This window comes from Cottoperca gobio, chromosome 15 (genome assembly GCF_900634415.1).
Source record: "Cottoperca gobio chromosome 15, fCotGob3.1, whole genome shotgun sequence".
Classification (NCBI taxonomy): Eukaryota; Metazoa; Chordata; class Actinopteri; order Perciformes; family Bovichtidae; genus Cottoperca; species Cottoperca gobio.
The window spans coordinates 24839529-24911617 of NC_041369.1; the positions used below are offsets into that span (position 1 = coordinate 24839529).

Here is a 72089-nt window from a genome sequence, read left to right on the forward strand (position 1 = left end):
GGAAACCTCAGCGAGGGGGACTGATGTCTGACGTCTACTATAATGTGAAAATAAAGTTTACAGCTTCCTATATGGTCACTGTTTTATTTTACCAGCCGTTCATATTAACTCTGATTCTGTTTGAAAAACATTTTCCAAACTTTCAAGACTAACCCTAACCAATATATATACTGGTGTGAATAAAACAAATCATGGTAAAGCAGGTGAGACGGTGTAATCCCGGTGGGGAGGAGACAGCTCTGTTAGTGGCGAGCTGACTGGGGGGGTCAAGAAATAATCTGCAATTATCTACAAATGACAACAAACTAATGTGTGTTGGGAATAACCCGAACCATATAACTGTATATAACTGTATATAACTGTATAATAATAAATAACTGTATATAACTGTATAACAATAAATAACTGTATAACAATATATAACTGTATAATAATAGATAACTGTATAATAATAGATAACTGTATAACAATATATAACTGTATAACAATATATAACTGTATAACAATAGATAACTGTATAATAATATATAACTGTATAACAATAGATAACTGTATAATAATATATAACTGTATAACAATAAATAACTGTATAACAATAGATAACTGTATAACAATAAATAACTGTATAACAATAAATAACTGTATATAACCATATAACTGTATATAACTGTATATAACTGTATAATAATATATAACTGTATAATAATAAATAACTGTATATAACTGTATAAACAATATATAACTGTATAATAATAGATAACTGTATAACAATAAATAACTGTATAACAATAAATAACTGTATATAACCATATAACTGTATATAACTGTATATAACTGTATAATAATATATAACTGTATAATAATATATAACTGTATAATAATAGATAACTGTATAATAATATATAACTGTATAATAATAGATAACTGTATAATAATAAATAACTGTATAACAATAAATAACTGTATAATAATATATAACTGTATAATAATAAATAACTGTATAATAATAGATAACTGTATAATAATATATAACTGTATAACAATATATAACTGTATAACAATATATAACTGTATAATAATAGATAACTGTATAATAATATATAACTGTATAATAATAGATAACTGTATAACAATAAATAACTGTATATAACCATATAACTGTATATAACTGTATAATAATAAATAACTGTATAACAATAAATAACTGTATAACAATATATAACTGTATATAACTGTATAACAATATATAACTGTATAACAATATATAACTGTATAACAATAAATAACTGTATATAACTGTATATAACTGTATAATAATATATAACTGTATAACAATATATAACTGTATAACAATATATAACTGTATAACAATAAATAACTGTATAATAATATATAACTGTATAACAATATATAACTGTATAACAATATATAACTGTATAACAATAAATAACTGTATATAACTGTATAACAATATATAACTGTATAACAATAAATAACTGTATATAACTGTATAATAATTTATAACTGTATAACAATAAATAACTGTATAATAATATATAACTGTATATAACTGTATAATAATATATAACTGTATAATAATAGATAACTGTATAATAATAGATAACTGTATAACAATAGATAACTGTATAATAATATATAACTGTATATAACTGTATAATAATATATAACTGTATAATAATATATAACTGTATAATAATATATAACTGTATATAACTGTATAATAATATATAACTGTATAATAATATATAACTGTATAACAATAAATAACTGTATATAACTGTATAATAATATATAACTGTATAACAATAAATAACTGTATAATAATATATAACTGTATAATAATATATAACTGTATAATAATAGATAACTGTATAACAATAAATAACTGTATAACAATAAATAACTGTATATAACTGTATAATAATATATAACTGTATAACAATAAATAACTGTATAATAATATATAATTGTATAATATATAACTGTATATAACTGTATAATAATATATAACTGTATAATAATAGATAACTGTATAATAATATATAACTGTATATAACTGTATAATAATATATAACTGTATATAACTGTATAATAATAGATAACTGTATAATAATATATAACTGTATAATAATATATAACTGTATAATAATATATAACTGTATATAACTGTATAATAATATATAACTGTATAATAATATATAACTGTATATAACTGTATAATAATATATAACTGTATAATAATATATAACTGTATAATATATAACTGTATATAACTGTATAATAATATATAACTGTATAACAATAGATAACTGTATAATAATATATAACTGTATAATAATAGATAACTGTATAATAATATATAACTGTATATAACTGTATAATAATATATAACTGTATATATAACTGTATAATAATATATAACTGTATAATAATATATAACTGTATATAACTGTATAATAATATATAACTGTATAATAATATATAACTGTATAATAATATATAACTGTATATAACTGTATAATAATATATAACTGTATAATAGTAACTGTATAATAATATATAACTGTATATAACTGTATAATAATATATAACTGTATAATAATATATAACTGTATAATAATATATAACTGTATAATATATAACTGTATATAACTGTATAATAATATATAACTGTATAATAATAGATAACTGTATAATAATATATAACTGTATAATAATATATAACTGTATATAACTGTATAATAATAGATAACTGTATAATAATATATAACTGTATATAACTGTATAATAATATATAACTGTATAATAATAGATAACTGTATAATAATAGATAACTGTATAATAATATATAACTATAATAATATATAACTGTATAATAATATATAACTGTATAATAATAGATAACTGTATAATAATAGATAACTGTATATAACTGTATAATAATAAATAACTATAATATATAACTGTATAATAATATATAACTGTATAATAATATATAACTGTATAACAATATATAACTGTATAATAATAAATAACTATAATATATAACTGTATAATAATATATAACTGTATAATAATATATAACTGTATATAACTGTATAATAATATATAACTGTATAATAATAGATAACTGTATAATAATAGATAACTGTATAATAATATATAACTATAATAATATATAACTGTATAATAATATATAACTGTATAATAATAGATAACTGTATAATAATAGATAACTGTATATAACTGTATAATAATAAATAACTATAATATATAACTGTATAATAATATATAACTGTATAATAATATATAACTGTATAATAATATATAACTGTATAATAATATATAACTGTATAACAATAAATAACTGTATAACAATAAATAACTGTATAATAACTGTATAATAATATATAACTGTATAATAATATATAACTGTATAATAATATATAACTGTATATAACTGTATAACAATATATAACTGTATAATAATATATAACTGTATAACTGTATAACAATATATAACTGTATAATAATAGATAACTGTATAATAATATATAACTGTATAATAATAGATAACTGTATAATAATAGATAACTGTATAATAATATATAACTGTATAATAATAGATAACTGTATAATAATATATAACTGTATAACAATAAATAACTGTATATAACTGTATAATAATATATAACTGTATAATAATAGATAACTGTATAATAATAGATAACTGTATAACAATAAATAACTGTATATAACTGTATAATAATATATAACTGTATAATAATATATAACTGTATAATAATAGATAACTGTATAATAATAGATAACTGTATAACAATAAATAACTGTATATAACTGTATAATAATATATAACTGTATAATAATATATAACTGTATATAACTGTATAATAATAAATAACTGTATATAACTGTATAATAATATATAACTGTATAATAATAAATAACTGTATAATAATATATAACTGTATATAACTGTATAATAATAAATAACTGTATAATAATATATAACTGTATAATAATAAATAACTGTATAATAATATATAACTGTATATAACTGTATAATAATAAATAACTGTATAATAATATATAACTGTATAATAATATATAACTGTATAATAATAAATAACTGTATAATAATATATAACTGTATATAACTGTATAACAATAAATAACTGTATAATAACTGTATAATAATAAATAACTGTATAATAATATATAACTGTATAATAATATATAACTGTATAATAATATATAACTGTATAATAATAAATAACTGTATAACAATAAATAACTGTATATAACTGTATAATAATATATAACTGTATAATAATATATAACTGTATAATAATATATAACTGTATAATAATAGATAACTGTATAACATTAAATAACTGTATAACATTAAATAACTGTATATAACAATAAATAACTGTATATAACTGTATAATAATATATAACTGTATAACAATAAATAACTGTATATAACTGTATAATAATATATAACTGTATATAACTGTATAATAATATATAACTGTATAATAATATATAACTGTATATAACTAATAATATATAACTGTATAATAATATATAACTGTATAATAATAGATAACTGTATAATAATAGATAACTGTATAACAATAATAACTGTATATAACTGTATAATAATATATAACTGTATAATAATATATAACTGTATAATAATAGATAACTGTATAACAATAAATAACTGTATAACAATAAATAACTGTATATAACTGTATAATAATATATAACTGTATAATAATATATAACTGTATAATAATATATAACAATAAATAACTGTATAACAATAAATAACTGTATATAACTGTATAATAATATATAACTGTATAATATATAACTGTATAATAATATATAACTGTATAATAATAGATAACTGTATAATAATATATAACTGTATAATAGATAACTGTATAATAATATATAACTGTATAATATATAACTGTATAATAATATATAACTGTATAATAATAGATAACTGTATAACAATAAATAACTGTATATAACTGTATAATATATAACTGTATAATAATATATAACTGTATAATAATATATAACTGTATAACAATAAATAACTGTATAACAATAAATAACTGTATATAACTGTATAATAATATATAACTGTATAATATATAACTGTATAATAATATATAACTGTATAATAATAGATAACTGTATAATAATAGATAACTGTATAACAATAGATAACTGTATAATAATAGATAACTGTATAATAATAGATAACTGTATAATAATAGATAACTGTATAATAATAGATAACTGTATTGTTCAGATCAGGTTTCTTTTTAAATATTTAAATCTACAAAATGATGTAAAAGTAGACTGTGGACATGACAACACAGCTGACTCTAGAAACACTATAAAGCTTTTGTCATGTTTTGAAGGGAAGGAGCGACTTCATTCCTGTGGTTTGGTGAACCTTTCACATCTTTAACTGCCGTCACATGACCACACAAAAGCGCACACGGCCACAAATAATCACATTTTCACAGCCGGAGCCAAGACGGCCGGCCCCGACGTCCTCCGGCAGAGTGAGGGGAACATTTCCTCCGAGCTGGGTCTGAATGAGTCACTGGGATGGGCTGGGTGTATTTAAAGCAGAGATCAATACCACTAAGGATGGCGGGAGGCTGCGACCTTCAGCTGCAGCCCGAGAAGGAAGCACCGGCGTTTGTTTGGCTGCAAAGGACAAAAATGTCCACGTCAAAAAACTGCTGTAGAATTATACGTATATAATAATTTCCATTCTCACCGAGTTCAATCATTTAACCATCAGCCCGGATCAGAACCGTGAAATATTCATTTTTTTACGCTTTAAGTGCCAGTTTGTTTTGGCGCATTTCTGTCTTCTGCGATGTGAAAATAATAATAAGAAATCCCACAGAAATGTGATTCTCTTCTGCATAATGAGTGACAACCTCCTACAACAAAGGACAAAAATGCCAAACAAAGGGCGAAAATAGGAGAAAATGTTTCAAGTGGAAATAAAAGTGTAATTTAGCAGCGAGAGCTCCAGAAGTGAAGCTGATAGAACGTAAAGCAGGGTTTTATGCTGTCATTTACGTGGAATCTTTGGCAAGATGCGTAGCTATAAAAATGTACGACACACATTTACACAACCGAGAGGCTCGGGAAGTAACATAACAAAAATGTCCGTCGTGCTGCATAAGGGTTTTTAATTTAGTTTATTAAGTAAAACTATAGAATCACATTCAGCTGAGGGAGAGAGCTGAAATACTCAGTGGTGCGAAGAGCAGCGACGATTACTTTACTACAAAATAATCGATTAAGTAATTTGTCGTGCAAAGATGTCAGAAAACGCTGTTTTCAGCTTCTCAATTATGGAGATTTGCTGCTTGTCTCCGTTTTCTATCATATTAAACATTAAACACAGATTGCTGCTGCTAAAGACACTTGTGTCTTCTGCTGCCCTGAAGCAGCTTCACCTTTGCCACACATCCAGGAGAATGAAAACACACGGTGCAGATATAAAATATCTCTGCAGGGATGTGGGGGGGGGGTGAAGGAGGTGAAGAATCGTCCCTCTGTGTGCTCAGCTCACCATTTACTGCCTTTATTTATCTGCTGTGCTGCAGCAAAGAGGCTGGACGCATGAAGGAGGAGGAGGAGGGTGGATTGCATGTTTTCCTCCCCGGCTCAGCCACTCTGTCTCCAGGCCGCCGGGGGGGAGGAGAAGGAGGAGGAGGAGGGAGGCGAGGCAGACAGAGGAGTGCGCTGGAGATGTGAAACCTGATCTCCTTCCCTACCTCCTCCCTCCCTCCTCTACTGCCACCTCGCCAGAGAGCCTCCGAGACTCCCTGAGTAATCTGATCCTCAGCCTGCGAGACTGGAAACACACTCCGGGAGAGGGAGAGGTGGAGGAGGGAAGAAGAAAATGGGGGGGGATAGAAATAGAGCAAAAGGAAAGAGAGAGATCCCCGAGCTCAGAAACATTCCCAGGAGCCGGGAAGAAACAGATGGAGAAAGAGGAGAAATAAGAGATGTTGTAGGTCAAGACTGCAGACGAGAAACTCCCAGAAAACAAAGAAAGATCTGCGTTTGTGAACTGCATTGATTCAAACTGACATTTTCTAAAGAGTTTAAGCGTGCAAAGCGTGAGCAGGTTACATCTAGCACTGCTTTGAATAAAGTAAAAACAGATGTTAAAAGTGAAGAAGAAAGAAAACTTTATGTTAATATCTTTCAGTGTTTGATTTATTCTGCACAACTTCTTTCACCGTCAAGTTTTACATTTCGCTTTTAGCAGCAGTTTAAAATGAGCGGTGAAGACAAAAGACTGCTGCACTGAACGAGAAATTAAATCAAGCTACCTGGTACAAGCTACACACTACCTGGTACACGCTACACACTACCTGGTACACGCTACACACTACCTGGTACAAGCTACACACTACCTGGTACACGCTACACACTACCTGGTACAAGCTACACACTACCTGGTACACGCTACACACTACCTGGTACACGCTACACACTACCTGGTACAAGCTACACACTAACCTGGTACAAGCTACACACTACCTGGTACAAGCTACACACTACCTGGTACACGCTACACACTACCTGCTACAAGCTACACACTACCTGGTACACGCTACACACTACCTGGTACAAGCTACACCACTACCTGGTACACGCTACACACTACCTGGTACACGCTACACACTACCTGGTACAAGCTACACACTACCTGGTACACGCTACACACTACCTGGTACACGCTACACACTACCTGGTACACGCTACACACTACCTGGTACACGCTACACACTACCTGGTACACGCTACACCTCCTGGTACAAGCTACACACTACCTGGTACAAGCTACACACTACCTGGTACAAGCTACACACTACCTGGTACAAGCTACACACTACCTGGTACAAGCTACACACTACCTGGTACAAGCTACACACTACCTGGTACAAGCTACACACTACCTGGTACAAGCTACACACTACCTGGTACAAGCTACACACTACCTGGTACAAGCTACACACTACCTGGTACAAGCTACACACTACCTGGTACAAGCTACACACTACCTGGTACAAGCTACACACTACCTGGTACACGCTAACATACCTGGTACAAGCTACACTACCTGGTACAAGCTACACACTACCTGGTACAAGCTACACACTACCTGGTACACGCTACACACTACCTGGTACCACGCTACACACTACCTGGTACACGCTACACACTACCTGGTACAAGCTACACACTACCTGGTTACAAGCTACACACTACCTGGTACACGCTACACACTACCTGGTACACGCTACACACTACCTGGCTACAAGCTACACACTACCTGGTACAACGCTACACACTACCTGGCTACAAGCTACACACTACCTGGTACACACGCTACACACTACCTGGTACACGCTACACACTACCTGGTACAACGCTACACACTACCTGCTTACAAGCTACACACTACCTGGTACACGCTACACACTACCTGGTACACGCTACACACTACCTGGTACACGCTACACACTACCTGGTACAAGCTACACACTACCTGGTACACGCTACACACTACCTGGTACACGCTACACACTACCTGGTACACGTACACACTACCTGGTACACGCTACACACTACCTGGTACAAGCTACACACTACCTGGTACACGCTACACACTACCTGGTACACGCTACACACTACCTGGTACAAGCTACACACTACCTGGTACACGCTACACACTACCTGGTACACGCTACACACTACCTGGTACACGCTACACACTACCTGGTACACGCTACACACTACCTGGTACACGCTACACACTACCTGGTACAAGCTACACACTACCTGGTACAAGCTACACACTACCTGGTACACGCTACACACTACCTGGTACAAGCTACACACTACCTGGTACAAGCTACACAACTACACACTACCTGCCCTACACGCTACACACTACCTGCTACAAGCTACACACTACCTGGTACACGCTACACACTACCTGGTACACGCTACACACTACCTGGTACACGCTACACACTACCTGCTACAGCTACACACTACCTGCTACAAGCTACACACTACCTGGCTACACGCTACACACTACCCTGCTACAAGCTACCACACACCTGGTACACGCTACACACTACCTGGTACACGCTACACACTACCTGGTACCGATACACCTACCTGGTACACGCTACACACTACCTGGTACACGCTACACACTACCTGGTACACGCTACACACTACCTGGTACACGCTACACACTACCTGCTACAAGCTACACACTACCTGGTACAAGCTACACACTACAGAGTCAGGCGGTCTGGTCCCAGTACAGAGGGGGGGGGATATATCTGCAGCTACACACAGTACAGACTGAGTGACACACTAATCACTGCATGATACACAATCAGCGGCAGATAACATGGCGTCAGTGAGAGTGATGGAGGACAGACAGAAACAGTCTTTTAACCTTTGACTGCAGACAAGGAATCTGTGACAAGTTTATCATTTGACTTTGTCAGGATGAAAACACTTGTTGTGGCTTCTTTGTGCAGATCTCTACAGCCAGGTCTAACAGAGTTAAATACTGCAACGTACAAATAAAGAACTTTATCAAAGTGTAAACATTAATTACAGCTGTGTTCGCTTTGACTCACAGCAGTAGAAATGAAATGTGCACGTTTCTTCAGCCAAAACATAAAGTAAATGGATTTAATACAGAAAATGTATTAACATTGAATGTATTTGTTTATGCATTGTTTTTGTTTTTTTGTGCAAACCTTTGATTAATCATTCAAGTCACATTTCCTGGTTCCAGTTACTCAAGACTTTCTGCTTTTCTTTGTCTTATGTGACAATAAACTGAATATCTTTAGGTTTGTTGGACAAAACAAAGCATCTTTAATATTTTAAGCACTCACCGCCTAATTTCTAATTTAAAAATGCAACTTTCAACTGAACAACCACAGAAGAGACACGAAGGAGAATAAAAGTGACGGAAACGAATCTGCCCCGAGCTGCAGGAGAGCGTCCTGCAACACGTCGCGCTCTCTCTCACATCAGTAAGTCCCTCCGTTATTTCGGTCGCAGAGATCCTGGGCTTGGCTGAGGAATGTACAGCTGTCTGGCATATGGATAATGCTAGATTCTCATTTCTAACAACGCTCCCCCCCCCCAGAAACAGGGGGTGATTGTAATAATGGAGCTGAAGGTTCAGTGCTTTTTAACTTTATCATTAATATTCAAAGCAGGACATCCTTAAAGAATTTCCCTTGACGGGCGGCAACTAGCAATTGGTCGATAAAGTGTCGGGAAATAGTGAAACATGTCCTTCAAAGTCCAAAGACATGTCTTCAACAACTTCAGTCCAACACTCAAAGATGTTCACCCAGATAAAACAGATAAAAGCAGGAAATCTCCGTATTTGAGGCTGAAGCAGCATTTCTGCATGAGAAATATTACTTATTATAATATACTATTATCAAAATAGTTGTGAATTATTACTTTGTTGTAGCTCTGCACATCAATTGACCAACGTTTTCATATATCTTGTAAAACACAGGCTGAAACGGTCATTCCTTGCCTGAATGAAGCTTAATGAATAAATAAGGAAAGAAATCTTGTAATATTTGCCTTAATAGTTCATCTATTATCCGTATAGTTTCTTGTTATTCTGTCGACTAATCCTTTAGTTGATTAATCATTGCAATCCTAGCGGCTCTGCAGATGATTTATGACTCGATAAATAATAATTGTGAGCAAGAAATCCAAGCTAAGCATCATTGAATGAGCCGAGGAGACGCTCCAACCGCAGCTTTCGTCTTAAAACAACACGAACATTAAACAAAGATTCCTTAATAACGTGATTGGAGACAAGAATGCATTGAAAAGTTAAAGTGAAGCCAATTTAAGTTCAATCAAAAGTCTTGTTTGTGTGAAATTCCCTTTGTGTTACGAGTTAAACACATTAATGTGAAACAAACTGGATCCTTTAACTGGACCGACCTTTACCTCTGCAGATGCTAAAGCTAACGAGCTAACTGCAAACCCACATCATCACGTGCACAAGTTCATTCAACTGTGTCCATGATCGTAGATAAAACGTTTGTTCTGCTGCAGCGGCGATAATCAAATATGGTGTCAAACTAAACGTTGTGTTTGTCTGCAGGCAAAGAGTCTGTGTACAGAGGTGTTCATGGCTGTATGCAACAGATGAACTTCTCCCCTTTAAATACAGTTTTATCATTTACAACGGCAGAACAGGAGGTCAACATTACGGAGCACGTCTATACGATGTTGCAGTTTAACGTCCTGTCCGTGTGTCTAAATGTTATTCCTGCTATTATTATTATTATTAGATAAAACAAGTGCAAAATAAAATGCAATACAGGAACATAAAAAAGGTCATTTTATAAAAAGGAAGTTTATTCACTGTAAGGAATAAAAACTAAACTATTTATTTTCAGATGAAAGGACTTTGAATAAAGGTTTGTTACCTGAAGTAAACACATTGAATCTATAACTTCAGGAGAGTCAAAGCTTTAACCTCTTAAGTCCAACAGGACTAAAGATTAATAACTAAAATGATTCATCGTCTTGTCCGGCGTGCAGGTTCCTTGTTTAGGAACTTAAAACAAAGTCATTATTACATTACATTAGTCAGTCTGAACTGGGAGCGCTTGCTTTGAGCACTGAATGCAAACGATCAATATTCACACACATGACGATAAACAGAAGTTTCAATCATGACAGTATATCAGGAAAGTGAAATCATACTGACGACTACATTTAAACAACAAAATAGCTGACAAATTGATCCATATGTTGATACTGATAAATCGATTAAAGACCGTTTTAAATGAAAATCATTAGAGTGTGTTTTCAGCCTCACCTGCTTTGTGTCACAGTGACATTTAAAGACACCAGCTTTCACTATTTTCTCACATTTTATAAATCTAGAAGATAATCAGCAGATTAATCGATAGTGAAAACGATCAAGTGATTCAGACCACCACCTAAACACCAAGTGGCACAATATCCAGCAGTTAAAGTACTGTTTACTCCCACTTCCTGTTCAGACTGAAGCTGTGCACACATCCTCGCCGCCTTTAACATCAGATACCGAAAGAAACCGAACTTTCGACGTTTCCCCTCGGCAGAATTAAACGACAAAAGTTACTGCTGCGGTTAAAGACGTTCAGCGGCTCATTAAAAACATGCAACACTCAGAAGAGTGAAAGGTTTCGCCTTTGAGCTTGAATAATAAAGACGTATAAACGGAAATTAAAGGAACAATCTGCAGCGTAAATATTAACCGCGGAGCCAAGAAATCAAAACAAAAGATTACGACGCCGTTAACTGTGAATTCAACAGACTGCGAGATCTTTAAATTGTGCGCACTAAAACTAAACATCACATGACGCACGTTATCTGATGCTGTGGACTCGTTTATTGCAGTAATGTTGGTATAAAACAGAAGTAAACTCACTCAAACTCTTCAGTTTAAGAGTTTTCCCAAAACAAATATGCGCAAAAACAGTTGCTGGTTAATCCTTTAAGGCTTCAAATAACAAAGATTGTTTGTTAATGTGTTTTCAGGACTGCCGAGCCTTCACTCTGAAGCTCAACAGGTGATAAATGTGTCCACAAGTTTTCATACTGATATGAAACTGAAGAAAAGCAGCAAGTCTTCACATTTCTGAAACAGAAACCACAAAAACAAAAATAAAATCATCTTAGAATTGCTGTGCGGGAACACTTGCTGCTGTAAAAATCACTTTTATACATTGAATGATTGTCCGTCCAGAGAATTCACCGTTGTGTTTGTTTACATTCCTCCTGATGCAAATTGTAAACATGCACTACAGGAATGCACTGCCCTTTTGGTTTTGTCCTGTAACGACTACAACTGCATGTTGTTGTTGTCGTTAAGTGATGCTTGATTATTTACTATTATCTACAACAACTTTAATTATCAAGTAATAGTTTAAATCTTTCTAAATCAATGTCTGCTTCCAGCTGATCCAATGTGAACATGTGCATCTTTTTTCTGTTCTTTGTAATATAACATATTTGGGTTTTTTGGACACAAAAAAGACACCTGAAGGCATCACCTGTGATGGACACTTAACTATTTACTGGAATGTAATATTAAAGGTAAATATTGTATGTTGCAATAATATAATATATATTATTCTGAAGAAGGAGTACAAAGTTATTTTGGTGCTTTGACACTAATAGTTGTGCAAGTCTTGAATGCAGGACTTTTAGTTAACACACTTTTATTACTATTTTGACTGCAGGAATAAGTGTATAAGAGTATTTTCTCCACCTGCGTTTCATAAACTGGGATTAAAAGAGTAATAATAGATTAAGCAGAGATTAATAAATAATGATAATAAAAAGTATGCAAAAACAAACTTAACGTTACAAGCAACATCAATACAATTGATCAACTTGGTGCTAATCATCAAGTGTAAGGAAATGTGCTTAAATAAATATATTAACATGCACATAAACTTCTGTGAAGTGAAACCAAATTAAGAAACAAAGCCCACGTGGCAGAAAGTGTGTTTGTGTTTATTAAACTGTATTTAACTGTTTTATCTCTGAACAAAAGGACATCAGGGTGAAAGTAAACAGACCCAGCGGCATTAATAACACAGGTTCCCTCAGAGGTACTGTTCGGTACCCAAAATATGAATAATTCAATAATCAGTGGCTTTAAAAGCTTATTTAAATGTAAGAAAAACCTGAAAATAAATGCTTTAAAAAGCTCAACGTTAGTGTCCAAGCAAACTTAGCAGATGCTGCTAACATCATACGCAACTATTAATGTTTTAAAGCAAGAAACGACACATTTAAAGTAATAAAACGTAACTTCTTAAGCAAACATGCGGTTATCTGTGACCACAATAAACTCACAAATAACGCTACACAGCTAGCTTAAAGCAGAGTTAGCACAGCTAGCTCAACTAAAAGCAAACTAAATCATTCGCTCGCGTATCAACATTTTAGAGAGGAAAAACGTGACTTTTGACGATAAACGTGATTAAATGTAAAGTGTTTATACTGCACGCGCACGCGCTCGAGCTTTACTATAATTACAGACGAGCTATGTAAACTATGCAGCAAAGTTAGCTCACCGAGGAATGTGGCTAACATTCAGTAAATATCTTGCCCCAGACAACCTACAGTAAACACAACCGTGATAAACAATGTTATTTAATTATTTGTTTTTAACTGTGATTTTTAAAACAACAAACTTTCGTGAGGAAACTTTTTTTCCACGACAGCAGCCAAAAGGATCCGTCTATCTACCGGCGCCAACACACTTACATAAAAGAAATCTGTTCACCGAACTCCCGATTGTTTTGGGGAATTTATTTCCTTGACCTAAATATATACTCATTTATATAAGATATTGACACATAAACTTTAAAAATATCCACAAAGTCGAGCATAAAAGTTCGGCTGTTTTAAACTCGACAAAATCGTAAACACGAAGCACTGCAACCCAGAGATTGCGTTCGCTCCAGCGGGTAGACGCAGCCCAAAAGTCGGGCTCAGACCCGCAGGCTGGGAATGAAGTTTTGCCTTACCTTTCTCCTTCCTTCTTTAATTTCCTTGCTCAATGTGGCGCTCCTTTCGACACTATTTCATTGTAGTAGCTCAATTCTTAACTCCTACTCGAATACCACGACAGAAAAGCATAATTTCCCAGTGTTTGTGTAGTAATATTTTCGGCGTCGTACACTCCTCTGCTCCCCGCTCCGGCCGGTCTGCGGTCTGGGCTGTTTGATGATGGAGCAGAGCCTGACAAAGATCGTCTGTAGCTGGAGAGATGGATCACTCTGTAGATGGAGGGATGTATCACTCTGTAGATGGAGAGATGGAGAGATGGAGGGATGTATCACTCTGTAGATAGAGGGATGTATCACTCTGTAGATAGAGGGATGTATCACTCTGTAGATGGAGGGATGTATCACTCTGTAGATGGAGAGATGGAGAGATGGAGGGATGTATCACTCTGTAGATGGAGGGATGTATCACTCTGTAGATAGAGGGATGTATCACTCTGTAGATGGAGGGATGTATCACTCTGTAGATGGAGAGATGTATCACTCTGTAGATGGAGAGATGTATCACTCTGTAGATGGAGGGATGTATCACTCTGTAGATAGAGGGATGTATCACTCTGTAGATGGAGGGATGTATCACTCTGTAGATGGAGGGATGTATCACTCTGTAGATGGAGAGATGTATCACTCTGTAGATGGAGAGATGTATCACTCTGTAGATAGAGGGATGTATCACTCTGTAGATGGAGGGATGTATCACTCTGTAGATAGAGGGATGTATCACTCTGTAGATGGAGAGATGTATCACTCTGTAGATGGAGAGATGTATCACTCTGTAGATGGAGAGATGGAGGGATGTATCACTCTGTAGATGGAGAGATGTATCACTCTGTAGATGGAGAGATGTATCACTCTGTAGATGGAGAGATGGAGGGATGTATCACTCTGTAGATGGAGAGATGTATCACTCTGTAGATGGAGAGATGTATCACTCTGTAGATGGAGGGATGGAGAGATGGAGAGATGTATCACTCTGTAGATGGAGAGATGTATCACTCTGTAGATGGAGAGATGTATCACTCTGTAGATGGAGAGATGTATCACTCTGTAGATGGAGAGATGTATCACTCTGTAGATGGAGAGATGTATCACTCTGTAGATGGAGAGATGGAGGGATGTATCACTCTGTAGATGGAGAGATGTATCACTCTGTAGATGGAGAGATGGAGGGATGTATCACTCTGTAGATGGAGAGATGTATCACTCTGTAGATGGAGAGATGTATCACTCTGTAGATGGAGGGATGGAGAGATGTATCACTCTGTAGATGGAGGGATGGAGAGATGTATCACTCTGTAGATGGAGAGATGTATCACTCTGTAGATGGAGAGATGGAGGGATGTATCACTCTGTAGATGGAGAGATGGAGAGATGTATCACTCTGTAGATGGAGAGATGTATCACTCTGTAGATGGAGAGATGGAGGGATGTATCACTCTGTAGATGGAGAGATGTATCACTCTGTAGATGGAGAGATGTATCACTCTGTAGATGGAGAGATGGAGGGATGTATCACTCTGTAGATGGAGAGATGTATCACTCTGTAGATGGAGAGATGGAGGGATGTATCACTCTGTAGATGGAGAGATGTATCACTCTGTAGATGGAGAGATGTATCACTCTGTAGATGGAGAGATGTATCACTCTGTAGATGGAGAGATGGAGGGATGGATCACTCTGTAGATGGAGAGATGTATCACTCTGTAGATGGAGAGATGTATCACTCTGTAGATGGAGAGATGTATCACTCTGTAGATGGAGAGATGTATCACTCTGTAGATGGAGGGATGTATCACTCTGTAGATGGAGGGATGTATCACTCTGTAGATGGAGGGATGTATCACTCTGTAGATGAGGGATGTATCACTCTGTAGATGAGGATGTATCACTCTGTAGATGGAGGGATGTATCACTCTGTAGATGGAGGATGTATCACTCTGTAGATGGAGGGATGTATCACTCTGTAGATGGAGGGATGTATCACTCTGTAGATAGAGGGATGTATCACTCTGTAGATAGAGGGATGTATCACTCTGTAGATGGAGGGATGTATCACTCTGTAGATAGAGGGATGTATCACTCTGTAGATGGAGGGATGTATCACTCTGTAGATAGAGGGATGTATCACTCTGTAGATAGAGGATGTATCACTCTGTAGATAGAGGGATGTATCACTCTGTAGATGGAGGGATGTATCACTCTGTAGATGGAGGGATGTATCACTCTGTAGATAGAGGGATGTATCACTCTGTAGATAGAGGGATGTATCACTCTGTAGATAGAGGGATGTATCACTCTGTAGATAGAGGGATGTATCACTCTGTAGATAGAGGGATGTATCACTCTGTAGATAGAGGGATGTATCACTCTGTAGATAGAGGGATGTATCACTCTGTAGATAGAGGGATGTATCACTCTGTAGATAGAGGGATGTATCACTCTGTAGCTCAAAACTAGTGCAGAACTTCCGGTCGACAACAGTGGGTGATGACCCAGCACGCATGCGCTCGATTTTTCACTTTTCAGGTGTTTTCAAGTGGGTTTAAAATTTAAAAGTGGACATTTTCAAATGGAGTTACAAAATTGTAACATCTTCACATATTTTAGTATCCTCTACCATTGAGGACCAAAGGACTTTAAGATTCCATTTTTCCATTTATTGTTTTAGAAAATTAATTCTACAATTAAAAACTAGCATGATTTTATTGGATGATTGCAGTATTTGTAAACTCATCACTTAAACATATGACTGAATTCAGGACAAAGTAAATAAAGAATCAGGGCTAACCTAACGATTATTTTCATAATCGATTAATCTGCCTATTTTCCAGATTAAAGGATTAATGTCAGAAAAATAGTGGGAAATGTGTATCCCAGTTTTTTAAAAGGTGATGCCTTTACATGTCTTGTTTTGTCCAAAACCCAAAGATATCCACTTTAATATGATATAAAACATAAAAGCAGCAAATCTCCATATTTAATACGCTCATTTTTGCATGAAGAATTACTGAAACCTTTATTTTCAATGGTGTAATTGATGAGTGAACTAATAATCGCAGCTTTAATTCAGTATTACCCGAACAACCTTTATTCCTGGGAGTGTGGAGAAAGCTTTGAAACAGTATTTCGAGCTTCATGTTGGAAAATAAACGGAACAGAAATAATATAAAGTTAATGCACAGTTGGAATAAAATAAAAAAGTTAGTATAAATCTGTTTCTCAGGGTTGACGACTGTGCAGATGAAGACTCGGAGATGTTGTTGAAAGCTCTGGAAAAATCTAATAAGTGGATCCCGAGTTAATTTAAATATTCTTGAAAAAATATTTTAAAAATGTTCCGTCAGGATGAGGATTTTTAAGAGCTGCAATCAAATAATTAGTTCAAGTAAAACATTTTTTGAACTTTCAGCAACATTTCATGGCCTTCATCAGCAGGTAAAACAAGTGAGATTTGTATAATAAAGCAGCATTAATGATTTATAATCACTGTACTTGTACTGCATACTTCAGTCTTTTCCAAGCAGCTGTACTGCATTGGAAGTGTTGTGCTTGTTGTTTGGTGTCCCGACACAGAGGCAGAGTGAGAGCTCTTTAGTTTTTCCTCCTCTGAGCTTCCAATCACTGCGGGCTTTTATTTTGAAGGCCAATGCAAAAAGTGACCCAGGCGCCCTCTGGTGGTGGTGATAATAATAATAATGATAATAATGATAATAATAATAATAATAATAATAATAATAATAATAATAATAATAATAATAATAATGATAATAATGATAATAATAATGATAATAATGATAATAATAATGATAATAATGATAATAATAATAATAATAATAATAATAATAATAATGATAATGATAATAATGATAATAATAATAATAATAATAATAATAATAATACTGATAATAATGATAATAATAATAATAATAATGATAATAATGATAATAATAATAAATAATGTTAATAATAATAATAAATAATAATAATAATAATAATAATAATAATAATAATATAATAATAATAATAATAATAATAATAATAATGATAATAATAATAATATAATAATAATAATAATAATAATAATAATAATAATAATGTTAATGTTAATGTTAATAATAATAATATAATAATAATAATATAATAATAATAATATAATAATAATAATATAATAATAATAATAATAATAATAATAATGATGTTAATGTTAATAATAATAATAATAATAATTATAATAATATAATAATAATAATAATAATAATAATAATAATGTTAATGTTAATGTTAATAATAATAATGATAATAATAATGTTAATGCTAATAATATAATAATAATAATAATAATAATAATAATAATATTATAATAATAATATAATAATAATAATGTTAATGTTAATGTTAATAATAATAATAATAATAATAATAATAATATAATAATATAATAATATAATATAATAATAATAATAGTTATGATACATCTAAATTACCAGTAATAATGGGTGTGACAGTAGTACTGTGTTTGAACTCAAATACAGAACATGTTACAACACTTAAAATGAAACTCATGACCTGTGTGTGTGTGTGTGTGTGTGTGTCAGAGTTACAGAAATGTTTAACTTCCTGAAAATGTTTCTCAGAGATGATGATGCACAACAGAGAAGAGGAAGGTTTTTTTTCTTCGTACATTCAGAGTATTAGAGCCACTGTGACGGGGAAATAATAAAATGTTCTGATTAGTTTTGGTGGATTGGATGTGACTGTGAATATATAGTTATTTATTCATATGTAAGTCAAACAGAAACTTAACTCAAAGATCTTGCAGGACAAAGTCATTTCTTAAATGTTTTCAAGTGTTCAATTTATTCAACTTGCAACACAAATATTCATCAAATACTCAAAACCTGTTAAACAAATGTAGAATAGTATGTATGTAAAGCAGCTGATCCTCCAACAAGGACGTCAGCTGCTTTCTGTCCTTCATAATGTTAATAATAATAATGTTTTACTGACAGCTCATTGACACCAAAACCAGTTCAAACTCCCAATAATGTTAAAGTGACACCAACACTAACTAATCCTGACGTTGCCTCGTTCCACATGCTGTGACCAACGTTCTGCATGCACACATTCACCCTCTGAAAAACACACAAACTGTATAAAATATTCAAAGTAAAAACTGTACACTGCACACACACACACACACACGAGTGTGTGTGTGTGTGTGCCGGTCAGACTGAATCTCAGAAGGCACAAAACGCTGCAGCGAGTCGATTAATTGAAAAACACAGATTTCTTTAAAACGTCTTTCTGCTCCGACTCGTGTGTTCAGTGCAGCCGAGGCTCCGCTCACTCTCTCACAACTTCTTGACTTATGTTGTAGTTGATTAAGCTGCAGTTCCTCTAACGGCCACCAGATGCTGCTACAACACGCTGCTTGTGTTGAAGTGAACAGGAAACCCACACAATTAATCTCTAAAGAAACAAGGCAATGAAGAGTTTTGCATCTTTTGGTAGTTGTTTTGTGCCTCTATAAATACATAAAGAGTTGAGCTCTCAGGAGACAATTTCACTTTTTGTCATTTTGAAAATGGACGCTCTATAAGTTTTAACATTATTTATATTATTTTATCGTATTTAATGTATTATTTATAAATAGTATAAAATAATAATAATATACAGATTTAGTCCTGATCATAATATTATAATGCCACACAAATGTAATTATTTTCTGTATACTGAATATTAGGGGATTTTTTGTGTGTTCATCAAAACAGCCAAAAGGATTTAAAATGAAAAAGCCAAAATTGTCCCTAGTGAGGCCCAATGGTTAATCTTTAAGGTTTGTCCAGGACTTCAGCTTCATCTTTATGTTCTGAACGTGAAGCAGCCTGAAGGCCTGCAGTGGAAGATGCCAGCGTGATAAATATTCAAGCTCTTACAGTTCAGAACAAACATTAACACAGTAATTACAGAAAACACAAGAGTCCATCACCTCGTGATGCCAAACATCCACACAACAGATGAAACAAATAATAACTTGATGAAGCTGAACGCAGCAGTGATGGTTTATTAGATCTTAAAGAAATATCACAGAATCGTCAATAAGTAGGAAACTCAAGGTTATGTGTTGCATAGAAACCTGCTGAACATGAGAGCGGGATGAGTAGCTACACATCACATCGTGACACCATCGAATCCGAAACACTCAATACTGAGAAACAGGAAGAGTCCAGACGGAGAGCAGGAGTCGCTCTGTGCCTCTATGTTGTCGCTCTGTGTCTCTGAGCGGTCTGTTTGTGTCTCTATGTGGTTGTTTTGTGTCGTTATGTGGTCGTTTTGTGTCTCTATGTGGTTGTTTTGTGTCGTTATGTGGTTGTTTTTGTGTCTATGTGGCTGTTTTGCGTGGTCGCTTTGTGTCTATGTGGTCGTTTTGTGTCTATGTGGTTGTTTTGGTGTCTCTATGTGGTCGTTTTTTTGTTTCTATGTGGTCGTTTTGTGTCTCTATGTGGTTGTTTTGTGTCTCTATGTGGTCGTTTTGTGTCTATGTGGTCGTTTGTGTCTCTATGTGGTTGTTTTGTGTCTCTATGTGGTCGTTTGTGTCTATGTGGTTGTTTTGTGTCTCTATGTGGTTGTTTTGTGTCTCTATTGTGGTCGTTTGTGTGTAGTTTTGCGTCTCTATGTAGTTGTTTTGTGTGGTATTGGTTGTTTTGTGTCTATGTGGTAGTTTTGTGTCTCTATGTGGTTGTTTTGTGGTCTCTATGTGGTAGTTTTGTGTCTCTATGTGGTTCGTTTTGTGTCTCTATGTGGTAGTTTTGTGTCTCGATGTGGTAGTTTTGTGTCTGTGTGGTAGTTTTGCGTCTCTATATAGTTGTTTTGTGTGGTAGTTTTGTGTCTATGTGGTCGTTTTGCGTCTCTATGTGGTTGTTTTGTGTGGTAGTTTTGTGTCTATGTGGTCGTTTTGTGTCTGTGTGGTTGTTTTGTGTGGTAGTTTTGTGTCTCTATGTAGTTGTTTTGTGTGGTAGTTTTGTGTCTATGTGGTCGTTTTGCGTCTCTATGTGGTTGTTTTGTGTGGTAGTTTTGTGTCTATGTGGTCGTTTTGCGTCTCTATGTGGTCGTTTTGCGTCTCTATGTGGTTGTTTTGTGTGGTAGTTTTGTGTCTATGTGGTCGTTTTGCGTCTCTATGTGGTTGTTTTGTGTGGTCGTTTTGTGTCTTTATGTGGTTGTCTTCTAACAACATGTCAGCTGAGGCTTCTTCATGTAAACACGTCTGTATGAAATGTAAACGTGAAGTTTGAGTCCATTTGGTTTCTCTACAGTCTGTGGCACTAGAATAGGCACATTACAGAGAAGAGAACAATATTCTGCAGACAAACTACGGCTGTGTGCCACTGTAATAATCAGATCCTTTTCCAATGTTTAGTTAGAATCAAGTTGTAGATTTATACATTTTTAAATAAAAATGTAATTAATTAATTAATTAATTAATTTTAAAATGTGTTGGAATCAAAACAAAACTCAAATTAAAAAAATTGATTAAAAAAAAACATATTAAAAAGATTATTTTAAATAATTAATTTTAAAATAAAGTCAATAAATAAATATTGATCAAATTAATTTAAAATTTAATTGGAAACAAAACAAAACTGAAGGCAAAAAATGTTTAAATAAATCTGGCAAGTAATAATTATATTTTATTATTTTGTCTTTTCTAAATTAAATAGTTATTTCATTGTTAATCGAAGTCATTTCAAATAATGCATTTTAAAGTGAATTATTATTATTATTATTTATTCATTTGGCGCTTTTGGAGTGTACAAAGTGCAATCCATGCTAAAATTATTATTAATTTATTCATATTAAATGTAATAGTATCTATGTCTTTATTGTATTTATCAACTTAGTTACATATAATAATTATTAACTATTGAGAATATATATAGTTATTCCATTTGGCACACACCAGACTTGGAACACAGAGGTTTCTGGACAGAGAACATCATCACTTCTGTTTTTTGTTTATGTTTTGAAGCGTCAGGCAGCGTCGTTTTAATATTAATGCACAAAAAGAAAAAAAAACAAAGTATAATTTGCATAAAGAGCGTTTACACACATGTTGTAAAAGTCGTCGGCGTGCAGTCGTCCGTCTCCACGTTGGTCGGCCTACACGTTGATGGCGTGAGCGTGCTTCTTGCACAGAGGTTTGTCTTTCTTTGAGTAGAAAGGCTGGCCCTCCAAGTTCACGTGGCAAACCTGCAGGAACAACAGACACAGCTGATCAAATCAGGCTTTCAGGCTCGTACGCACTCTCCACGTGACGCGTTCGCGGATCAATGCGCTCACGTGGATGTGCGTTCATACTACAACTCACTATAGATAGTGTGCAAACACGTGACAAAACTGTGTGACGTATGCGTGCGACGCATGCTGGATGATATACAAATCAACAATGGCGTCTAAAGCGAACAACAACAGCAATACAACTCCGACTTCTTCAAAGTATTGTGACTCTCTGGATCCTCTGCAAAGGCAAGATTCAGAGGGAAAAGTTCAATATAACTTAATCAGATAAGTTATATTTAACTTATCTGATTATATTTAAATTGTCTGGCGGACACTATCAAATTACAACTGCTACGTTTAAATCCTAATCGTACATGTAGTAGTGTGGTTTACTTCTTCGTCTCCTCGGAAATACCTCTTGGACTATTGGAGCCTGTTCAACTCGGGAACCGGGAACACGTCATTGAACTCGATGGGTCCAATTTCCTTCTCATCTTGAAGGGAAGAGCTCATTCCTGGCTCCATTAGCTGTGCACTTGACTGTATCTGACTGTCTACACCGGGTCTGGCTTCCTGTTTACCTGTGACGTCACGACACCATCGTTCCCAGCTGATCCTGTGGCGTGGAGCTCGGGAGTCCGCTGTTCTGGTTGGGTTCTCCACGATTCGCGGGATTTCAAGTATGTTTTTGCTTTTGGCTGTTCTATCCCTTTTAATTTGGAGCGGCACCGGGGGAAGCCCCCACGGAACCGGAAAATCCTGTCAAATTCTCTCATCCCTGGTTTTACCAGGCCGGGCTTTATGGTGATCCCCCTCCCTCTGGTCCTCCCCCCCCGCATCTGTCCAGTGCACTTCTGTGGACTTGGCCCGTCTGATGAGCCTCATGGCTCTACAAGACATCTTTATTATTCCTGCTAGCCGTGTTCCTGACCTTGTATTCGGTTTAAACACCAAGAGAGAGCCATCAAATAACCCACCTACGTCTGTCTGTAGATGTCTGATTGTACTGTTATTGTTGATTTCAGGAAATGTGCAACCTAACCCTGGACCAGATTCTGTTGTTAGTTTTAACACTCCTGCTGATTTTAAATCGAGGTCTGGTCTCATCCATTTGAATGTGCGCAGCTTGATTGCTAAAATGGATATGATTCGTATTTGGGCACACTCAACTGATGCTGATATCATAGTGATATCTGAAACCTGGCTCACCAAATCCATTCCAAACAAGGATATTAATATTGATGGTTACAATGTAAATAGGACTGATCGACCTAAAAAGGGTGGAGGTGTTGCAGTCTTTGTTAAATCTAAGTTTCATGTAAAGATTCTTCTCTCCACATCACTCACAAAACAATTTGAACTTTTGGCTCTTGACTGGGAAGTATCAAAAGCTCTCCATATCACTGTCGTTGGTTGCTACGGACCACCTTCAGCTGTCAGTGACGCTTCACCATCTTTAATGCAGCTTTTGTCCAGTCTTAACTATAGTGAAAGTGTCATTGTGGGTGACCTTAACTGGAACTGGCTGCTACCAGCATCAGAGGACTTTAAAAAATACTGCAATTCCTTAAATCTCTTTCAGATAGTTGGTAGTCTCACTAGACCCAATCTGAAATCTCCTGGAAAATCCTCCTTAATTGATCTTATCCTTACAAATACTCCTCATAAATACACCACTGCTTCTGTATCTGCAGATGACATCAGTGACCACTGTGTCATTGCTACAGTAAGGAATACAAAAGTCCCTAAGACTAAACTCCGTGTCATCATAAAGCGTGATATGAAGCATTTTGTGGAGCAAGGTTTCTTTCACGACCTGTTTCTCTTCGACTGGGAGAAAATCAATCTCATATCCGATGTTGAAAACGCCTGGAAGTTCTTTTATGATGGTTTTATTATAATCGTTGATAGGCACGCCCCCTTAAGAAAGTACAGAGTAAAAGGCAGAGACAATGCATGGTTCACATCAGATCTCTGATTTACTTCACGAGCGCATGTGGCATGGTCAGAAGCCAGGAGTAAGGTCTTGGGTCGGATCGGCTGCTCTTCAGGCAGCTGCGAAATGCATGCACTGTTAAAATCAGAAAATCTGATTATTTCCAAACTGAAACCACAAATAACTTAAATAATCCCTTAAATTCTGGAAAACTATTAAATCAATAGCTGGAAATAAAAATGTGACAGAGCTTCCACCTTGTATTGTCAAGGACTCTCTTCTAATCTCTGACGAGGCAGAAATGCTGGGTGGTTTTAATAAACATTTTATTGCCTCTGGTTCCTTGTTTGAATCTCAGAACATGCCTCAAGGAGCCCCTGCTCGCTCTGAAGGTCGTGTCTGGCCGGGTCAAACCTTTACTTTTAATCCAGTAACAGTCTCAGAGGAGCATAAAGCCCTTAAAGGTTTAGACACAAGAGAATCAGCAGGTCCGGACAACCTGGAGCCACACTGTTTAAAGTTAGCAGCTGATTCCCTCGCCTCGCCCCTGGCCCATCTTTTCAATCTATCCCTGGAGACAAACCAAATTCCCCTTATTTGGAAATCTGCTTTTGTTCTCCCACTGGTGAAAGGGGGTGCCCCCACTCTCCTAAACAACTACAGACCCATCTCCAAACTGTCTTAAAGAAAGTGCTGGAATCATTGGTGAGTCAACAACTAAAGGACTTTTTAACCACTAATAATATTTTATCTGACCTTCAATCTGGTTTTACGAAAACACACAGCACAACAACGGCCACCTTACAAGTAGTCAATGATTTTATAAAGTTCTTAGACAGTAGAGAACATTGTGCAGCACTTTGTATTGACTTATCCAAGGCTTCTGATACAGTGGATCATGCCTTAGTGTCACAAAGACTCTACAGTACAGGTCTCTCAGATCAAGCTGTCTGTTGACAGTGTGTGCGGGCAGAAGGTGTAACTTCTAGTTCTCTTAATGTATCCAAGGGTGTGCCACAGGGATCTGATGTAGGACCATTGTTATTTATCATTTATATAATAATCTTAATCGCAATGTTTTAAATGTAATGTACTGCTCTGCGTCCCCCCCACATCAGGCTCTTTGTCAGCTCCAGACTGCTTTGAACATTGTACAATGTAACTTGTGTGATTTGAAACTTGTTTTAAATGCTGAAAGACGAAGCTCAAACCAAACACTTGAACCTCCCTCCTGTCACCACTTCACAGGGTTCTGAGACTGAATCTGTGTCTCAGTATAAATATCTTGTTCTTATCATTGATGATTCTCTTTCTTCTAACCCTCACATTTTAGAACTTTTGAAAGAATTAAGAATAAAATGAGGTTTTTATTTTAGAAACAAGTCGTGTCTTTCTCTGGAGGCCAGAAAGAGATGAGTCTCTGCAACGTCTCTGTGCTGGACGATGGAGATGTTGTTTATATGAATGCATCGTCTCAGAGCCTCAGCTCTCTGGATACCGTCGACCACGGGGCACTGAGACTTCATAACAAACCTCAAACCTGACGCACCACTGCACCTTATATGCTCGTGTTGGATGGTCTTCCCTGACCTCCCGTAGACTGAAACACTGGCACATCCTTATTTATGAAGCTATTCTGGGTACTCTTCCACAATACCTAAGGATCTACATGAGTAGGAAATGTAGTGGACCGTATCGGCTTCTCTCCGAGGACTTGTTTCTTCTAACGGTTCCAGAGGTCCGTACAGAACTTGGGAACAGGACGTTTAGTTACGCTGCTCCGGCTGCAGAATGAGCTGAAGCTCAGAGAGCCGGTCTCTGTAACAGACTTAAAGCAACTCTTAAAGACACTGAAGCAGACCGCTGGGTCTGTAACTGTTTTCATTAATGTTGAGACTGTTTAATGTCTGTAACTGTGCTGCTGCCGGTCCCGACCTTAATCTCAATGAGACATGTCCTGGTTAAATAAAGGTTATAAATAAATAAATAAAAATTCTTCTTCTTCTTCTTCTTCTTCTTCTTCTTCTTCTTCTTGTGCAGTGCAGTCGGTGCTCTAGATGTGTGGACGGGCGTGGACGGTGTGGACCCTCACTGACATGGCGGATGATGTAATGTGCGTCACGAGGACAGTGGCGGAGGCAGAAAGGATGAATCGGCCTCAGCAGTTAGAAGATAATCAGTGTTGTGTTGGATTCATGTTATTTTTAGTTATACTTTAATTAAACGTTATCAAACCATAATCTGGCGGCCCCCCTGCAGTAACTCTGAGGACCCCCGAGGGGCCATAGACCCCCTGTTGAACACCCCTGATCTGTGATCTTTGTTTGTAATGAACTTATGTCACGGTGTGAAGTATTTGTGGATCTTACCGCACACACGAAGCAGGTGTCGTGCCAGGTGTGACCCAGAGCCTCGATGAACTTATCTCCAGCCTCAACCGGAAAGTCACAGCCGTGACACTTCGTGCTGAAGAGCGAGATGTAATCTGACAGAGACACACACACCGTGAGAAACACACACACCGTGAGAAACACACACACCGTGAGAGACACACACACCGTGAGAAACACACACACCGTGAGAAAAACACACACCGTCAGAGACACACACACCGTCAGAGACACACACACCTTGAGAAACACACACACCGTCAGAGACACACACTGTCAGAGACGCACACTCCGTCAGACACACACACCGTCAGAGACACACACACCGTCAGAGACACACACACTGTCAGAGACACACACACCGTCAGAGACACACACATCGTGAGAAACACACACCGTCAGAAACACACACCGTCAGAAACACACACACCGTCAGAGACACACACACCGTCAGAGACACACACACTGTCAGAGACACACACACCGTCAGAGACACACACATCGTGAGAAACACACACCGTCAGAGACACACATCGTGAGAAAACACACACCGTCAGAGACACACACCGTCAGAGACACGCACACCGTCAGAGACACACACACCGTGAGAAACACACACCGTCAGAGACACACACCGTTAGAGACACACACACCGTCAGAGACACGCACACCGTGAGAAACACACACCGTCAGAGACACACACCGTCAGAGACACACACCGTCAGAGACACGCACACCGTCAGAGACACGCACACCGTCAGAGGACACACACCGTCAGAGACAACACACCGTCAGAGACACGCACACCGTCAGAGACACACACCGTCAGAGACACACACACACACCGTCAGAGACACGCACACCGTCAGAGACACACACCGTCAGAGACACACCCACCGTCAGAGACACGCACACCCGTCAGAGCACCACACCGTCAGAGACACACACCGTCAGAGACACGCACACCGTCAGAGACACGCACACCGTCAGAGACACGCACACCGTCAGAGACACACACCGTCAGAGACACGCACACCGTCAGAGACACGCACACCGTCAGAGCACACGCACACCGTCAGAGCACACCGACCCACCGTCAGAGACATGCACACCGTCAGAGACACCACACCGTCAGAGGACACACACCGTCAGATGACACACCCGTCAGAGACACGCACACCGTCAGAGACACACACCGTCAGAGACCCGCACACCGTCAGAGACACCACACCGTCAGAGACACGCACACCGTCAGAGACACACACCGTCAGAGACACACACCGTCAGAGACACGCACACCGTCAGAGACACACACCGTCAGAGACACACACCGTCAGAGACGCACACCGTCAGAGACACGCACACCGTCAGAGACACACACCGTCAGAGACACGCACACCGTCAGAGACACGCACACCGTCAGAGACACACACCGTCAGAGACACACACCGTCAGAGACACGCACACCGTCAGAGACACACACCGTCAGAGACACACACCGTCAGAGACACGCACACCGTCAGAGACGCACACCGTCAGAGACACACACCGTCAGTATACAGTACATGTCTTTATATTGTATATACACACATTGAACTGCTTCATTAACAGAAGACATGTGAAGTGACGCAGTAAGAACCTTTCTCGCAGTACGGCTCCCCGTCCTCCATATGGAACAGGCTGTTCCCGAAGGGTTTGCCGCAGGCGGCGCACACGAAGCAGGTGGTGTGCCACGTCTGCCGCAGGGCGTGCATCACTTCCTGTAACATACAGCATGTCACACAGGCTCAAGTGTGCGTGTGCGTGTGTGTGTGTGTGTATTGACAATATCAACTGTACATATGATATTATCATCCAGCTTCTGGATCAAGGTGTTTTCTCATAATAGACTTGTAGACAGGTATACAGATAGACAGGTGTGCAGATAGACAGGTGTGCAGATAGACAGGTGTGCAGACAGACAGGTGTACAGGCAGACAGGTGTACAGGTGTACAGGTAGACATGTGTACAGGTAGACATGTGTACAGGCAGACAGGTAGACAGACAGGCAGACAGGTAGACATGTGTACAGGTAGACAGGTAGATAGGCAGACAGGTAGACAGACAGGCAGACAGGTAGACATGTGTACAGGTAGACAGGTAGATAGGCAGACAGGTAGACAGGCAGACAGGTAGACAGGTACATAGGCAGACAGGTAGACATGTAGACATGTAGACAGGCAGACAGGCAGACAGGTAGACATGTGTACAGGAAGATAGGTATGCAGACAGACAGGTGGAGCGTCTCACCCCCATGATCTTGGTGTTGCAGCGGGCGCAGGTCGGAGCGAAGAACTCCTCGTAGCAGTTCTCGCAGTAGACGCTGTTCTGCTCCTCCACGAAGCTGACGTCCGCCAGAGACATGTGGCAGTAGTGACAGTTAAACTCCTCGGGGTGCCAGGACCGGCCGAGGGCCACCAGGAAGGGGCCCCTGCACACAACAACATGTTCAGTCTGCTTCAGGGGTTCCATCACAAAATACATTTAGAGAACTTTTATACAGGAGGCTTGAACAGTTTGTGTTTTCACACATTTTCGCTGTAAAATGGACAAAAAGACATTTTAATTAAGAAGATTAAATAGTATAAAGTAGATCATTGAAACTACTAATAATAAATACTGTAATCAAATTGATTTATCATTATTAGAAAATGATAAAACTATATTACTTAATCATCACCATCACTGACATTAATACATTATATAATCTATGAATTTAAGATCTATTTTCATAATCTAATTGGAGTATAATAGTATATAATAATAATAATAATAATAATAATAATAATAATAATAAGTAGGATCTCCTGATTTTAGGTCTTATTATTTGATATTTATTGTTTTTTTTGATAGTTTTTTGTCACATTGTGGTTTTGCTTAATAATCTTTTACTAAACATTTTGTCTAATTGTATTATTGTCATTGAGAAACCAATGAAACTATTTAATCCTGTCGTCTCGCTGACATTAAGATCGTTTTCAAGCAATAAATGTTCATAATCAGACATAAATCCAGAAAACAATAAAAACTATTACAGTCAAAAAAAACATCAGATAATAAAGCTTTAAAATCACCAGAGGACGGAACAAACATATCTTATTATTAATGTAGAATTAATTACTGAAACCTTTGAGATAAAAGTCGTACATTTACGGGAAAAGAAATGTTTAGATTATAAAGTCATAAGAGAAGACAAATTGTGAAAATTTATTTTTGTTGTGAAGGAAGCACTCGGCTTCACTTCGCAGGTCACATGAAACTCATCGCACCACAGAATATTACCTCCTCCCGTGACTCTGTAATTCATTGAATAAACCCCGTCATAGATTAGCATTCATATTCAGGTCATATATATTCATGTACATAAACAAATCTCTCTGTATATAAGAACCCTTCCCGCAGCATTATATCATATATATAATCTAAATAAATGTATTACCTGATGATGCTGTTGCAGGACCCACACAGAGGCGTACGGCTGCCGGCAGCGAACCTCTCCGCTCTCTGAGCCACGCCCCTCGCCACAGGTGCAAAGGGGGCAGGGCTCGGTGTGGCGGGGGCGGGGCTGGGAGCTACATGTGCGGCGGAGGAGGGGTTGGGGATGTATGCTGGTGGAGGAGGGGCGCCCTGGGGCAGCGGCTGCATCTTCATGGTGGTGGTCATCTTACTGGGATCGAATTTGTCGGCAAAGTTGGTATCGGAAACCCAGGGGGGTCGGTTAGAGGATGCGGGGCCGGCCGGGGGCGGGGCAGCAGCTGGAGGAGACGGAAACTATTTGTAAAAGCTGAAATGACTTCTCTTAGTGAATACAAAAGTCCAAATGCATTTCAATGCTTTCTATTCATGTCGATACCAAAATTCTGAAAACGTGCCGTAGTACCCGGTAGTACCCGGTAGTACCCGGTAGTACCCGGCTCAAGACTAACGGCATCTCGGGGACAATAGAAAATGTTTTTGGGACGCAGTAAACTCACTATCGATGCGTCCTGGGGACACAAACCAATTTATTCCTGATGTGATACTTTGTGAACAACAAATTTGTGTTGAAATCTGCAGGAGAGCTAGCTAACGTTAGCTGTTAGCTGCTAGCTGTTAGTAGCCGGTAATGGAGGTTCCATAGAATTGCATTACGGTGCATTCAAGCTCTATTTATTAAAAAAAGACATTGGGTGAAGGTAAATTGTAATCATGATGTGTTCATATGTAGTCTTGTGAAATGTAGTTTTTGGCGAGTAAGTTGAATAAATACAAGAGATGTTTTCACATAAAATAGATATTATATGAATCATGAGCTGACAAGAACCAGTACCGAGTAATAAAGGAGTATATGATGGAGATATTGTTTATCGTGGTGTCAAATTGGTTTCGAGAATCATAGAATTTCACTGGTATTGTTATCGACTTCTAAACCTCTGGTATTGAGACATCCCTGAGCAGGAGGAGCAGTCGTGCAGTGCATGGTGGGAACGTTGTGGCGAGTTTGACAAACGGGCCTCAACTCTGTTTCTGTGGAAAACGTTCGACTACAGTCACGTACACAGTGAATGCTGCAGCTGTTTTTCTTATGTATTTGGTATCACACTGCACAGCTTTATTAGGGAAGGCTACAATAATAAAATGCATTTTGATGACCTTCTTTACCCCAAACTTGTAAATATTTCTGTCTTCTTGAATATCAATTCTGACATAAATTTGCAATGAATTGTGGGTGATTAAACCAGTCTGCAAGACTCTCTGGAAGTCTGCAGACGCTGGAGAGCCCGGTGAAGTCGGGGCATTTGGTGTTTTTCATGCATTCATCAGTTTGCAGGTGTTCTTACCTGGCTGGGAGGGGTAGATGCAGGCGGTGCTGACCACCTTGGGAGGGGGGGAGCCAAGAGGGATCTGAATAGAGCTCTGCTGAGTGGGAGGGGCCTGTTGCGTGGGGGGCTGCTGGTACTGCTGCGGGATTGGCTGCTGGTACTGCTGCTGCATTGGCTGCTGGTACTGCTGCTGCATTGGCTGCTGGTACTGCTGCTGGATTGGCTGGTACTGCTGCTGGATTGGCTGCTGGTATTGCTGCGGGATTGGCTGGTACTGCTGTGGAGGCGGGGCTTGTGGAGCCTGGTGCATGGCAGGCTGACCGTGTTGGCTGGAGAGGGATGAAAAAAACGTTGATTGATCAAAGTGATTCTGTAAAAACGACCTGTCAAACTCACTGAGCTGCAGTTCTGAAAACGTGATCTGATCCAGGACATACACACCCAGACTCACTCTGCACTGCAGTAAAACTGACTAGAACATTTTCTTGGTTTTTGCAATTATGTTTCACCCCCTGATATGGATGGATTACTGAGCTGGCCAACTGGAGCCAGAGCCAGGTGCCCAAAAGATAAAACAATTACCACAAAGAGACACAAAGAATCATCCCAGAGACACAAAACAACAACAAAAAGACACAAAACAAGCACAAAGAAACAAAACAAGCACAAAGAAACAAAACAAGCACAAAGAAACAAAACAACTACAAAGAAATAAAACAAGCACAAAGAAACAAAACTACAAAGAAACAAAACAACTACAAAGAAACAAAACAAGCACAAAGAAACAAAACAAGCACAAAGAAACAAAACAACTACAAAGAAACAAAACAACTACAAAGAAACAAAACAAGCACAAAGAAACAAAACAAGCACAAAGAAACAAAACAACTACAAAGAAACAAAACAAGCACAAAGAAACAAAACAAGCACAAAGACACAAAACAAGCACAAAGAAACAAAACAACTACAAAGAAACAAAACAACTACAAAGAAACAAAACAACTACAAAGAAACAAAACAAGCACAAAGAAACAAAACAAGCACAAAGACACAAAACAACTACAAAGAAACAAAACAACTACAAAGAAACAAAACAAGCACAAAGAAACAAAACAAGCACAAGAAACAAAACAACTACAAAGAAACAAAACAAGCACAAAGAAACAAAACAAGCACAAAGAAACAAAAACAACTACAAAGAAACAAAACAACTACAAAGAAACAAACAACTACAAAGAAACAAAACAAGCACAAAGAAACAAAACAAGCACAAAGACACAAAACAACTACAAAGAAACAAAACAACTACAAAGAAACAAAACAAGCACAAAGAAACAAACAAGCACAAAGAAACAAAACAAGCACAAAGAAACAAAACAACTACAAAGAAACAAAACAAGCACAAAGAAACAAAACAACTACAAAGAACAAAACAACTACAAAGAAACAAAACAAGCACAAAGAAACAAAACAAGCACAAAGACACAAAACAAGCACAAAGAAACAAAACAAGTACAAAGATACAAAACAAGCACAAAGAAACAAAACAACTACAAATAAACAAAACAACTACAAAGAAACAAAACAAGCACAAAGAAACAAAACAAGCACAAAGACACAAAACAAGCACAAAGACACAAAACAAGCACAAAGACACAAAACAAGCACAAAGACACAAAACAAGCACAAAGAGACACAACATGGTAACATTATTATAATCCATGCCTCCTGTAGTTAAATGAATTTCTTGTGATCTTATCACTTGCAGAAACTCTTTTAGATTCTCAGGACTTCACAGTGCACAAACACAAAAGACACAAACACAACACAACAACACACACACAACAACACAACACAATAATACACAACACACAACAACACAACACAATAACACAAAAACAAAAATACACAAACACAAAAACACAACACAACACACAACACAAAACACACAACACACAACACAATAACACACAACACAATAATACATAACACAACACACAACACATAGACACACAACACACAACACATAACACACAACACAATATAAACAACACACAATAACACACAACCACAAACACACAATCACCATAACCACAACACACAACACTAACACACAACACAATGATAATACACAACACCAACAACACAACACAATAACACTATAACACAATAACACACAATACACAATAATACAACAAACACAAAACAACAACACACAACACAATAACACACAAGACACAATAATACAACCCACACAATAATACAACACACACACAATAAAACACACAACACACAACACAATAACACACAACACACAACACATGATAACACAACACACAGACACACACACAATACACCAACACAATAATACAACAACACAACAACAACCACAACACATAACACATAAACACAATACACACAATACACAATAATACACCAACACAACACACAACACCAGATAACACACAACACAATAATACACAACACACAATAATACACAACACACCACAGAACACACAACACACAAACACAATAACACACAACACACAACACAATAACACAACACACAACACACAACACAATAACACACAACACAATAATACAACACACAACAACACAACACAATAACACTATAACACAATAACACACAATACACAATAATACACAACACAACACACAACACACAACACAATAACACACAACACAATAATACACAACACACAATAATACACAACACACAATAACACACAACACACAACACAATAACACACAACACACAACACAATAACACACAACACACAACACAATAACACAACACACACACAACACACAACACAATAACACAATAATTAGAGTTAGAGTTTTGGGACATTTTCTGTTTCCATACTTCATAATTTACATAGAAAAGTGAAACACAATCTGCTGAGGAGAGAAACCAGGTGTGTGTGTGTGTGTGTGTGTGTGTGTGTGTGTGTCCTCACTCCAGCCAAAGAACGGCGGCAGGCTCCAGCCCAGGGAGTAGGTCCAGGCGCCCACGAGGATGAAGAAGGCCCTCTTTCTGGACAACACGCCGATGGAGGTCAGAGGTCGCGTGATGACGAAGTAGCGGTCGACGGCGATCACCGTCAGCGTGATCATGGAGCAGATCCCGAAGAGAGCGCCGCAGAACGCGTACAGCTCGCAGCCTGAAGACACGTGAAGATCTTTGTGCATCACGATGTGAAATACTCACATCAACACTTTTCATTGTGTCAGCGATGAGTCACACAGAAGTTTAGCATTCGACACCGACAGCAGAGAAACAAACACTCACTCCATGAACTCAACTTCCTTCATCACTTCACACTCAGGAAGTGAAACATCAGATCTAACATCTGGTTTATACTGAAAACAGCTTCAAACATCTGGATTTATTCAACTTTCCCTCCAACAACTACGTTTTACAAGATCACATTTGAACACATCATGATAACGTGATAATTTACCTTCAACCAGCACTCTGAGTAGAGCCTGAACGCACCTTAAAGCAACTATGTGGAACCGCTGTTCACCGACCCTGGAGAACTCGTGACATCGCTTCCTGCAACACTTGTCAACATCATTCTCTAGGTTATTGAGTTCGCTTTTAGCAAATTGTTCTGAATATATCTAGGGCTTTTATTGTGAAAGGAAGGAGTTTAGTGCAGCGGGATCGGCTGCTGACTTTATTGATGGCCAAGAAGTAAAAGCAAAACCATCTGAGAGACGACGAGAGACTTTCATCTTCTTCTGACTACATGTGCGCTCAACAGCAGCTTCATATTAAAATGACCCCGGAGCAGCATCCACTCACAAACCAGACACCAGTGTGTGTGTGTGTGTGTGTGTGTGTGTGTGTGTGTGTGTGTGTGTGTGTGTGTGTATGTGTGTGTGTGTACCTTTCTCTCCAAAGATCCACCTCTTGTGCATGCTGGTGGTGAAGAAGATGGGCGCCTGTGTGATGCACATCAACAGGTCGGTGATCGCCAAGTTTATGATGAACATGTTGGCCGGCGTCCGCAGGCTGCGACTCCTGCCACACACACACACACACACACACACACACACACACACACACACACACACACACACACACACACACACACACATTAGTAGCATCATATTTGCAACACATCATATCTTTAACTTACTTATTTTAAGCTCTTCAGAAGCATCGTTTACAAACATTAAAAAAATTATATCAATTAATAAATATTATAATATGTACAGTACATATTGCACAGTTGGTGTACGCCTGGTGTTACTCTGAGACAAACCGGTCTCATAAATTAAGTTTTTATCCTTTTTATCTGAAGTTTGAAGGTGAACTTGATAACACTTGGTTCTATGTTTCTATTGTGTATTTCAGCTCTGGACTACCAGCTGAACCATCTTCAGACATCTTTTTCAACAAAGATATTCTGGCGGAGTGTATTTTCTTCAAATTCAGTATATTCAGACCACTATTACTCAGTGCCAGAAGCACTTGGAGTGATTCTTCACTGTTTTGCAAGAACAATAAGAGAGTTATCTTTTGAATGAGACCAAAATCATGCAGCTGGTGCAAATGGTTGAAGAGCAGCTTTTAATTTACTTTGGGTGTCGTTTGTTGGTATTTTCGGGTAGATTCGCCCACACTGTAAGAGGTTAACTCTCGCTGCTACTCGGCTGTTTGCTCGTATTTAAATGAGGTATTATAGTATTATATTATACATTTCTATGTAAATGAGCCTCATTTCAAAAACAGTTTGTTTCACAAAGGTCAGCAGTGAAATGAAACTTTGAAAAGTACTGAGAAAGTTCTTCATGCCTTTATATCATCCGTCTGCTTTACTGTCACTCTGTAAATCGCAGCTCCAACAAGTTCTAACATCTAGATTTGCAGCTAAAAAACGTCTCATTTCACTGCACATGCAACACTTTTCATTTTAAGATTTATTTTACCAGATTTGTAGCAGAACGGCCTCAAACTTCACCTAAAAGTTCCTGTTAAACAATCATTAACTGCATTATCAACACAAGTGTTGCATCAAAATGTTGTATTAAATACCAAATTAAATGCACGTGTCGGAGTGTTTCAGTACGTTTCAGATGTTTCCGACTTTCCGTGGTGTCCTGAAGGCAGCATAAGGGTCAGAGGAAGAGCGCGACCATATTTGGGCGCAGGAAGTGGTCCTACCTGCTGAAGGCGTATATGACCAGGAAGTTGCCGATCATGCCGGTGATGCCGATGGCGAGGATAACGGAGCCGATGGTGTAGTGGGCGTGGTCGGGCACGTCCGCTGTGGGGAACGGGTGCGGGGCCTCGGGCGCCATCGCCACCTGCAGGACAAAACAGGAAGTGATGAATGTGACGAGGCTGCGGTCGTACAGATCGCATTCATGACTCTCAGGTCTACACGGATACAGATGTTTCTGGATGCACACGACCTTCATTTAAAAAAAATGTCCACACGAGAACGCAAAAACGACGAACAAGTAGGTGGTGATAAAATCTACGTCAACGAAGTGTCAAATACCAGAGAAGAACATTCTGAGCATGCTCAGTGAGTAGCAACAGCAGCATCTTAAAAACCAGAACAAAAGAAGCAAATTATTTATTAATTATTGTTATTTTACATCGATGTTTTCACCTTTGACCTTTGATTATTTATTCAACACCTTTCTGGCGCACGTTGCATTACGTAAACAAACGTCATCATTTCCCAAATCCGTTGTACGCAACACGTCCTCAGAACTCAACGACGAGTCTGTCAGTCGACTGTTTAGTGTATGAACGATATAAACAATGAGGCTGTTTTATGATGAATTATGATGAATTATTTTATTTTTCATATTTCTTCAGTGTTTGAGGAGAAAAAGCATCCTGCCACTAAAGTGACATAGAAGAAGAAATAATCCGTCACACTGAATGACATTATCATTCCACGCAGTGAGCAACCATCACGTCCACAGACCTCCCTGATCACCAGCCTTAACTCCATCCTGCACGTTTCTAATTAACTCTGCGCTCCCGCTCTCCGTCGCGTCTCAGATCTCTGCGTCCCGTCTCCCCATTGCCACGTCAATGGCATAAATTACAGAAATACCAGACACAGCTAATCAGAGCTGGAGGTCAGAGCGGCCGCCCGGATCATTTCAGACGCAAACTTTAGGTTTAATAAAAATATGGAAAAGTTCTATGGACCCTGGCATACCTGAGCTGGATGTAAGTAAACATGTACTGTACTTAAGTAATATTCTGAAAAATACGTGTACTGTATTTGAAGAAGGAGAAGGAGAAGAAGAAGGAGAAGAAGGAGAAGAAGGAGAAGAAGGAGAAGAAGAAGATGGAGAAGAAAGAGAAGAAGGAGAAAGAGAAAAGGAGAAGAAGAAGAAGGAGAAGAAGAAGGAGAAGGAGGAGGAGAAGAAGAAGGAGAAGAAGGAGGAGGAGAAGAAGGAAGAGAAGAAGAAGAAGGAGGACAAGAAGGAGAAGAAGATGGAGAAGAAAGAGGAGAAGAAGAAGAAGGAGAAGAAGAAGGAGAAAGAGAAGAAGGAGAAGAAGGAGGAGGAGAAGAAGAATAAGAAGAAGGATGAGAATAAGAAGAAGAATAAGAAGGAGAAAGAGAAGAAGGAGAAGAAGAAGGATGAGGAGAAGAAGAAGGAGAAGAAGAAGGAGAATAAGAAGAATAAGAAGGAGAAAGAGAAGAAGGAGAAGAAGAAGGAAGAAGGAGAAGGAGAAGGAGAAGAAGGAAGAGAAGAAGAAGGAGAAGAAGGAGAAGGAGGAGAAAGAGAAGAAGGAGGAGGAGAAGGAGAAGAAGAATAAGAAGGAGAAGAAGGAGAAGGAGAAGAAGGAAGAAGGAGAAGAGAAGAGAAGAAGGAGGAGAAGAAGGAGAAGAAGAAGGAGAAGAAGAATAAGAAGGAGAAAGAGAAGGAGAAAGAGAAGAAGGAGAAGAAGGAGAAGAAGAAGAAAGAGAAGGAGAAGAAGAAGAAGAAGGAGAAGGAGGAGAAGAAGGAAGAGAAGAAGAAGGAGGACAAGAAGGAGGACAAGAAGGAGAAGAAGATGGAGAAGAAAGAGGAGAAGGAAGAAGGAGAAGAAGAAGGAGAAGAAGGCGAAGAAGGAAGAAGCAGAAGAGAAGACGAAGGAGGACCCGAAGGAGGACAAGACGGAAGAAGAAGATGGAGAAGAAAGAGGAAGAAGGAAGAAGGAGAAGAAGAGGAGAAGAAGAGAGAAGAAGGAGAATGAAGAAGAAGAAGAAGATGGAGAAGAAAGAGGAGAAGAAGGAGAAAGAAAAAGGAGAAGAAGAAGGAGGAGAAGAAGACAGGAAGAGAGAAGGAAGGAGGACAAGAAGGAGGAGAAGATGGAGAAGAAAGAGGGAGAAGAAGAAGAAGGAGAAGAAGAAGAGAAAGAGAAGAAGGAGAAGAAGGCCAGGAGGCAGAAGAAGGAATAAGAAGAAGGATGAGAATAAGAAGTAAGAATAAGAAGGAAGAAAGACGAAGAAGGATGAAGAAGAAGGAAGAAGGAGAAGGAGAAGAAGGAGAAGGAGAAGAAGAATAAGAAGGAGAAGAGGAGAAGGAGAAGAAGGAGAAGGAGAAAGAGAAGAAGGAGGAGAAGAAGGAGAAGAAGAAGGAGAAGAAGAATAAGAAGGAGAAAGAGAAGGAGAAAGAGAAGAAGGAGAAGAAGGAGAAGAAGGAGAAGAAGAATGAGAAGGAGAAGAAGGAGAAGAAGAAGGAGAAGGAGGAGAAGAAGAAGGAAGAGAAGAAGAAGAAGGAGGACAAGAAGGAGAAGAAGATGGAGAAGAAAGAGGAGAAGAAGAAGGAGAAGAAGAAGGAGAAAGAGAAGGAGAAGAAGAAGGAGAAAGAGAAGGAGAAGAAGAATAAGAAGAAGGATGAGAATAAGAAGAAGGATGAGAATAAGAAGAAGAAGAAGAAGGAGAAAGAGAAGAAGAAGAAGGATGAGGAGAAGAAGGAAGAGAAGAAGATGAAGGAGGACAAGAAGGAGAAGAAGATGGAGAAGAAAGAGGAGAAGAAGAAGAAGGAGAAGAAGAAGGAGAAAGAGAAGAAGGAGAAGAAGGAGGAGAAGAAGAATAAGAAGGAAAAAGAGAAGGAGAAGAAGAATGAGAAGGAGAAGAAGGAGAAGAAGAAGGAGAAGGAGGAGGAGAAGAAGAAGGAAGAGAAGAAGGAGGACAAGAAGGAGAAGAAGATGGAGAAGAAAGAGGAGAAGAAGAAGAGGAGAAGACGAAGGAGAAAGAGAAGAAGGAGAAGGAGGAGGAGAAGAATAAGAAGGAGAAGAAGGAGAAGAAGAACAAGAAGGAGAAGGAGGAGAAAAATAAGTATTTATATCTATATTGATATTTATATCTATATTTATATGTATATTCATATTTATATCTATATTTATATCGATATATATATTGATATCTATATCTATATATTTATATCTATATTCATATTGATATATATATTTATATAGATATTTATATCTATATTTATATCTATGTTCATATTCATATTGATATATTTATATCGATATCTATATTGATATCTCTATCTCTATTTATATTGATATCTATATTGATATCCATATTATATATATATATATATATATATATATATATATATATATATATATATTTATATTGATATATATATTTATATAGATATTTATATCTATATTTATATATATTCATATTGATATATTTATATTGATATCTATATTACCTTTCTACACTTTGTAAACAATGACGTCGTGTGTGCAGTTTGTTCGAGTCCACAAACACTTCGACATGGCTTTATGAGTTTTAAAATGGCCGCTACAAACCAGAGCCTTTTGACGGCCCTGTGGTGCGTAGATGCTGCCGGTGCTTCACTTTGCCCGGTGAGCCGTTTGTTACCTGGTGGTGTTCTCCACCTGCTCAGGTGTAAGTCTGGGACTTCCTGGTGAAGTGGAGCATTTAGCATCAAAAACACAGGTTGCAACATGTCGATCAGTGTTTCCCAAAGACCAAGATGGTGAAATATATTCAGTTAACTGTCATAGAAGAAGAAACCAGAGTGACCTTCCTCCTATAACAATAACCCAACATGTACTGTACCCAGTACTGTAGTTGATGTGTTCGTAGAGACGAGTCGTTATTTGAATGTGCAGTCCGGCGCTGACGACACATAAAGTCTTATTCATCAAACACACATTTACAGATACATGTAAATGTTCCCGCGGCCCGCCTCGTCATTATCTAAATGTTTTCCATCTCGTCAGCGTGTGTTTCCTGCTGCGAGGTCACAGATCTGTCAGCATGTTATCTGCGGCCTGTCACAAAGGATGCAGCGTCTGCTGCCACGTCCTCGTGTCTCTCCTCAGGAAACACACGTGAAGCTTCTCAACTGCCGGAAATCTAATATGAAACCAGAGAGGCCATGTTGACCTGAGGGTCACACGGCGTTTCATCACATTAACTACCTAAAACCAACACGGAGCTGCAGGGATGACGGCTGTTTGTGGGCCGACCCTGAAACTAGCATCGCACTGGTTCCCTCCACAAATAGCTAACAGGATCTTTAATTTGGATTATAGCAGAGAATAAATGATATTTACACATGTTGTTCATCAGAATAATCTCCACTTAACACTTTTATGATTTATGAAGCGTAAACACAATCTGCAGAAGTAAGAAGCTAAAGGAACTACAGCAGGTTCTACGGAACTACAAGTCTTTCCTGCCGAGCTGCTGAAGTTCATTTAAACGTGTGTGATGTTTTCTGCACGCTCAGCAGGACGTTAACATGACATAATTACAGACTAACGAGAAAATGCAAATCATCTCCGTGACTTCACTTGAAGGTCGTTTTCAGTCGCATGTTGTGATTTAACGAGCAGCCACTGATCATGGAGGGTTATTAAGTATTCATCTTTCATATCTGGTCTCATTATAGAGATGAGTTAGTCAGGAATCATTACTTAATCATTACTAAAATATAAAAACATATTTTACGAGAGAACAGGGTGTTAGAAACTGTCCTACTATATTGTACTTTTTACTGCACTTTTTATCCGAAAGCATTACACATTTAGATTTTTACACACAAACCATATGAAGAGTTTATAAAATATTTTGTTTTCTTATAAATTAAACCACAGTTTATAGAAGTACAGCTGAAACTATTCGTCATCAGTTTTAGTCCCTTTTTTAAGACAAACCCCAAATATTTGCTGGTTTCAGCTTCTCAAATGTGAGGATTTGATACTTTGTGTTGACATTGATCATCATCATCCACTGAAATGTGCAAAATGTTGGAGGAAATAGTCTTAATGTGAAGTTTCTTCAGTCCTTGTAGCTTTCAGCCAAACATATGTATTGAAGCAGAACATTTGGTTAGATGAAAACATGTGAATTTAAGAAATTAGCAATTTTTTTCAAGAAATGCAAACCAAAGACAATTTCTGCATTTTGCACACAAAATAATATTTAACTGCAGAATTAATATCCTCTTACATACATTAGAGCAGTGGTCTTAAGACTGATCCCTGTGGAACACGACATTTACATACATTACAGTAGTAGTGGTCCTAAGATTGATCTCTGTGGAACACCACATTTATATATATTACAGTAGTAGTGGTTCTCAGGTTGATCCCTGTGGAACACCACATTTACATATATTACAGTAGTAGCGCTCCTAAGGTTGATCCCTGTGGAACACCACATTTACATATATATTACAGTAGTAGTGGTTCTCAGGTTGATCCCTGTGGAACACCACATTTACATATGTTACAGTAGTAGTGGTCCTAAGGTTGATCCCTGTGTAACACCACATTTACATATGTTACAGTAGTAGTGGTCCTAATTTTGATCTCTGTGGAACACCACATTTACATATGTTACAGTAGTAGTGGTCCTAAGGTTGATCCCTGTGGAACACCACATTTACATATATTACAGTAGTAGTGGTCCTAAGGTTGATCCCTGTGGAACACCACATTTACATATGTTACAGTAGTAGTGGTCCTAATTTTGATCCCTGTGGAACACCACATTTACATATATTACAGTAGTAGGGGTCCTAAGATTGATCCCTGTGGAACACCACATTAACATATATTACAGTAGTAGTGGTCCTAAGGTTGATCCCTGTGTAACACCACATTTACATATGTTACAGTAGTAGTGGTCCTAAGGTTGATCCCTGTGTAACACCACATTTACATATATTACAGTAGTAGTAGTCCTAAGATTGATCCCTGTGGAACACCACATTTACATATGTTACAGTAGTAGTGGTACTCAGGTTGATCCCTGTGGAACACCACATTTACATATGTTACAGTAGTAGTGGTCCTAAGGTTGATCCCTGTGGAACACCACATTTACATATATTACAGTAGTAGCGCTCCTAAGGTTGATCCCTGTGGAACACCACATTTATATATATATTACAGTAGTAGTGGTCCTAAGATTGATCCCTGTGGAACACCACATTTACATATGTTACAGTAGTAGTGGTCCTAATTTTGATCCCTGTGGAACACCACATTTACATATATTACAGTAGTAGTGGTCCTAAGGTTGATCCCTGTGGAACACCACATTTATATATATATTACAGTAGTAGTGGTCCTAAGGTTGATCCCTGTGTAACACCACATTTACATATGTTACAGTAGTAGTGGTCCTAATTTTGATCTCTGTGGAACACCACATTTACATATGTTACATTAGTAGTGGTCCTAAGGTTGATCTCTGTGGAACACCACATTTAAATATATTACAGTAGTAGTGGTCCTAAGGTTGATCCCTGTGGAACACCACATTTACATATGTTACAGTAGTAGTGGTCCTAAGATTGATCCCTGTGGAACACCACATTTAAATATATTACAGTAGTAGTGGTCCTAAGATTGATCCCTGTGGAACACCACATTTAAATATATTACAGTAGTAGTGGTCCTAAGATTGATCCCTGTGGAACACCACATTTACATATATTACAGTAGTAGTGGTCCTAAGATTGATCCCTGTGGAACACCACATGTGACTCCTGGATCTGATACAGAACCAATAATATATACAAACAGAATATGAAATTTGTTTGGATGAAAACATGTTGTGAATTCTTTTATTTACTAAATGTTGACAATTATTGGAAATGTTTGGATCACAGAGTCTGAAACAATCAAACACAGCACCACTGGAATATAACTACTAAAAGTATAAAACCAATAATATTAGTGCAGCTTCTGTATCTTTAAAACACAATGGAGTGATATGTAAAAAATAAATAGAAGTTAAATGAGTGAATAAGATGTTAAGGATTTGGACTCTATATCAGTGTTTCTCAAACTTTTTCAGACCAAGGACCACTTAACCAATAAAAAAACACTCACAGACCACCTGACCCCAAATATCCAAAAACAATAGGCCTGCTTACCACTCCAACAGTATATTACAACTGACAGCCTAATAATGAGCTTTATGTGACCTTCTCTGGATCGCTCCTTCACACATTAAATCAACAATACAAATACAACAAGCATTCTACAAGCATTTCGTTCATATGGGATTTAACTCCAGATAAGAAGACCATTGGTCTCTCCTGCAAACCACCATGTTGTGTAAACAAAAGAGGGACTGACCTGAACTACCCGCTGACTTTTGAATTTAGTATAAATACTACAGCAGAGGATTCACTCCTCTGAGCAGCACACGGCAGTCTTACTTAAAGTTAAGTTAAAGCCTTTTATTGTCATTATACAAAAAGTACAACGAGATTCAGAGTGCCACTCTGTCCCAGTGTGCAAAAAATACAAAGACATACATAACATTAAAAACACAGCAGTAGGAGAGACAACATAAGCAATCATACGGGGGAATAAATAGTTAAAAATATTGATATAAAAATAGTTTATACTTTTTAAAAGTGCAATCAGAGTGTGTATGTGTGTGAAGATGGTTGTGGTTATTGCATTAGGTGTGGTGGTTAAGCAGCCCGACGGCCCAGGGGTAGAAACTTACAATCTTACGTGTGTGAGTTTGTACATCTTGTTTATGTATAACTCTGCTCCTTCTTGCAAGAACATTGATTAAAACTCTTATTTGATTTTGATCCTGACTTCGTGGGTTTATTTAAGTATATTTTACCAACAACGGTAAATGCTGATAGATTGTACACATCAAATGAAACGTAGACTACATTTATTACTGAGTTTATTACCGAGTGTCAGAGTGAACTTACCCTCAGCAAGATACACAAAACGCACCACATTTAGTACGACACAAACTTCCGCTGTGGATTTTCACAAATAAAATACAGTAACACTATGGTGGCAGGTCCAAGTTTAACAGGGATTTAACAATAAACACAAGTTAATTATTAAATGTAGCATAAATGTACCGTACAAAACACAGCAGATTTGCCTCATTCCCGATATATATTTTCAGCCATGGCTGTCATTCGCCGCTGGACAGTGTCATTGGAGAGGGGGACCCTGTTAATGTCGTCGCTTGCTTTCTCCCCAAACAATAAATTAGTCATGATCTTGGCAGCTGGTTTGGTTCCTCTTCATCTCCAGTCCAAAAATATCCAAATCTTATGTAGTCGCTGTGATATTTTCTTTTCACTTTAGCGCTGGACTTTCCACGTTCAAGCCGAGTGTCAGCTTTCAGCCGGGTGGTGGTTAGACGGCGAACCGCTCTCCTGGGACTCGGTAACGGACACAAAACGACTTGTTGCTGCGGCTGAAGCACTTGAAGCTGCTGAATCAGCTGCATCAGGACGATGCACCTTCACTGTCGCGTCAGATTGTTCATTTAAGTTTCTTTTAACTGACCCTGTCTTTAGCCATCGATCCATCTCGTCAGTTGACCGCTCAAATTGACCGCGCAGATCATTTATGACCTAAGAACGTAAAACGAACCTACGTAGCTACGCAGCTACGTAGGTTCGTTTTACGATCTAAGATCTACACATAGCTGCGTAACTAGGCTACATCTATGCTACACTCTATACTAGTCATTTTTAAACACTTTGAGAAACACTTTGAACTTATAATAAATTAATTTCAAACGTGACATTTTACCAATATACTCGCGGACCACTCTTTGAGAAAGTCTGCTCTATATGTAACTTGATAAAATGAGCTACATTTCAGTTCATTTTGTGTTACTGCAGCTTTAAGAATGGGGTCAACTACGTTTGAATAATGTGTGAATGCAGCTTTATTTACAGCAAACAGAGGATGTTCCCTGGACTGGATATAAAGTGGATCAGCGCCCAGGAATCCATTTGTACTTTGATTATGCAACACAGTGGCACCGTGTACCTTTTCTATATGCAGCTGACCCGGATTACTCCCTCGCTGTAATTACAGTCGTGTCTGAATCCCTCTGGATTTAATAAAGTTTCATTATATTATCTTTATCATCAGTCCTTGTTCTCATTACTCATAGTCTCATGGGGTTTGCGAAGTGAAGTCAAAGTTGACAGGGACTGATAGTTTTGGCTTGTAGATGATTATCTTGTAAAATTACTAAATTACAGAAGCCGGAGAGGAATGTGAGAAAATAAATTCTGTCTGATCTAAATTGACTTAAGAAGTTTTTTTTGCCAGGATCCTTTTTCTAAGAAAACAGTTTTTAAAGTCATTTTCAGAGCCTGGGGTCGTGGTGCACTTCAGCCTCTGGTGGCCAAAATAAGTAATTACAACTAAGTATGTTGCTAGTGTTCATGCTTTCCTCTTATCGATGCTTTCCGACAGTTGCATACAAGATGACGTAACGCAATACGCACACTGTGTCGTGTTTCAGGTTGTTCGGGAGCAGAGCCATGGCAGTTACACATTCGGTGTTAAAGCTAACAGAGGTTTCATTGAGTTACATTATGATGCATTCAAGCTCTCTTCAGTTAAAATGTTTCCCCTGCGCCCTGCCTGAAATTCAAGGTGTTTTTTTCTGTACCGTCTACTTTGCGCTTTCACATTCTCTCCTTCGGGATCGTTTTGCGAAGGGCGAACACACCTACGGAGCGGAAGAAAGGAGAGGGGATAACTAAATAGAAACTGCGCCACGCACGCGCACACAATCTCCCCGCGCCATGCACGCGCACGCAATCTCCCCCCTGTCGCAAGGTGAGCGCCCCTCCAAAGCAGTAAACCTGGGGGAAACACTGAAATGAGTATTGGTTGAAGGTACAGAGTCAATGATAGAATTCAGAAAACTTGACGAAGATGTTTTCACAGCAATATAAAACATAGATGAATTATGAGAGGTTTACTTCCTGACACGAGCTCCCCAACAATTTATCAGGAATCCTATCCAAGCAACAACCTCTGCTTTTATTCCTAATATTGCATGTTATTTCATTAAGATTACCATTAATGATGCATCAGTTTAATTCTGTGGTGCATTTCCATCCACCTGTTTTTCTGCACATTTGCACATAAATTGCAAAACCAAGAGTGGAAACGGAGGAAACATAGAAAAGAAATCTGTAAAAGTGTTAAAAGAAAAATGACGTGAAACAGATTTAGTGAATAAACGATGACGTACATGAAGCATGTGACCTTCCTCACATTAATACATGAAACTAATGAAGGATTTACACCTTTTAATTACCTCTTCTTCTTCAGTGGTATTATGGTTTTACACCTGCTGCTTATCTCATAAACCTTATAATGTCATAACAGTAGTGGATGGAAACCAGCATTTATTCTCATTTTCTGGAAATTCAGTTCAAATGTGCGACACGCGTCTGTCTGAGCGTCTGCTTGTCTGAGCAGCTTCACGTCAACAAACATCAGCAGAGATAAAGCGACAGGCGACAGGAGCATGATAGGAGCGAAAACAGCGATGCAGCGTGATCTGTCAATTCAAGTTCCCATCAGCCCTCAGTGTGATGCAGTGTGATGCAGTGTGTGTGTTAGCTTCCTGCAGGCTTAATAGTTGTTTGTTTAAAATCAGAGCTCACATCACACACATGCTGTGATAAAGACTTTGTCAGACTGTTGACTGCAAAGATTGACAACGAGGTGATTCTGCTTCTGTAGCGTCGGCTCTTTTCATGACGTTGTTTTTGGCAAATAAAGACAGAAACTGAACTTCAGAGCAGGAGATGTCCACACAGTTCACAGCGAGTTAACCACCAGTTTATCATTAGTTCACAGGCAATCTGCCATGCACCACTAACACACACACACACACAGTCCTAGTTAGCGCCGAAACATGTTCTTAACAACTGTTTTTTATTTTACATTTTTTAAAGCCTGATTGGATCTGTGGATAATTCTGCTCCCATGATGCACCGCTGCTGCACCCCCACACTCCAACGTTTTAATACTAAAGGCTCCACAATCATCCCGACTGAAACTACACACCTGTAAATCTGTAAAACTAATAAATAAATCCCTGAAACTTCTTTGTCCTTTTGCTAAATTAATAAAATAAATGTTCACGTTAAACTGACGTGGAGCTGCAGAATGAACTCTTCTTCTACGCAGAAAATAAAAACATAACCGACTTTTGAATTATATTTCTGCAGACACAAAACCTGATTGAGCTGCAGGAGAAAATGATCTTTAGTTACAGCTGTGACTTTGAGATAATGAGGCAACGATAGCTGTGTGTGTGTGTGTGTGCGCGTGCGTCCTCTTTTCATCAGTCGGCCTTGAAAGCTTCCCACGCCACATCTGACTGAATTGCCGCATCACATGACAACCATCCACATTACGTGTGTGTTACACAACAGGCGTTACAGATTCAGGTCAGTGCTGGATCCTCTCACAGATCAATACATTCTCTGAGTGGGAGCAGCTTCTGATGCTTGACTAAAACATTTGAACTCTAATGATCATTCTGCTCATTTATCTTCATCATCAGCACAATGTGCAGTTATTTATTACATTATTTTTTAATTATATTATTTATTTTATTATTTTTTAATTATATTATTTCTCTCTCTGGGAACCATCACCTTATCATGGTGGAGAGGTTTGTGTGTCCCTATGAACCTGAGAGCTGTGTTGTTTGGAGCCTAGTGCTCCTGGTAGGGTCTCCCAAGGCAAACTGGTCTCAGGTGAGGGACCAGACTAAGAATGGTTCAAAAACGACTTCATGAAAGAAAGGGAAAGGAAAGGAGAGACCCTGCCCGGAGGAAGCCCGGGGCTCCCGTCTGGAGCCAGGCCCAGAGGGAGGGCCCGACAGCGAGCGCCTGGTGGCCGGGTTTGCCATGGAGCCCGGTCGGGCCCAGCCCGAAGAAGGTGGATCGCTACCAGTTGGATCTGGTGGGGCTTACCTCCACGCACAGTCTTGGCTCTGGAACCGTACTCCTGGATAGGAATTGGACTCTATTCTTCTCCGGAATTGCCCAAGGTGTGAGGCGTCGGGCCGGGGTGGGGATACTCACTAGCCCCCAGCTGAGTGCCACTACGTTGGAGTTTACCCCGGTGGAGTTTACCCCGGTGGACGAGAGCGTCGCCTCCCTACGCCTTCGGGTTATGGGGGGGAAAACTCTGACTGTTGTTTGTGCCTATGCCCCAAACCGCAGTTCTGAGTATTCGGCCTTCTTGGAGACCCTGAATGGAGCCCTGCAGGGGGCTCCAGTAGGGGACTCCGTAGTCTTGCTGGGAGACTTCAACGCACACGTGGGAAACGATGGAGACACCTGGAGAGGCGTGATTGGGAGAAAGGGCCTCCCTGATCTAAACCCAAACGGTCGTTTGTTGTTGGACTTCTGTGCTAGTCATGGAATGGCCATAACAAACACCATGTTCGAACATAAGGATGCTCATAAGTGCACGTGGTACCAGAGCACCCTAGGCCAAAGGTCAATGATCGATTTTGTAATCGTATCATCTGATCTGAAGCCGCATGTTTTGGACACTCGGGTGAAGAGAGGGGCGGAGCTGTCGACTGATCACCATCTGGTGGTGAGTTGGATCACGGGGTGGGGGAAGACTCTGGACAGACCTGGTAAACCCCAACGGGTAGTCCGGGTGAACTGGGAACGTCTGGAGGAAGCCCATGTCCTGGGGATCTTTAACTCACACCTCCGGCGGAGCTTTTCAGCCATCCCTGTGGAGGTTCGGGGCATTGAACCTGAGTGGACGATGTTCAAAACCTCTATTGCTGAAGCTGTGGTGATGAGCTGTGGTCTCAAGGTCTTAGGTGCCTCAATGGGCGGTAACCCTCGAACACCGTGCAAACAGTTGCAGGGTATCGAAGGACAAGAAGGGTGGCAGCTTCTGCCGTGTCAGAGGCAAAGCAGCGGGTGTGGGAGAAGTTCGGAGAAGCTATGGAGAAGGACTTTCGGTCGGCACCAAGGTGCTTCTGGAAAACCATCCGGCACCTCAGGAGGGGAAAGCGAGGAACCATCCAAGCTGTGTACAGCAAGGGTGGGACCCTGCTGACTTCAACTGAGAAGGTTATCGGCCGGTGGAAGGAGCACTTTGAGGAACTCCTGAATCTGACTAACACGCCCTCTATGGTAGAGGCAGAGCTGGAAGCTGATGGGGGATCATCGTCAATTTCCCTGATGGAAGTCACTGAGGTAGTCAAACAACTCCACAGTGGCAAGGCCACAGGGGTTGATGAGATCCGTCCAGAAATGCTGAAGGCTTTGGGTGTTAAGGGGCTGTCTTGGTTGACACGCCTCGTCAACATTGCGTGGAAGTCTGGGACAGTGCCTAGGGGTTGGCAGACCGGGGTGGTGGTTCCCCTATTTAAAAAGGGGGACCAGAGAGTGTGTGCCAACTACAGGGGTATCACACTTCTCAGCCTCCCTGGTAAAGTCTACTCCAAGGTACTGGAAAGGAGGGTTCGGCCTCTGATTGAAGAGGAACAATGCGGATTCCGTCCTGGTCGTGGAACAACAGACCAACTCTTTACTCTTGCAAGGATCCTGGAGGGGGCCTGGGAGTACGCCTATCCGGTCTACATCTGTTTTGTGGATCTGGAGAAGGCGTATGACCGGGTCCCCCGGGTGATACTGTGGGAGGTGCTGCGGGAGTATGGGGTGAGGGGGTCACTTTTGAGGGCCATCCAATCCCTGCACGCCCAAAGCGAGAGTTGTGTCCGGATACTCGGCAGTAAGTCGGACTCGTTTCCAGTGAATGTTGGCCTCCGCCAGGGCTGCGCTTTATCACCAAGCCTGTTCGTGATTTTCATGGATAGGATATCGAGGCGTAGTCGTGGAGGAGAGGGGTTGCAGTTCGGTGACCTGAGGATCTCATCGCTGCTCTTTGCAGATGATGTGGTCCTTATGGCATCATCGGTCTGTGATCGGTTCGCAGCCGAGTGTGCAGCGGTTGGGATGAGGATCAGCACCTCTAAATCTGAGGCCATGGCTCTCAGCAGGAAACCGGTGGATTGCCTACTCCGGGTAGGGAATGAGCCATTACCCCAAGTGAAGGAGTTCAAGTACCTCGGGGTCTTGTTCGCGAGTGAGGGGACGATGGAGTGAGAGATTGGCCGGAGAATCGGAGCAGCGGGGGCGGTATTACAGTCACTTTACTGCACCGTTGTGACGAAAAGAGAGCTGAGCCAGAAGGCAAAGCTCTCAATATACCGGTCGATCTTCGTTCCTACACTCACCTATGGTCATGAAGGCTGGGTCATGACCCAAAGAACGAGATCACGGGTACAAGCAGCCGAAATGGGTTTTCTCAGACGGGTGACGTCTCCCTTAGAGATAGGGTGAGAAGCTCAGCCATCAGGAGAGACTCGGAGTAGAGCCGCTGCTCCTTTACGTTGAAAGGAGCCAGTTGAGGTGGTTCATCTAGTAAGGATGCAACCTGGGCGCCTCCCTAGGTAGGTGTTCCAGGCACGTCCAGCTGGGAGGAGACCCCGGGGAAGACCCAGGACTCGGTGGAGAGATTATATCTCCTCACTGGGAACGCCTCAGGATCCCCCAGGCGGAGCTGGAGGATGTGGCCCGGAGAAGGGAAGATTGGGGTTCCTTACTGGAGCTGCTGCCCCCGATCCCAGATAAGCGGTGGACGATGGATGGATGGATGGATATATTATTTATTTTATTATTTATTAATTATATTATTTATTTTATTATTATTACTTCATGTGTACAGTTAGCAAATCTTGTTTTGCTTTGTATTTTTAAATTTAAGCTAAATTAAGATTTTTCTTCAAATAAAGCTGATTCAGTGCTGGAAAGTAACTCAGTAAATTCTTAAAGTACTTTACTTAAATACAATTTTGAGTATTGAGTATTTACATTTAATACATTTTAGATTCTAGTTTTTAACTTTACTTACTTTACTTACCCCCAACATTTCATAATATAAAAAGCATGAAAACAAACTTATTTTCTGCAACTGTGTTAAACATTACGACCAATCAAAACTCTGCACAGCCTCAAAACTCACTTCCATCCGACACTGATGCATCGAGCGACATAACGCGACGACAGCGTTTATATTTGCGATGCACCGGCTCACACCTGCATCTCATCCTCTCTCAACCAATCACATGAGGACGCACAGGAGGAGAGAGGAAGACGCTGAAATGTCATCAAAATGCCATCGACACATTAATCTACATGCATCCGACAGGAAACAGCTGCAGCGATGGTCTGTTCACATTTCAATACAAAGGATGAACTGGAACTCATTCTGACGGAGGAACCACTCGCCCCAACTTCCTGAAACTTGGTGCAGAATGGTTTGAGGAAGAACACGTAACATTTAAAAATGTAAAAACATCAGAAACCAAATGTATTAATTACAGATGTAGTTAAAGTAAAGCCCATTTGACTTTATTATTATTAATAATAATAGTAGTATTTTTATTAATAGTATTATTAATAGTATTATTATTAATACTAATATTAATAGTATTATTAGTATTAATAATAATAATAATAATAATAATACTATTAATAGTATTATTATTAATACTTATATTAATAGTATTATTAGTATTAATAATAACAATAGTATTATTATTATTATTATTAATACTAATATTAATAGTATTATTAGTATTAGTATTAATAATAATACTAATAATAGTATTATTATTAATAGTATTATTATTATTAATGGTATTATTATTTTTAATAATAATACTATTATTATTATTATTAATAGTATTATTATTATTATTGGTATTATTATTATTATTATTATTATTATTATTATTATGAATAGTATTAATAATAATACTATCAATAGTATTATTAGTATTATTAATAGTATTATTATTAATACTATTAATAGCAGTATTATTATTATTATTATTAATAGTATTATTATTAATAGTATTATTATTATTATTATTAATAGTATTAATAATAGTATTATTAGTATACTGCGTGCAGCTACAGATTAATCGTCAGTCTGATAATATCTGCCTGAAATCAGATGTTTTTTGTGTCGTCTTGACGTCAGCCAGTGGAAAGTTGGCGTGAGGGTGTAGCGGCCGTCAACACAAGCACACGATGTTCAGTCAATAACACAACATGTGCAGATGGATGAACACTGAGCCGTCGATATGTGTTTGTTCTCCAACACGAGGCTGCAGCACCGGCCGCACATCGAGCTTCACTTTCAGTTACCGAAACAGAAAATGTAGCAAAGCTGCGTCTCCAAAGATATATCAACTGTCCCAAAGTCAAGAAATGTTATTATTAAATTATAATATTTACATATATATATTTTACATAATCCTTAAAATACATGTTGTGCAGTAAAAAGTAAATATTTCCCTCTGAGGTGTCGAAGTAGAAATTATATAATTCTTATTATTAATCATTCTAATGATGTATTATCAGCTGCTTAGAGCTCGGAAGTTAAACAGCTCAGAATTCATCTAATATCTATTTTATATTTCTATGAAAACTTCTTAAAACATTTGGATTTGTTCAACTTTCTCACCAAAAACTACATTTTACAAGATGACATTTGAACACATCATAATAACGTTATAATTCACCTTCAACCAGTACTCATTTTTACTGAATAGAGCCTGAATGCATCTAACACATACATCTGTTTATGCTACATATCCACACGTGTGTATTATTACAGTATTTAATTCCACTGTACAGTATTTTAAATGTTATATTGTTTTATCTTCTATTTAATGTGTAAATATTGTACTTGCACTATTATGTCTTGCTATTTTAATAATTTTTTATGCTTTAAGTATGTTGCATTGTGGGAGGAGCTGGGACTTAAATCTTATATGTAACCCACCAATGCTAACAGCTAACCGCTAACGGCTAATGTTAACGAGCGCTCCTCTGGTTTGGTTGTAATAAATCCTTAATTTGCGGCGTTGCGGGTGAAAATTATTGAAAGTACTTAATGACACGATTACAAATCTTCACCCATCAGTTTGTTTCTTTGTTTTTTAAGCTGACAAACTGCTAAATATCACATTTATTTCCACCCCATTAGGGATTCCACAAGAACACAGAGCGTTACTGTGGATCCACAGACACAACATGATTCTCGTGTTATCAGTGCTGCTGCTGTGAGCAGAAACCTCCCCACTGCTGCTGCTGCTGCGAGCAGTAACCTCCCCACTGCTGCTGCTGCTGCTGCTGCTGCGAGCAGTAACCTCCCCACTGCTGCTGCTGCTGTGAGCAGAAACCTCCCCACTGCTGCTGCTGCTGCGAGCAGTAACCTCCCCACTGCTGCTGCTGCTGCTGTGAGCAGAAACCTCCCCACTGCTGCTGCTGCTGTGAGCAGTAACCTCCCCACTGCTGCTGCTGCTGCTGCTGCGAGCAGTAACCTCCCCACTGCTGCTGCTGCTGCGAGCAGTAACCTCCCTACTGCTGCTGCTGCTGCGAGCAGTAACCTCCCCACTGCTGCTGCTGCAGAAAATAAAGTCCAACCTCCATCTGTGAAGCGCGGCATATGTGCAGCGCCGAGGTGTTGTGAAGCAGAGCGATAAGGAGGAACATTTCTGCATCCTCACTGGGCCTCACGCAGCTACATCACGTTTATCTTACATTTTGTCTTTACGAAGAGAAGTCGACTCAAGAAGCAGCAAACGTTTGTTATATAGATGAACCTGCACACTGTGAGGGCAGCTGTGCATGTTCTCTGGCACAGGCCCGAGAAACGCAACCGAAAAAAAATGTGTCAGAAGAAGAATTCAGTCGTAGTGACTGGAGGTGGAGACTCTGCAGGTGAACACAGTAACACATGGAACAGATATCAGCATGACGCTTCCCCACTTCATTACTCACATCAACACTGTTACATATTACAAGTGTTTAATATGTACATGAGGCGTTATGTAATGTAGCTGTGGAGAGTTTAAATCTACACACACAGTTACACACACACACACTCTGATGTTCTCATGTTTCCTCTCGTCTGAAGAAGACGAGTCTAAATCTCAAATCTCGTCCCCGACATAATACATAAATAAGTTTTTAGCTGAAGCGTCTCGTCTTATTAAAGTAAACGTAGAGTCAGTCCTCGTGTTACAGGGAAATCCAAACGAATGTAAAACATTCAGAAGGTTTTTATAGTTGTGCTTGAGATCAATGGACCAATAGCATTTCTTTAATAATCCAATCATTATAATTTACAAAGTGAATGTTCTGTTCGCCAAGAGAAAAGCAACAATAAGAGGATATTTGTTCCTGAATCTCTTCCTGCGTAAAGTCTAATCGGAGACGTATTTATTGTCCTGTGCAGCCGAGTGTGAAGTGTTTACTTGAGTCTGATGAAGCACACGAAGCCCCCAGAGCAGAGCTGCATCATGCTGATGCGTTCAAGGGACACATTGTGCCGTCAGTACATTTCCACGTTCCCTCTTCTCTGTCAAGGTACCGCAGGTCAGTGCTGCATGATCATTGGGGAAAATGTATATAAAAAATGATCTTTTTATACTTTCTTGCACAACGATCATCATTCATCATCGTCAGCATAACGTGTATTACTTCTTGCACTACAGTATAATTTATATTATCACAATGTGCACTTTTGGCTAATCTTGCTATATGTTTAGTTTTTTATTTTCAATGTGTTTTATTCTAATATTTCAACAAACTGCACGACTCCAGGAGTAAATGTTGTTTTATCAAACGGACTTCTCTTGTAGAATAGAAACGTTTTACTTTTGTGTCGAGCAGTAAGAAAGTAGAATCCTGAATTCTTTGGGTCACGATAATCATGTAGTGAAATAAGAAATGAGTCAGCATTTTAGCACTTCCTGTTCCCTCGTCTCAAAGTCGATGTGGTTTAGTTTTTGGTTCTGAGGTTCAAACACGCTGAAGACATTTAAAGTTGTGTTCTACGACATGAAATACATCAGCAGCTTGAATTCTGAAGCTTCTACGTGTCTTAATAACGTCAGGTACTAACATGTGTCTGAATGAGACTAAACGTCTTCACACTAACATTAGCCGCTGTTAGCTTAGCGGTGGTGACGTCATGGGACCTGCTGTAGTTCCTTTACAGCCGAACGTTAGCTTCTTACTTCTGCAGGTTGTGTTTAATAATCCTAAAAGTGTTGATGTGGAGATTCTCCTGCACACGAGTAAATATCATATTCATTTCTGCAATAATCCAAAATTAGCTTAGTTAGCTAAAGTTAGCTTTTTGTGGAGGGAACCAGAGTGATGCTTACTTCAGGGTCGGACTACAAAAATACATCATCGCAGCACCAATATGTTGCGTCTTGGTCAATGTCTCTCACCCACTTCATGACTTGCTGGACAAACGCAGGACAGAGACCAGAGAGCGCCACAAGAAGTCGTTCTTGCCCGTCAGCACCCCCACGGTGATTATATCTAAACTGTGCAATACTGACTACTTACAATGATGTGCAATAATAATACAACTCTGCAATACTCTGATTACTCTTGCATTATTACACTGTACATTTCAAGTAATATTCTTATATCTTATTTATACAATTCGGCAATTTAAACACTTAATTAAAGATTCCATTGTCAGCATTATTTAAACTATTTTTGATATTGTATATACATATTTGTACATATTTATTTGTGTTATTTGTTGTTATATATATTGTAGTACAATGCCCACATGTTTTACTATCAAATAACATAATTTATATATCTGATTTATAATTCTAACCATTATTAGCTTTTTAATGTCCTGTTGAAACTCCTAAAGCAAAACATTCATATCTATTAATATTTTCCTTTTTTTCTGCAAGTAAAGTCATCAAAGCACAAATTCAAACTATCTGTTCGTAGTGTTTCAATGTGAAGTTACAGCTTGTTTTTTAGGTCATTCAAGTTTCATTTGAGCTGATCAATAAGGAGCCTATGACCCGATGATGCTGTCGATAACAACACGGGACTGATACATGCCCTTGATGTAGCTACAGCTTCAGCTCCATACAACTGATAAGAAGCTGAACATCTGAGAATATAACCTTGATGTGTTGAGGAGCTCACCGAAGTCTGTGGTAAAAATGAGCATTTAATATGTATTTGCTTACTGGCAATAGAAGTTGCTTTAGATAATATGAAACCAGATTGCTTCCTTATTAATATGACTGATTACTCAATTCGGTATAATTTAAATGACCATACAAGCTTTTCTTGAGAGAAAAAAGACCAACTGGAGTTATTTTATTAAAGGGGTTGCTGCCACAACCACAGCGTGTTTTGATGCAATAAATCGGGCAGACCAACTCTCTAAAGATACATATTCATTCAGTAATTTACTGCTTGGTGAATTATATGTATGCCGAATTAAATAAACACTTATCTCGGTGCCTTTTAAATATTTAATTGTGTTCTACATTGACATGTTTCCTGCCAATAAGCGTCTAAATATAAAATTAGTGTTTCTTCCTAAGGAGTTCGGTTGCAAACTATAAACAAAAGAGAGCCGTTTCCAGAACTTTGGAACAGATGGAACCGAAAAGTTACTGACCGTTGGGGCCGCCGAGGCGGGAAGCTGGTGCTCCACGAGCCGGTACGCATCCACTGTCGAGCCGTTGCCGCTCCACGCGGATACCACTGACAGCGCGAGGGTGTCCGGGCTGCGCGCCGTGCAGTTCGGCTCGAGCTCGCTGCATGAGATGATGCTCTCGCTATTCCCGCCGTGCATCCTCATCTTCCTCCGCCTCCGCCTCCTCCTCCTCCTCGCTCCTCCTCACGCGTCTGCAGGAGAGAGGCTTTATGAGTGACAGGTGCCCGGATGTGCAGCAGGTGTGCAAACACGTGGGATTAAAGGTGCATTAGATCATAAAAACAAAAATGACAGTGGTGGAAAATAACTTTAACATACTGTACTTTATGAGGTATTTATATAATATATAATATAATTTATACTTCTATAGCCTACTTATAAACATATACATTTAAATGTTTGAAGGTTAAATTCTATTTGTATCCTTTGATTAGTAGGTTAGAGAAAGTTGTGCAGAAAAACACATTTTATAATCACTCAATAATTTAGATTAATAACAAGAGTCTAACATTAACGAAGCATTTCAAAACATATCCTGATCAAACCGCTCATGTTTCAAGTTCACAAATCGACATTTACTTCCAAAAGGTAAACCGTTTTTACTGAAGGAGTTCATGTCTTCGTCTGTCAGCAGGATTACGGAGACGTTACCTGCTCAGGTACTTTGACTCTTTAACCCTCAAAGTTGACGTCCGGCTCCAAACTGAGTCCTGACGGATTCATTGATTCAGACAGGTGAGTCTTTGCTGCAGGTGAGAGGATGAAAGAGCAGCACACACAGGTAGATCATCACACTATAAATACAGTCGTCTGTGTGTGTGTGTCTCTGAGTTTCAAATATCTCGCCAACCCTCGGACCGATCTACTTCCTGCTTGGTTTGTGTGTGTGTGTGTGTGTGTGTGTGTGTGTGTGTGTGTGTGTGTGTGTGCCAGTCTGATCTTCGACTTTCTTCCAGACCTGTGGCGACACTTTTATCAGAGCTTTGACTTGTGGCAGCTTTTGCCCTCATGCTGCGTCGACTGAAGCGTTGTTACTGTAAACGCCTGCAGAGACTCACAGAGCAGCGGCACACACACACACACACACACACACACACACACACACACACACATACACACACACACTCTCTCACACACACACACACACAGGTCTGTGGTGTGTGTGGGTCTACAGGACAGCACTCTGATGGAAAGTCATTATGTTGATTATCTGCTGACCTGCTGCTTCGACTTAATGCGTTGATGAGAACAAACGCTCTCACTGATGAACACATAATTATATTGTGTGTGTGTGTGTGTGTGTGTGTGTGTGTGCGTGTGCGTGCGTGTGTTGGTTTAAGTGTGAACTTTTTGTGAATCTTAACTCTGATCACTTTAATGGTCGACAGATCAAACTGAAATCCCATTAATTGGATTTGGACGCCCAAATGGTAGAAAGTAAAGAGAGCTCCCGGAGCCGGTTCCTCCTCCAGCAGATGTGTTTTACTGGGGAGGCACAATTAAGGCATTCACTTGCAGTGTATGGGGGTGGCATGACATACACACACATATCATTAACGTGTATAACTCCAGTAATATCTACTTTAATAACTAACATTTCTGTATCTTACAATTTCTTACATAATGTGACACATGTGGACGTGGTCACTTTCACGTCTCCCAATGATTCGTTGACTTTGGTGTTTTGGCCGTCGCCATTTTGGTTTTAGTTTTTTGACGTGAAACGAACAATAATTGTGTAAGACTAAAAGTTGTAAGACGAAGACACGGACAACCCCGTAGTACAGACCTGTCAATCACAAGCAGAACCTCTTGTTGTCAGAGGCATCTCAGTGTCACACAGGGAAGAACTTCTTACTTCAAACATCAAGCAGCTGCAGTGTGTGTGTGTGTGTGTGTGTGTGTGTGTGTGTGTGTGTGTGTGTGTGTGTGTGTGTGTGTGTGTAATGGTAATGACAGAAAGCCTTCATCCATTTAATCACAGTTAAACTGTTGCGGAATGTAGGACACTGACAGGTAGTACAACACACACTCACACACTCACACACACACACACACACTCTCTCACACACACTCGCACAAACACACACACACACACACACACTTGAAGGTCGTGTCTTTCAGGTCCAACAGAAAGCTGTTGGCCTGAAATTACAGCTGAATATGTCTTTGTGTGTCTCTGGATGTCTCTAGATGTCTCTGTGTGTCTCTGGATGTCTCTTGATGTCTCTGGATGTCTCTCTGTGTCTCTGGATGTCTCTTGATGTCTCTAGATGTCTCTGTGTGTCTCTGGATGTGTCTTGATGTCTCTAGATGTCTCTGTGCGTCTCTGGATGTCTCCAGGTGTCTTTGGATGTCTCTGAGTGTCTCTGGATGTCTCTGGATGTCTCTGGATGTCTCTGAGTGTCTCTAGATGTCTCTGTATGTCTCTGGATGTCTCTGGGTGTCTGTAGATGTCTCTGGATGTCTCTGGATGTCTCTGGATATCTCTGGATGTCTCTGGATATCTCTGGATGTCTCTGGATGTCTCTGAGCATCTCTGGATGTCTCTGGATGTCTCTGGATGTCTCTTGATGTCTCTGAGTGTCTCTGGGATGTCTCTGGATGTCTCTGAGCATCTCTGGATGTCTCTGAATGTCTCTGGATGTCTCTTGATGTCTCTGAGTGTCTCTGGGATGTCTCTGGATGTCTCTGAGTGTCTCTGGATGTTTCTATATGTCTATGGATGTCTCTAGATGTCTCTGTGTGTCTATCGATGTCTCTAGATGTCTCTGTGTGTCTCTTGATGTCTCTGTGTCTCTGGATGTCTCTTGATGTCTCTGTGTGTCTCTGGATGTCTCTGGATGTCTCCAGATGTCCCTGGATGTCTCTAAGTGTCTCTGGATGTCTCTGGATATCTCTGGATGTCTCCGAGTGTCTTTAGATGACTCTGGATGTCTCTGAGTGTCTCTGGATGTCTATGGATGTCTCTGTATATCTCTAGATGTCTCTGCGTGTCTCTGGATGTCTCTGGATGTCTCTAGATGCCTATGGATGTCTCTGGATGTCTCTAGATGTGTATGGATGTCTCTGGATGCCTCTGAGTGTCTCTGGATATCTCTGGATGTCTCCGAGTGTCTCTGGGTGTCTCTGAGCATCTCTGGAGGTCTCTAGATGTCTATGGATGTCTATGGATGTCACTGGATGTCTCTAGATGTCTCTGGGTGTCTCTAGATGTCTCTGTGTGTCTCTTGATGTCTCTGGATGTCTCTGTGTGTCTCTGGATGTCCCTTGATGTCTCTGGATGTCGCTAGATGTCTCCAGATGTCTCCGGATGTCTCCGAGTGTCTCTGGGTGTCTCTGAATGGATTGGTTACGGTAAGCGCGTCATTTCCGGTTGTTAATGTTTCTGTGTTGTTGGTAGCATACTTCGGCAGCTCCAGTTTGACCCAGTTAATGGTGTTATATTCTTGATCACATCGGCTAATTACCTGTCATCTATCTAAACCTATACTTGTACTTCCTAAGCACTTACAACTCTCTCCTTATCCTCCTTCTCTTAGCGACTCTCGCTAAATCCTCAATTCTTTACGCTCTGTTCGGCTCTGCTAACGTTAGCTGCTGCAGCTCGGCAGCTAGCGATGGCATCTCCCTCTTCTGCTCTCTCCTGCTCGGTGTGTTTCATGTTTAGCTATTGCTCGGCCTCCTTTAGTGATAATGGTACGTGTATTAAATGTAGTTTATACGCAGGGTTGGAGGCGAGTTTTAGAGGGATAGATGAGCGGCTCCGCACCATGGCTAGTCAGCGGTTAGCAAGTGTAGCTGTTAGCAAGCCCCCTATAGTCGGTGCGGGTCGACCAGTGGTATCTCCTGTTAGCCATCCCCCGGCGGGACCCGAGCAGCCGGGAGACTGGGTGAATGTCCGAAAGAAGTGTTATCAGAAGCCCACGGTTCACCACCAACCGCTTGCTGTTTCTAACAGATTCTCCCCACTCAGTGACACACCAGCTGAGAAGCCAACTCTGGTTATCGGTAGCTCAATTTTGAGATACGTTCATTTTGAGACACCAGCGACGACAGTCACGTGCATTCCGGGGGCCAGAGCGGGCGACATAGAAGCACATTTGAAACTGCTGGCTAAGGCTAAACGTAAATACAGTAAGATTGTTATTCACGTCGACGGTAATGACACGCGATTGCGTCAATCGGAGTGTACTAAAGTTAATGTGGAGTCGGTGTGTACATTTGCCAAAACAATGTCGGACTCCGTAGTTTTCTCTGGTCCTCTGCCAAATCTTTTGAATGATGACATGTTTAGCCGCATGTCATCATTCCGTCGCTGGCTCTCACGGTGGTGTCCAGATAATGATGTAGGCTTCGTAGACAATTGGCGGACTTTCTGGGGAAGGCCTGGTCTGATTAGGAGTGACGGCATCCATCCTACTTTGGCTGGAGCAGATCTCATATCCAATAATATTACACAGTCTATTAGTGGACCTAATCCATGACAACCCAGAGTTGAGACCAGGACAAAGAGTTGTAGTCTTACACACTTCTCTGTGCTTCTTTCCGGGCAGTCACCCACTCAAATCCCCATAGTGACTGTGTCTGCCCCACGACCACTGAAACTAATCAAGTCTATGGTTAACAGAAGAGGAGTTATACATGAAAACCTAATTAAAATAAACACCACCACTGCAAAAGTGCAACTAAATCAAAAAATTAAATGTGGGCTCTTAAACATCAGATCTTTATCAACGAAAGCTGGATTGGTAAATGATTTAATATCAGATAATAAGATTGATTTATTTTGTCTCACTGAAACCTGGCTGAGACATGAAGAATATGTCAGTCTAAATGAATCTACTCCACCTGGTCATATTAATACTCACATTCCTCGAGGTACTGGCCGAGGAGGTGGAGTTGGGGCCATATTTGACTCAAACCTCTTGATCAATCCTAAGCCTAAACTAAAATATAACTCTTTTGAAAGCCTTGTTCTTACGCTCTCAAACCCAACATGGAAAACAATAAAGCCAATTTTATTTGTTACTGTGTACCGCCCTCCTGGTCCGTACTCTGAATTTCTATCTGAATTCTCAGAATTTTTATCAAATTTAGTCCTTAAAACAGATAAAGTAATTATTGTAGGTGACTTTAATATTCATGTGGATGTTGATAGTGACAGCCTTAATAATGCATTTATCTCAATATTAGATTCAATTGGGTTCAGTCAGAATGTACATGAACCAACTCACTGTTTAAACCACACTCTGGACCTTGTTCTGGGATATGGTGTTGAAATTGAAAGTTTATCAGTGTGTCCACATAATCCTCTTTTATCAGACCATTTTTTAATAACTTTTGAAGTCCTGTTACTGGACTACAAGCCAGTAGGCAAAATATCCTACGCTCGATGTTTATCTGAAAGTGCTGTGACTAAATTTAAGGAAGTGATTCCATCAGCACTTGATTCAATACCAGGACTCAATATCAATATAACAGAGGACTCCAATGCTAACTTTAGTCCCTCCCAAATTAATCATCTTGTTGATAGCGCTGCAGCCTCACTGCGAATAACACTCGACTCTGTCGCTCCTCTTAAGAAGAAGATCATAAAACAGAAAAAGAAAGCTCCGGCTTAATTTACAAATCCTCAAACTAAAACAAAAGTCGAGAAATCTTGAAAGTAAATGGCGTTCCACTAAATTGGAAGAATCTCGTTTAGTCTGGTTAGATCATCTTAAAACGTATAAGAAGGCTCTCCGTAATGCAGAGCAGCTTATTACTCTTCATTAACAGAAGAACATAAAAACAACCCCAGGTTTCTGTTCAGCACTGAGGCTGACAGAGAGCCACAGCTCTACAGAGCCTTCTGTTCCTATATCTCTCAGTAGTGACGACTTTATGAGTTTCTTTAACGATAAAATTATAATTATTAGAGACAAAATTAATCTCCTCCTGACCTCAATTGGTAATGACTTAACTTCAACTGTTGGAATTTTAAAAACATCTGTAACTCCTGAAATATATCTAGACTGTTTTACTCCAATCAACCTTAACCAACTAACTTCAACAATCTCATCGTCTAAACCATCAACCTGTCTTTTAGACCCGATTCCAACTAAACTGTTTAAAGAAGTTTTACCCTTAATTAACACTTCGTTATTAAATATGATCAACCTGTCTCTATTATCTGGCTACGTACCAAAATCCTTTAAAGTAGCTGTAATAAAACCACTTCTTAAAAAGCCTAGTCTTGATCCAGAGGTTTTAGCCAACTATAGGCCGATATCTAACCTTCCCATTCTCGCTAAAACCCTTGAGAAAGCAGTCGCAAAACAGTTGTGTGACTTTTTACATAATAATAGTTTATTTGAGGTTTTTCAATCTGGATTTAGAGTTCATCATAGCACAGAGACGGCACTGGTGAAAGTTACCAATGACCTTCTATTGGCTTCAGACAAAGGACTCGTCTCTGTTCTTGTCTTGTTAGACCTCAGTGCTGCTTTCGACACTGTTGATCATGACATTCTACTACAGAGACTGGAACATTGTGTTGGCATAAAAGGAACCGCACTAAGCTGGTTCAAGTCCTATTTATCTGAGCGATCTCAATTTGTACTTGTTAACGATAAATCCTCCATGACAGCCAAAGTCAGTCTTGGAGTTCCGCAGGGTTCTGTACTTGGACCGATTCTATTCACCTTATATATGCTTCCTTTGGGCAATATTATAAGGAACCACTCTATAAACTTTCATTGTTATGCGGATGATACCCAATTATATCTATCAATTAAACCAGATGAAACCAATCAATTGGCTAAACTTCAAGCATGCCTTAAGGACATCAAAACTTGGATGTCTAGCAACTTTTGATGTTAAACACAAACAAAACTGAAGTTATTATACTTGGCCCTAAACGCCTCCGAAACGCATTTTCTAATGACATAGAAGCTCTGGATGGCATTAACTTGGCCTCCAGCACCACTGTAAGGAATCTTGGCGTCATCTTTGATCATGATCTGTCGTTTAACTCTCACATAAAACAAATCTCAAGGACTGCCTTCTTTCATCTACGTAACATTGCAAAAATAAGACACATCCTGTCTCAAAATGATGCAGAAAAACTAGTCCATGCATTTGTTACTTCAAGGCTGGATTACTGCAACTCATTGTTATCAGGTTGTCCAAAAAAGTCGGTTAAGACTCTTCAGTTGATCCAAAATGCAGCGGCACGTGTATTGACTAGAACAAGGAAATGGGATCATATTACTCCTGTATTAGCTGCTCTGCACTGGCTCCCGGTAAAATACAGAATAGAATTCAAAATCCTTCTCCTGACTTACAAATCAATTAAAGGTCAGGCTCCAGCATATCTTAAAGATCTCATAGTACCTTATAAACCAACTAGAGCATTACGCTCCCAGATTGCAGGGTTACTTGTGGTTCCTAGAGTCTCTAAGAGTACAATGGGAGCCAGAGCCTTCAGCTATCAAGCTCCTCTCCAGTGGAACCAGCTTCCAGTTTGTGTTCGGGAGGCAGACACACTCTCCACATTTAAGAGTAGGCTAAAGACTTTCCTTTTTGATAAAGCTTATAGTTAGGGCTGGCTCAGGTTTGCCCTGGATCAGCCCCTAGTTATGCTGCTATAGGCTTAGACTGCCGGGGGACACCTCCCTGCTCTCTTCCTTCTCTCCCTCTCTCTTCTTCTCCCTCTCTTCTTCTCCCTCTATCTGTATGCATTTATGTAAATGTATGTTACTAACTCACCATCCGGGGTATCATCCCCGGAGTGTCTGTCTCTCATGTGGCAGGTTGCCACTGATAAAGTTTACGTCAGGATCATGAATCGTGACAGCGCCTGCTGACCTGGTCCTGCTGGACACCGGGAAGCCTTATTGACATTTTCCTGGATTCATCCAAACTTTCTATTTCTTTTTTTTTCCAACACAACATAATTTCTGTCAAATGTTGTATTTGTACTATGTTGTTTATCCTGTACACACGACATCTATTGCACGTCTGTCCGTCCTGGGAGAGGGATCCCTCCTCAGTTGCTCTCCCTGAGGTTTCTTCCATTTTTTCCCCTTTAATTTTGGGGTTTCTTTTAGGAAGTTTTTCCTTGTGCGATGCGAGGGTCTAAGGACAGAGGATGTTGTAACCTGTACAGTCTGTAAAGCACACTGAGACAAATGTATAATTTGTGATATTGGGCTATACAAATAAATTTGATTTGATTTGATTTGATTTGAGCATCTCTGGATGTCTCTAGATGTCTATGGATGTCTATGGATGTCACTGGATGTCTCTAGATGTCTATGGATGTCTCTGGATGTCTCTAGATGTCTCTGGGTGTCTCTAGATTTATCTGGGTGTCTCTAAATAGCTGTATGTGTCTCTGGATGTCTGTAGATGTCTCTGTGTGTATCCGAGTGTCTCTGGATGTCTCTAGATGTCTCTGGATATCTCTGTATGTCTCTAAATGTCTCTGGGTGTCTCTATGTCTCTAGATGTCTCTGGATTTCTTTGGATGTCTCTATATGTCTCTGGATGTCTCTAGATGTCTCTGGATATCTCTGGATGTCTCTGGATGTCTCTATATGTCTCTGGATGTCTAGATGTCTCTGTGTGTCTCTGGATGTCGCTGGATGTCTCTCAATGTCTCTGGATGTCTCTATGTGTCTCTGGATCTCTCTCGATGTCTCTGTGTGTCACTGGATGTCTCTAGATGTCTCTGGATATTTCTGGATATCTCTGGATGTCTCTAGATGTCTCTGGGTGTCTCTAGATTTCTCTGGATGTCTCTAGATAGCTATGTGTGTATCTGGATGTCTGTAGATGTCTCTGTGTGTATCCGAGTGTCTTTGGATGTCTCTAGATGTCTCTGGATGTCTCTATGTCTCTAGATGTCTCTATATGTCTCTGGGTGTCTCTAGATGTCTCTGGATGTCTCTATGTGTCTCTGGATCTCTCTCGATGTCTCTGTGTGTCTCTGGATGTCTCTGGATGTCTCTGGATGTCTCTAGATGTCTCTGGATGTCTATGGATGTCACTGGATGTCTCTAGATGTCTCTGGATGTCTATGGATGTCTCTGGATCTCTCTCGATGTCTCTGTGTGTCTCTGGATGTCTCTGGATGTCTCTGGATGTCTCTGGATGTCTCTAGATGTCTCTGGATGTCTATGGATGTCACTGGATGTCTCTAGATGTCTCTGGATGTCTATGGATGTCTCTGGATCTCTCTCAATGTCTCTGTGTGTCTCTGGATGTCTCTGGATGTCTCTGGATGTCTCTAGATGTCTCTGGATGTCTATGGATGTCACTGGATGTCTCTAGATGTCTCTGGATGTCTATGGATGTCTCTGGATCTCTCTCGATGTCTCTGTGTGTCTCTGGATGTCTCTGGATGTCTCTGGATGTCTCTAGATGTCTCTGGATGTCTATGGATGTCACTGGATGTCTCTGGATATTTCTGGATATCTCTGGATGTCTCTAGATGTCTCTGGGTGTCTCTAGATTTCTCTGGATGTCTCTATGTGTCTCTGGATCTCTCTGGATGTCTCTGTGTGTCTCTGGATGTCTCTGGATGTCTCTGGATGTCTCTAGATGTCTCTGGATGTCTATGGATGTCACTGGATGTCTCTAGATGTCTCTGGACGTCTATGGATGTCTCTGTATCTCTCTGGATGTCTCTGTGTGTCTCTGGATGTCTCTGGATGTCTCTGGATGTCTCTAGATGTCTCTGGATGTCTATGGATGTCACTGGATGTCTCTAGATGTCTCTGGATGTCTATGGATGTCTCTGGATCTCTCTGGATGTCTCTGTGTGTCTATGGATGTCTCTGGATGTCTCCGAGTGTCTCTGGGTGTCTCTGAGCATCTCTGGAGGTCTCTAGATGTCTATGGATGTCTATGGATGTCACTGGATGTCTCTAGATGTCTCTGGGTGTCTCTAGATGTCTCTGTGTGTCTCTTGATGTCTCTGGATGTCTCTGTGTGTCTCTGGATGTCCCTTGATGTCTCTGGATGTCTCTAGATGTCTCCAGATGTCTCCGGATGTCTCCGAGTGTCTCTGGGTGTCTCTGAGCATCTCTGGATGTCTCTAGATGTCTATGGATGTCTATGGATGTCACTGGATGTCTCTAGATGTCTATGGATGTCTCTGGATGTCTCTAGATGTCTCTGGGTGTCTCTAGATTTATCTGGGTGTCTCTAGATAGCTGTATGTGTCTCTGGATGTCTGTAGATGTCTCTGTGTGTATCCGAGTGTCTCTGGATGTCTCTAGATGTCTCTGGATATCTCTGTATGTCTCTAAATGTCTCTGGGTGTCTCTATGTCTCTAGATGTCTCTGGGTGTCTCTAGATGTCTCTGGATTTCTTTGGATGTCTCTATATGTCTCTGGATGTCTCTAGATGTCTCTGGATATCTCTGGATGTCTCTGGATGTCTCTATATGTCTCTGGATGTCTAGATGTCTCTGTGTGTCTCTGGATGTTGCTGGATGTCTCTCAATGTCTCTGGATGTCTCTATGTGTCTCTGGATCTCTCTCGATGTCTCTGTGTGTCACTGGATGTCTCTAGATGTCTCTGGATATTTCTGGATATCTCTGGATGTCTCTAGATGTCTCTGGGTGTCTCTAGATTTCTCTGGATGTCTCTAGATAGCTATGTGTGTATCTGGATGTCTGTAGATGTCTCTGTGTGTATCCGAGTGTCTTTGGATGTCTCTAGATGTCTCTGGATGTCTCTATGTCTCTAGATGTCTCTATATGTCTCTGGGTGTCTCTAGATGTCTCTGGATGTCTCTATGTGTCTCTGGATCTCTCTCGATGTCTCTGTGTGTCTCTGGATGTCTCCGGATGTCTCTGGATGTCTCTAGATGTCTCTGGATGTCTATGGATGTCACTGGATGTCTCTAGATGTCTCTGGATGTCTATGGATGTCTCTGGATCTCTCTCGATGTCTCTGTGTGTCTCTGGATGTCTCTGGATGTCTCTGGATGTCTCTGGATGTCTCTAGATGTCTCTTGATGTCTATGGATGTCACTGGATGTCTCTAGATGTCCCTTGATGTCTCTGGATGTCTCTAGATGTCTCCAGATGTCTCCGGATGTCTCCGAGTGTCTCTGGGTGTCTCTGAGCATCTCTGGATGTCTCTAGATGTCTATGGATGTCTATGGATGTCACTGGATGTCTCTAGATGTCTATGGATGTCTCTGGATGTCTCTAGATGTCTCTGGGTGTCTCTAGATTTATCTGGGTGTCTCTAGATAGCTGTATGTGTCTCTGGATGTCTGTAGATGTCTCTGTGTGTATCCGAGTGTCTCTGGATGTCTCTAGATGTCTCTGGATATCTCTGTATGTCTCTAAATGTCTCTGGGTGTCTCTATGTCTCTAGATGTCTCTGGGTGTCTCTAGATGTCTCTGGATTTCTTTGGATGTCTCTATATGTCTCTGGATGTCTCTAGATGTCTCTGGATATCTCTGGATGTCTCTGGATGTCTCTATATGTCTCTGGATGTCTAGATGTCTCTGTGTGTCTCTGGATGTTGCTGGATGTCTCTCAATGTCTCTGGATGTCTCTATGTGTCTCTGGATCTCTCTCGATGTCTCTGTGTGTCACTGGATGTCTCTAGATGTCTCTGGATATTTCTGGATATCTCTGGATGTCTCTAGATGTCTCTGGGTGTCTCTAGATTTCTCTGGATGTCTCTAGATAGCTATGTGTGTATCTGGATGTCTGTAGATGTCTCTGTGTGTATCCGAGTGTCTTTGGATGTCTCTAGATGTCTCTGGATGTCTCTATGTCTCTAGATGTCTCTATATGTCTCTGGGTGTCTCTAGATGTCTCTGGATGTCTCTATGTGTCTCTGGATCTCTCTCGATGTCTCTGTGTGTCTCTGGATGTCTCCGGATGTCTCTGGATGTCTCTAGATGTCTCTGGATGTCTATGGATGTCACTGGATGTCTCTAGATGTCTCTGGATGTCTATGGATGTCTCTGGATCTCTCTCGATGTCTCTGTGTGTCTCTGGATGTCTCTGGATGTCTCTGGATGTCTCTGGATGTCTCTAGATGTCTCTTGATGTCTATGGATGTCACTGGATGTCTCTAGATGTCTCTGGATATCTCTGGATGTCTCTAGATGTCTCTGTGTGTCTCTAGATTTCTCTGGATGTCTCTAGATAGCTATGTGTGTATCTGGATGTCTGTAGATGTCTCTGTGTGTATCCAAGTGTCTCTGGATGTCTCTAGATGTCTCTGGATATCTCTGGATGTCTCTAGATGTCTCTGGATGTCTTTGGATGTCTCTGGATGTCTCTAGATGTCTCTAGATGTCTCTGGGTGTCTCTAGATGTCTCTAGATGTCTCTGGATGTTTCTAGATGTCTCTAGATGTCTCTGGGTGTCTCTAGATGTCTCTGGATGTCTCTATAAGTCTCTGTGTGTCTTCGGATGTCTCTGGATGTCTCTATATGTCTCTGGTTGTCTCTAGATGTCTCTGGATGTCTTTGGATGTCTCTAGATGTCTGTGTGTCTTTGGATGTCTCTGGGTGTCTCTAGATGTCTCTGGATATCTCTGGTTGTCTCTGGGTGTCTCTGGATGTCTCTGGATGTCTCTATATGTCTGTGGTTGTCTCTAGATGTCTCTGGATGTCTCTAGATGTCTCTGTGTGTCTTTGGATGTCTCTGTATGTCTCTAGATGTCTCTAGATGTCTCTGGGTGTCTCTAGATGTCTCTGGATCTCTATGGATTTCACTGGATGTCTTTAGATGTCTCTGGATATCTCTGGATGTCTCTAGATGTCTCTGGATGTCTCTAGATGTCTCTGGATGTAACTGGATGTCTCTAGATGGCTATGTGTGTCTCTGGATGTCTGTAGATGTCTGTGTGTGTCTCCGAGTGTCTCTGGATGTCTCTAGATGTCTCTGGATATCTCTGGATGTCTCTATATGTCTCTGGTTGTCTCTAGATGTCTCTGGATGTCTTTGGATATCTCTAGATGTCTCTGTGTGTCTTTGGATGTCTCTGGATGTCTCTAGATGTCTCTAGATGTCTCTGGGTGTCTCTAGATGTCTATAGATGTCTCTGGATGTCTCTAGATGTCTATAGATGTCTCTAGATTTCTCTGGGTGTCTCTAGATGTCTCTGGATGTCTCTATAAGTCTATGTGTGTCTTCGGATGTCTCTGGATATCTCTAGATGTCTCTAGATGTCTCTGAGTGTCTCTGGATGTCACTGGAAAGTTGCAGGTGATGAGGTCGTACATGAACACCTGATGGTTTCTCTTTAGATCCTCGACAGACGTGAAGATGAACTTTGTTTTCTGCTCAAACACGATACATTATAATCCAGAGTAGATCATGTTTGTCCTCTGTTGGTCTGCTGCAGATGTTTCTATGTTGTTGTCCCTGAATATCAAACTGCTGATATATTATGATCTGCTTCTCTATTAAATCCTTTTATTAAACTTGAGAAGACAAATCACTCCCTCTCTGTTTATTGTAAAAACTTAAAGAAGATATTATGTCATGATTTAATATTTGGATTCACTCATATGCATTGTTACTTGATGTTATTTATTCCAGGACCTTCTCCCATTTAAAAGTGTCCTTCACGTCTGTACATCACTTCCTCACTTCCTATATTAACCTGCAGGAAGGTTGCACAATATATTGTTAGCTAGAAACATATTATTATTATTATTATTATTATTATTATTATTATTATTATTAGGTCTGATAAGTCTGATGAGCCTTTTCTTAAAATATCTTTGCTTCTTCTCTCACTGATTTTCTCTCCGAAAACTTTATCTACATTCTTGTCATTTATTTGTATTTTAAGCAAAGCATTAAGTCAAAAGCAGAATTATTTCCATTGCTGCATTTTAAGAGAGAGAACAATAGATGTTTTATAAATAATGTCAGTAACAATGTAGGAAACCAACCCTGTTATTTTATTTCCATTTCTGTCATTTATTTATTTATGTATTTG

General features: G+C 39.3%; 2 protein-coding genes across 2 annotated transcripts; both read right to left on the bottom strand.

Moving 5' to 3' along the window:
* Positions 1–22387: 22387 nt before the first annotated feature.
* On the bottom strand, positions 22388–32558 carry LOC115020448 (LIM domain-binding protein 3-like). Its single transcript, XM_029450495.1, has 6 exons — positions 32220–32558; positions 30839–31154; positions 29650–29830; positions 28999–29119; positions 27339–27454; positions 22388–23003 (listed from the first exon to the last, which is right to left on the bottom strand). The coding sequence occupies exons 1-6, from the start codon at positions 32509–32511 to the stop codon at positions 22914–22916; spliced, it is 1116 nt and encodes a 371-aa protein (XP_029306355.1). The 5' UTR covers positions 32512–32558; the 3' UTR covers positions 22388–22913.
* A 1419-nt stretch (positions 32559–33977) lies between these two features.
* LOC115020319 (melanopsin-A-like) lies at positions 33978–58256 on the bottom strand. The gene is made up of 5 exons (XM_029450272.1): positions 58075–58256; positions 37399–37541; positions 36119–36252; positions 35183–35386; positions 33978–33991 (listed from the first exon to the last, which is right to left on the bottom strand). The coding sequence occupies exons 1-5, from the start codon at positions 58249–58251 to the stop codon at positions 33978–33980; spliced, it is 672 nt and encodes a 223-aa protein (XP_029306132.1). The 5' UTR covers positions 58252–58256.
* Positions 58257–72089: the final 13833 nt, after the last annotated feature.

Bases quoted from the DNA above. Each gene is read 5' to 3' on its own strand.
- LOC115020448 (XM_029450495.1), bottom strand. From the start codon at position 32,511: ATGCACCAGGCTCCACAAGCCCCGCCTCCACAGCAGTACCAGCCAATC. The intron at 31,155-32,219 runs GTAAGAACACCT...CGTCTCCTCCAG, and splicing joins CATCTACCCCTCCCAGCCAG to CTGCTGCCCCGCCCCCGGCC. The intron at 29,120-29,649 runs GTGAGACGCTCC...TGTATGTTACAG, and splicing joins GCAACACCAAGATCATGGGG to GAAGTGATGCACGCCCTGCG.
- LOC115020319 (XM_029450272.1), bottom strand. From the start codon at position 58,251: ATGCACGGCGGGAATAGCGAGAGCATCATCTCATGCAGCGAGCTCGAG. The intron at 36,253-37,398 runs GTAGGACCACTT...TGTGTGTGGCAG, and splicing joins GTCATATACGCCTTCAGCAG to GAGTCGCAGCCTGCGGACGC. The intron at 35,387-36,118 runs GTACACACACAC...ACGTGTCTTCAG, and splicing joins GTGGATCTTTGGAGAGAAAG to GCTGCGAGCTGTACGCGTTC.